Genomic DNA, 72089 nt, shown 5'->3' on the forward strand with positions numbered 1-72089 from the left:
GGATCCAGTCGGCTCCCACGGCGTCCAGGCCTCCTATCTCCAACCCAACCCGACGTCGGAATCCCACTCCCGAGCGAACTCTTCCGCGTGAGAGCGTCTGATCAGCCCCTTCCCAGTTCCCCATCCATCCACCCCACACATGGCCGGGACCTGGCGCGTCAGCCAAGCGGGCCGCCGTCACAAATGTGTGTTAATCGCTTCAAGACGCTCGCGCCGGCGTCGTCACCCGCGTCGGCACGGGTTGACAAATGGCGTTGGTTGGCGTCTGGCTCCGTGTCCGTGTGTGTCGGGTCATCAGCACGAGCTGGCCCGGGGCGCGTCACTCATTAGCAGGGTATTGTGGAGACGAACCGGAGCCGATTCGGAGACTGATGCGACCGGAAGGGGACCTCTTCCGGCCCTGATCACCTCGGCGACAGAAGGACAGAGCGGAGAAGAAACAGAACAGAGGTAGAGTGAGAGAGAGAGAGAGAGAGAGAGAGAGAGAGAGAGAGAGAGAGAGAGAGAGAGAGAGAGAGAGAGAGAGAGAGAGACAGACAGACAGACAGAGACAGAGACAGAGAGAGAGAGAGACAGAGAGAGAGGGAGGGATGGGGAAGAGATCAGAAGCTGGAGAGACGGGAAGAGGAGAGAATGAGGAACAGAGAAAGAGATAAAAACTCTAAAAGAGATAGAAAAAGAAGATGCATAGATAGAAAAGAATAGAGAAAGAAGAGCAAACGAGTGCAAGGAAGGAAGCGAGAATTGAAAAAGAGGGCAGACAAAAATGAAATAGCTGTGTAAAGTAGAGACACATCAACTGTTGTGCATTCCCATTGCTACATTACTGTGCGCTTTCGTTTGTTCCTAGTTCGCGGTCACTTCCTCTCTTCTCATAGTTATACAGGTATCCCCGTCCATCTTAACGCTCCCTCTTCCGATATTCACAATTTGGTGGTAGATATGTGCGGAAATGTTAATTGCGTCTACCTTCACTGAGGCATGCGTGGATGGGTTCCTGCTCGATCGATTTTTTTCATAGAAATCGTTCGTTGGACACCTGTCTAAAGAGTATCTCATATCATCCGTGTTTTATAGTTTCTTAGCCCACTTGACATGATAATCCCGTGGTAGGATGCCAGCAATGCCATTGACAGACCACCCAAATGGCAATCCGCTTGTTATGTGCTGTGGGTGGGGCATATCCAACCCCCACAACCCCCACAATCCCCACCTGATTGATACGTTTTACGTCAAGAAGGCTGATGCGATCCTTTAAACTGTTATTTCCTTGCACGGCGGATGCTTTAGATAAAAATGACAACTCTAAACCGATATACGTAGATCAAATCTGCATTGGACAATGAACATGCTAAGAGATATACCTACCAATATTTAATAGCTGATGAGAGTGATAACCAGTCATCCTACATTGCGATAGCTTCATTACGAATATTTATTTGCCACTGGAACTCCAGTCACCGCGCTGATTGATATCTAACGAGTGATATATAATGACCTAACACCTGCCTAATAAGTGTGATCTAACTGTGGTACTTATTTAATCTTTAGACCGCACGTGCCAGCTGCCCTGCTGACTCCCCCCCCCCAAACTGCTCTCCCACCTGGCCCCCTCCCCCGTATCTTGCTATCGCTAATGAAAATAATGACCGACGTCTATCATCAGCCACAGCTGCTTATGTAAAACAAGTTTGTTTGTTAGCTGTTGGAGGTCCCCTCTCGAACCGCTTCGACTCGCTGGGGCTTCGAGATCACGATGACATATGTACATTTATACGAGAGTGACCTTTGGAGCAGCTTGGGTGAAAAATCCCCGATGTCTTGATTCCAGAAGCTCATCGTCCTGCAGATGTCAACTTGCATGCGTCTCTGTTGGAGACAATGTCTAAGACAAATTTACGAAATCATGTGTTTTACTCTAAATTACATACCGTTTTTCCATGGGCATTCGTGACCGGGATCACGAAATTCAAATCGCATAATTTTTCTCAAACTCTGGACTATTCGGTACAAGCTTAAATTAAATGTGGATTACGTTTAAATAATCAGTTAATCCTTTATTTTCAGTTTCATATAGTGTCTAACAATAGTGGATTAGCTACTCTATTTTTATTTATTTGGATCACAGGTGTCCATGGAAAACGGGCAAATGTGTAATTAAAATTTTGTATTGAATCAGAGCCAGCAATACAATTCCATTGTTAAATAGAAATACGCCAGTATCAGATCTTCGTCCGTTGCCTGCCTGTGACGCTCACGATGTCTTCTTGGGCCGTCAGGAACCCATCCGGCATATTCAATTTTCTGCTCGTATTCGTCGTTTGGAAACCAGCCGGCTGGACTGCGTTTGGCCGACGAAAACATGCCGGTCGCGTCGCACCGCTGTCAAAACCGTCTGCGAGCCATCGAGCGACATTGTTTCAACGGAAGTTGGCAGCTAGAAACTTTTAGAGTGGCGTCCGCCGCGGCACTAGGCGGCTTTTTAAGCCCACAACAAGCTCTCCGACCAGCTATTCGTGTAACTATATAGGCGGCTGCCTTCACAGAGATGAAAACAAAAACAAGCCGGAGTGACAGCGCGGACAGCCGGAAAACTTTTAGCCTAAGGTCAGCGACAAGGCGGATCAAACAGCTGAATTGGAGTGTATTCTAAGGCGTTTGTTGGACATCAGCAAGGTTGTTTACAACTTAACCCAGGAACGCCCATGGCTTCTTAGCTATAGCAGCGGGGTTTGGCAAGAGAAGCGACTCATATCACCTATTTCTATTTAATGTTTAATCAGGTTTTGTACGGAGATGAATTTGTTAACATTTCTATGTAATGTTTGGTCAATTTCGATTTCGTCTTTTTTTTTGTAAGTAAACCACATCAGCCCCGTTTCAGTCATTGCGGGCGGAGAGCTAATAACCATTAACTTTATTGACATACTCGTATAATCTAATTTAACCTACACCGTATCTGTAAATTTCATCACACCGAATCACACTATTCATTTTCACCATCCGTTCAAAAGCAATGCAGTTTTGGCCTTATATCCAAGCAACATTTCGCACTGTTTTCTTTTGGTTTGCTCTGCAAATCCGATTCCTGGAATCGAGCAGTGGTATCTTCTCTCCATAATAAACGACTCGATTGCTTCGAATTTTCCGACCTTCCCCACCATACCATCCGATAAAAATAAATCGTTTATTTTGCTCTCTGTCGCCGTCAAGGCAGCCACGCAGCTGCCTGAGTTAGCAAAACGGCGGCGTGTTTTCGCCTGGCTTATTGAAACTCTGGCAACTTTGCCGAGCCCATTGATGGACCGACCACATACATCAAGCAGCCCCACTTTAATATTTCATAACCGAGACACGGAGTAAGGTGACTTCCCCGGCGCAGGGTTGCAGCTTTTAGGAAGCGGTGTTTAAAACTTGTCTGCTGGCTAAACTGGCAAAGTCGCATAAAACGTGAAAGAGTGCGTAATATCATAACGACCCAACGCATGTTGCCTGGTTACGAAGAACAATTTTTTCATTCTTTCAAGATAGGACGATTTGAAGCTTGATGTGATGTAGCCTTACAGGAATACTGAGAAGCCTTCGCTTGTTTTTTTTTTGTGCTAGTATTTTTTACCCTTTAATTATGCATAGTTTCGAGCGAAGTAAATGCTTACGTCCGGATATGATTCAATACCAAAGTCATGATAGGTCACGATAAAATACTGGAAGAGAATCGAACATCTCCCAAAGCCGGAGAAGCGATGCCTCGAATGTGAACGCGACTGTCGGGGACGCGGGCAGGAACACTACTGAATCTCAAACGCCTTTGTCGTGAAACGGACAGCCGCACAGGCTGCTATTGTCAGTCAGCGGACGGCAGCTGTCTTTTTTCCTGGATATTTGCTGTCTAACCCTCTCTCTCCATGTGTCCGCTCGTGGGCTCAGCCATGGGAACCGGAGTCTCGGCCAGACACGGCTTCCACGAATACCTGTGACGACATCGGCCTTTGTCGGGTCGCCAGTCGGTCTGGAGGGTTGGGGGAGGGGCGCTCTGCGCCTCTGGCAGCCGGCACAAAGCTCAGGCCGACAAAGGTGAGCTGCGTCGTTCCCGACGTGTCATCGACGCCCACGACGACGGTGACGGGTGACGATAACGGCGGCGGCGGCGGCGACGCAAAGTCGACGGCGGTGGAGGTGGCGGCGGCCGTAGGTATAATGACGGTGGGAGATGCGAAACCTGCGGAACCTGCCTGTGCCCCCGGCAGCTGGCTTCTGTAATCGCCATCCGACGGAGATTGATCAGAAAAATACAGTGCTCTACCGGCAAAAATACAGTGCGCTACTGACGGTCATCTGCGGCACAAAGCAGGGCGACCCGCCCGGTCGGCCCTCCCCTGACCCGGCCCTCCCCCAGCGACCGGGCCACCTCTAATCACTGCCCTCGGTTCCGGCCGCTGTTGCCGCAGCCTGGACCGCATGACGGCGCGCTACCGGCCGCCGCGACGACCGCGACGCGGCTGTGACGAGGCCGTCGCACGTGCCGTATCATTACCGGACCGAGCTGTCGGTCGCCGAGTGGCGTCTCTCGCAGTCGCGTCAGCGGCGCCACCCGCCGTCCCATTTGCTCGACGAGTCGCCTGTTATTATCGTCCGCGCGGCGTGTTTTATTTTCGGAACGGCGCCGTTTCGGACCCGGTATTTATTTTGAGTCGCGTGGGTCTCGGCGCGGGCGTCAATATGACGGCTGACGTCGTGCCTATGACGGCTGTGACGGTGGACGGATGAGGGTGGGTGGACACTCTCCTGCTATAGTTACCATGGTGTCTCAGAGCTCCACCGGACTCTTGCCCAAGTTGACATGCCCAATGGCCATAGACTTTTGTACATATACCGATGTCTATGCTATGACAATTTGACGCCCGTTTACGATCAGATAAAGTATGCTCCAGAAGACATATTTGCAAAATATGACGTCAAGCTGCAAGTTCACAAATACAACACATATACCACAATTTCACAACTATATGACTACGCGTCATGCAGACCTTGAACACATCCGTGATGTAAGATTATGTATCCACCATGCCTTTCCGGCTAGCGCGGCCGTGACCCCCCATGCTCCCCCCATGCCCCCCATACTCCCCTCCCCCATGCCCCCCCCCCCCTTGGAGCTGACCAGACACAGTTTTGTCGCGCCTATCCCCCGTAAACTGTTTGACAGCTCAGATAGGACGCAGTGCCGCCATGGACTCGGTCGAAGGACACCTGCTCAAGGCGCGCCCGCTCTGGCCGTCGACTTTGACCGGGCCACGGCGGCTACTGGCATCCCGGAAGGTGCGGTCTGAGAGGGGCTGACCTCGGTACACAGAGGCCACGACAAATGGAGTACGCACTTGGAGTAGAAATGTTTACGGGCGGCTTCTAATATTCCTGGCAAAGAATACAGATTCAAAGAAAAATCGTCAAGCGTTCGATCATCTGCAAGTATTTGATTGTGCTGTGGTACACGAAATGTGAACGGATTCTATGCCACATGAAATTATTTTGGCATGTCTCCATTGTTTGCTGTTGTCATTGAGAAAGAACAACTTGAAGGGCGCCAAAAAAAAAAAGATTTATTTGTGGATGGTGGATATCACTGGCCGGTCACGGCGCACGTCCCTGACGGAGCACTCCAGACAGACAGGCGATCCTCAAGTCCTCCTCATGCCATTCACGGACCAAGGAGCGCCTGCCTATGGACCGCGTACCGAGCGGCCCAACATCGTTTGATTCCCGGCACTAAATTACACGGTCGGCTCGAGCTGCCGCGCTCAAGAGGACGATATCGCTGGCCGATTTGACGCCATAAACGCCGACCGGTCAACGATTAGGTGGCCGGAGATAAAACCACCAATTACTGACTGCGGAATGCGCGTGGAGTATTTCCCCCACGCCCGGCGAAAATCCAGGCGAGTTTGGAAGACTGACAGGAGAGTGTGTGATGTAATCAGACGCTAGAAAGCAGTCACTTAGAACATTTCAAACATATTTAGGTACTGCTGCTTAAATGCTGGGCATTACCTTATTGGGAAAAGCTGCAGACAAATATCTGTGTTAATGACTGATAGGCGAGATTGGGAATAGCCTTTAACAACAGTGAAAAGTCAGTTATATATAATCATGAAAATAACTGACTCAATGTTTAGGTTCTAACGATTGGCATTGAATCATTCAGTAACTTTGACCGCCAAATTGGAGCATTTATGAAAAATAAACAAATATGCTCACGTGTAATATGCGTAATATGCGTACCACGTAATACCGTTTAGAACAAAGAAATGGACTATTTTTGAGTGTTCATGTAACGAAGACATTGAAATTTTAAACTTTTTTTGTTGTTTCCTGCATTCAAGTGCGACGGATTGGTAAGTTCTCGCTTTCATACTTTTTCTTGCACACATTCCTTTTTCCTTCTACCACAAGAATGCTAAATTGTTCTTGTCAATGTTTCAGAAAATTATCATAGTTTAAAGCACCATATAAATATTGGAATGCCATCCAGCCAGACACTTCATGTCTGTTTCATTTTCTGAAGCAGACCTCCCTCACCCTGTAATACTTGGTTTACATAACTGCACTCAGCCTCGAGATCTATTAATATTACTCCAGACGCCACCTTCTTCCCGTACCCAGTGGGTGGTTTGGCCTACTCTAACAGATGAACCCATTGCCCAAACTGCAAAATTCAGAAAACAGCCTTGTTTATCCTCGAAATCCACCGTATCTCTGTGTATGGTCCTGGTTGCAGCATTCTTCTTGTGGTCAATTACATGACATCAAACTACGAGCAAAAGATCACCAGGACTCCCACAAAGCCCATCGATCTATGGAAAACACAAATCGCATCTGCCGCTTCTCCACCCATGTCATCGAAATATTCAATTGACGCTTCTGGTCGGAAACTGTCCAATCTCAGGCACCGGTCCCCTGCGAATACATCAGAGCTGGTCTGCTGAGAATGGCCAAATATTTGCATCTGACACCGGATGTACAGGGGCAGATCACTGGCTGCCCATGAGCCAGTGTGCGCACCCAAGGACCGGCCAGATCAGGCCTCCTCAAGGCCGCGGCGTGCCGGCCGCGTTACGCCACATACATGCATACGTATGTACGCAGCGGACCGTCGCCTGTCTGGGGGCTGCTCGTCTGAGAATGTACCAAACATGTCTGGAGCTCGTCTGGGGCGTGCCATCGATGTGGCCCGATGGTTCGGTCGCGGGTCAGGGGGCGCACTGGTCCCGTCCCCGCCCCCTCTGGCTTAGTGAGAGGCCGACACGGGCGCACCCAAAATTACTGGGACTGACGTTACGTCAGTGTTGAAAATTACGACTTAGAAAGCTGAACGTATGGCTACTGATTGAGTGGTGTTAACTGTTATGTTTCTTATTTTGGCGGAACATGGCCTGATCAACTTCAAAACAGGATGAGTGATTCTTTTATTTTTCATACCTGATTTACGTGCATAAATTGAATGGACTTGAATACTTATTTCGGCATTTAACTTAGTGCTTAACAGTTTCATTCAATTTCCTATTGAATATGCAAAATAGTGTTATCTAAATCGAATAATATTCATCCGAAAATGCACAGATCAGTTTCACCCGGGGAAAATAACGGGAACGGTCGAGTGGACGATACCTAACGGTAAACCAGGGCGCGGCAGGGTTTGGGATCCGCATGGGAGTCGCATCTGCCAAATATGCAGTGACCAATGATGGTAATGCAAGTCTTGAAAAAAAAAAAAATCCGAAATCTCGGCAGTTTTTCCTCGTGTTTATTGAACGTCAAACTCCTCCAGGAATTTCATAGATCGGCTGCTTAAACCACCATGTTCTCCAACAGATTCAGCATGACGACGCGCGATAGGTCCTAGCGTTACCATGGCATCCTCTGACATCTGTGTCAGCACTTCCGCTCATGTGACGCCCCCCCCCCCCTCCCCCCCCCACCAGTCGGCTGGTTCTCACCATCGCTGTTTACTTAGTCCACCCCCGTCCAGTTCTGTTAGTGAATGGCCAGCTGAATGTCCGCATATTGTATATGTGAGTGTATACTGGTTCTCATCGGGCGGTTCCCAAATCCGGCGGTCACTTTCAAACGACCCACCCGATGGCGCCGACAAAGCCACCCCCTAAACGCCCCCCCCCCTCACCGCCCCCCCCCCCCCCGGTGGTCTGGGGTGTTTCTCGGATACCTGCCACCCTCTGACCGGACAGTGATGTTTATTTGGACTGTAGGTATAGACCTATCTCAAGAGTCGCACTGAAATGCCCGATGCGCTCTCTCTCCCAGGGTTCGGGGCTAGAGATGCCCTTTTTGAACCCGCGAACCCGCTTTCTGCGGGTTTTCAAAACCCGCAGGGTTTTTGGCGGGTTTGAGAAGCAAAACTTGTCGTGTGGCGGGTATTTGGCGGTCAGACTTAAGAACCTATAATTTTTTTTATTTTTTTTTTAGATGCAAAACACAATGCCAAGTGCATTTGCTCAGGTTAACAATACAACATTCATCAAAACAACTTTTAAAACAGAACCAAATATAAAAATATATCAAGGAAGCACATTTCAAATGCAAAACTGAAAACAACCAGCAATAGCATCCACAGTCTGGCAATGACCAAACCAGGGTACAAGCAATAAACTACTAAGCATAAATAAATGCTGATGAAAGCATTCCATAAAACATAAAAGACCCTGAAAGCAAACTTATAGGAAGCTGAACTGAAGTCTATGTGCACTGTGCAGTGTGCACTAGATATACATTATGGAAGAACCCAGACTTAAATGAGATGTTGAAAATCAGAGCAAATGCCACATGTTACTTTATTTGCGTCTGGTCGGCATAAAAAAGAGCTATCAGCTAAACAAAATTTGATGCAAATTCATTGATTACCTATCCTACTCTATGTTCTGTTCCACCCTATATTACGAAAATAACACACCAATCACCCTTACAAAAAATCAAAATATAGGGCCTGTTCCAGCGCCTCCAGAAGAAATTCTTGACTGGAGGCTCTACCAGAGGTTTTACTGGAGGCGCTGGAACGCAATCTGGAGATTTCTGGAGATTGGCGTCATAGATACCAAAAGAATGACGATTGTTCTCTCTTGAAACGCAAAATTTGTTTTCAATTTTAGTTAAAAAGATAAATAAAATTATAGCAATGTAATTTTCTTTACATTCAAGTTGTAAAATAATCAGTCAAATGTCCTTTGTTTACATTCGTGATTGTCACATGTGCACCATAATTGTAGACCAGAGCCTCCAGAGAAATTTGGACCTCTCAACTCTCTGGAGGCTACTGGAGGTTTCTGGAGCTTTGGCGAGAGCTTTCTGGAGCTTTCTGGAGGCGCTGGAACGCTCTCTGGAGGATTCTAGAGCTTTCTGGAGCTTTCTGGAGGTTTCTGGAGGCGCTGGAACAGGCCCATAGACTGGCCGGCCCAAACATAACGCAATACAATACTGGCGCACTTCCGACATTCTGACAAGGATGGGCATTTGACTGCGTCAATTTTGGTCTCTGAGGTGAAGGAAAGCTGTCATTGATGACGCAATAATTTTCAATCAGTTTTTCTGTCTTGGTTTTTGAATGCCTCAAAATAGCAGTTATACATGTTACAAAACCACGTAGCTGGTCGCATTTATTTCTTTTGTCTTTTTACGTCCTTATCATTTGTATGCCGACAGATGACCAGCCGGAGAGCATTACCAAGACCATCTATAAAATCATTACATTTAATTTAGTATTTACTGTCTCTTTATTTCTAAACCGGTGATTAACCTCTAAATTGTAAAACTTTAGCTGTTGTGTAAAATAATTTAATCAGAATGGCACATGAATATGCATTATACAACAGTGTTTTCGCAACAAGTTCGACTAACTACGGCCGCAATAATTTAGTCGCTGTAACATTCCTTCATCAGCTGTTGGTGACGCTTCTGACGCATGTTTCCAGAAATGCGTGGTTCATTGGTGGTTAGTTGCAAGGCCATATATGTTATTATAGTTGGTTTTTGCTGGGATTTTGCATGATTTGTTTTATGTGTAGATCGACTGGATACTCATTATTCACTGTGTCACTATTTATTTTTAACTGGAAATCGCATATCTTTTTATATCAACATTCATTTTGATAACAATATCATTCCAGAGGCCTAACATTGAGAGGGAGCCAGAGTGAAATTTTGATCCTCAGCCAATGCTGAAGGGTAAGGTGAGAGAAAGATTTTACTGAACTCTTCAGAAAGGAATTTCAAATGTATTGATGCATTATTCATTTTCCACTATCCAGTGTGCACTTCCTGAGGACTTAGCATAGCAATTTCAAGTCCTTACTATTTGTTTGGCTGTCTTTTTCTGCACAGCAATGAAGCAAGTAAGGTTTATATAGCTCTAGCATTGACTCAGCTGTATTTTTTTCTTGCAAAAGTATGTTTTTAAGATTGCGGGTTTTTTGCGGGTTCGGCTCAGACAAAATCAGCTTGCGGGTAGTTGTGGTTGGGCAAGGGGTAGCTGCGGGGCGGGGCGGGTAATGAAATTGCAAATTTGGGGCATCTCTATTCGGGGCTGACCGAAGACAAAGCGATGACCGATAGATGTGAGCGAACATCTCGTTTGACTTCGTAAGAGTGACGAACAACAAAAAGCCTACTGACTTTCAGGTTCATAGCAATTTATCATCATTAGCAATTTATGAGCAGAAATAAGCAAAAAAAAGTTAGCCTGCATATGAGGTGCCTAACTACATCCGAGGAAATTCAGTTTCGGGATTTTGTCTGACATGGCTTGACTGATTGGTGCAATCAGATGCACTAATCCTGAATTCAAAAGTGTAATCTAATCCAGATGCACCAAAATGATGAAAATTAAATTGAAAGTTTTTTTAGAGGTCGTCATACGTCCGTAATTGTGAGGAAGTCGGCCAAATTAAATGCCAACCAATAAATAATCTGACTTCTTCGGTACTGATTTGCTTTCTTTTGTTATAAATCATATCTAGACAAGTAAGGTTTGGTTTAAGTTAAAGCTGTTTCTCCTTACTGATATAAGATTTAGGTACAACATGAAGCATTCATTACAATATGCATCGTGCAATTCCTAAATAGCCATTGAATTTGACCAGTTAACTTTCACCACCGTCCTTTTTATTTTATTTCTAATTTCAGTTTTGATTTCTACGGTGAACTGAGCCCAAACGAAATGCATGTTAGCATATGCCTCTCTTGTCTCTTCGAGTCCAGCGCAGGTAAAATTATTCTATTCTTGGAACCGCCAACGGTCCTAGACTGACTCCATTGTAAACGACCGACGTGGAAAAGCTTTCGTGGCACAGAAACTAATCAACTTATCGCTTCGGACGTGACCACGGTGTCCGTTCCTGTCCCGAGTGGTGTGTCCTGGCGTCCCTGGCGCGTAGTCGTCCACACTCAGGAATTTGGGAGCTCCGATACCATCAGACTAGATCTATGTGTGACGTCACTAAGGCAAGCTGTCAGCGCAATCGCGGACGGGAAAAACAACTTCACGCCGGACTGTGAACGTTTGAGGTCTCCGAGCGCAAACGTCAAGCGGGGCGCGCGTACTTTTTACGGGTCAAGTAAGCGCGACCGTACTTGACCCCAACGCACAACAGTCTTATCGTGTTCGAGAAAAACCGTACCCTATTTGCAGCGCGCGGCCCGGGCGGCTGGCTCAGGTCTGTTGCTAGGCGGCGGCGGTCAGCTGACCGGTCGTGTCGCCGGGGGCGCCACATCAGCCAATCAGCGGGCTGCGCTCGCGTAGCCTCTGTTCCAGGCGCCCGGTGCCGAGTGTGTTGTTTTTGCTGTGCTCTCACGTTGTTGATTGTCGGACATCAATCAGTGTGCGCGTGTTGGCGGAAGGCGTTCGGCAGAGGATTCTCCGTTGATCATTTCACGCCTGCTTGAGATTTGATTCATGAACGCCGCGCTCTCCATAGCGCCCTGATTTACTCGGCGATAATACGGCCATTTACGAGGTGAGTACAATTTAGAGGACAGTTACTGCGCTCCGGCGGGTAGCTGGTGTCCTGTTTGCGTTCGGTGGCACCGCTTCGCACCCGCCGCCCCTGCTGATCGCTGCCGCGGTGTTTTATTTTTGGAGCCGGCCGTGTGTCGACGGTATATTAGCATACCGCGACGCATCGAGCGGTTCGTCGGTGGATGATGGATCCCCGACCGATGAATAGGTGCGCTCAAGGCTAGCCGCGACGGGCGTCACGGTGACAAGTGTTGTGGGGGCCGCGGGGAGACCTAAACAGCACCGCGAGCGCTGGAGCTTGGGCGGCGCGGCGGGCAGGCAGCGGTGGGGGACCGGGGACTGGCGGCGGGGCGGGGCGGGGTCGCCCGGCTGCTCGTTGACTCGGATTCTGGCACGGTATCAGGAGTGTTTCGTAATCGCGTCTGGGCCGACGGGGCCATTCATCACCGTTATGCAATGTCTGTCGCCGACTGGAGGGTCTCCGCCGCGCTGGGCGACATGTCAATGACCTTTATCACTCAGGAATGTCGCGACCGCAGTCAGTAGGCCTGACAATTAAATGCTTATGTAAAACACATTCTGCTTGCAGTTTCCAACAGCTCAAAATCATGAATGGAAACTTTTTTTTCGCCCAGCTTTACAGCAGTTTCTTATTAGCATGAAATTTGCGTGCACTCCAGCAACTAATTAACAATTCTATTTTCCTGCAAAAGTCGGTCCTCTCTCCCCTCTCTCCCCTCCCTGCGGACTGGGTGCTCTGAGGAAGCTGCCCCGCCCCGCCGACACCGTAAACCCATTACAATCACATGAAATATCCGGTGCCCCGCGCCGCCGGAAGTGTTGGCTCGTGGTCGCGTGCTCGCGCGTCCCGCCGGTTCCGGTGGAAGGGGGAGGGGCGATACCGCCCCGCATCACCCTGGCACGGGTGCCCATCATGATCCGTCTCGCTGTGGGGGGGGGGGGGGGGGATCATGGATAGGAAAGACTGCAGCGCTTGTGGTTTCTGATCCGAGTTTGACAGCCGGCTGGATTTGTTTAGTTTAGGTTTGGAAGTAATAACGGCGCATCTGATTGCTTGGAATGAAAGTCGTTATGTTTTATATTAAATAGCGCTGTCAGTTTAAACAAAATATTCTAGTATCCTTGTCAGATTCATCATTAAGAAGCGTCTGCTCAAAAACCGTCAGAAGGCTCCATTTTCCTAAATATTTGTCAATTTTGCTGGTTAGCAACTATGCAAATTTGTTTTGTTGGGTTAGGCCCTTTCGGTCTGACAAGACCTTGCAGAGCCGGAAGGATGATAGGAATTAGGGGGAGACATTGGTCTGGGCAGGCACCCTAGTGAGTCGCCGGGGCTGAGCCCGTCCAGAGGACAGGCCACCCAGCCCCAAGGCACTCACTGCACCCGGCTACGGGGTGCGCTCCCTCGGGAGCAGCGGTGCCGTTCCAAGGGAGCAGCCCGCATGAGATAAAGTTGCCTGCCCAGCCCGGAAGGGGGTGTGGCGTGGAGGAGAAGGATTTCAGTATCCTGAGGATAGAAGCACGGACAGGTGCTCTATGCAGAAATATTCCACAGCTTTTGAAGCTTGCAGCAAGATACTTCAATGCACGTTGGCCTCTTCATCAACGCTACTTTCTCCACCACTCTGCCTTTATCTTAAGCTCTAAAGCCCGACTCTAAGCTCCGCCAGCACAGACTCCACCGCGCCACAAACGTCTCTGTCGCGGCGAGTCACCGTCCTTTGAGTGCGGCATCGCCGCTGAATTGATGATGCATCGTTAACGCCTGCGTTCTCTCCTGCTTGCCAACTTCAGTTTTTCAGTTTGAATGGCTGACCGTGAGAAACCTATTGCATCGGATTTTTTCGTCTGCCTTCCATTCTGTCTGGAAATGGCCACGCATACGACTTGGTCCTTCATGTTACCGCTAACTGTCTCGGATCCTCGCCTCTCTTTGCCAGTGCAAACAGAAAAGGGTGGTTGCCAAAGAGGTCTGCCCCGACGGAAAAGATATCTTCGAGCCTGCATTGCCCAAATACTGCAGGGATAAATAGCTTTAACCCTCGCACGACCAGGCCATTTCTCATAACACGAACGACCAGGGGGGGGGGTTGTTACGACCCCCCCCCCCCTGGCGTTTCGAAACGGAAGGTCGTAGAGCTTAGCGGAAAAAACCAACGGATTGCTCTCAACGAGATCTCGCGATTGGTGGTATATTTTTTGGTCCTAGGTCAACATTTGACCTACTTTTGACCGGTCAAAGGTCAAATTTTCGGGAAAATAGACTTTTTTCAACTTTCGGCGGCGATTGCGGCAAAACGGTGGGAGATATCGACTTGAAACCTTCACTATCGTGTTCCTTGATCAATTCTCTATCGTTTGGTATGTATTTCGTTTCCCTAGCTCTAAAAATGGCGCGTTGGGAGCGCCGGAAGTCGGCAAGGTCACAGTCGGCGGCAGAAATTCGAAAAATCAAAATTTAAATTTTTGAAATCTGATTGTATTATTGGATTTGGGAGGTCCATTTGCTCCCTATAGAAGCTAATATTGCTGCATATTCCCATTGAGGTGACAAGAATTAGCAAAATAGTGGTTCGGGCGCTTTTCAAAAATAGTACCGGACGCTGTTCCTCTTGTGACGTCATAGCTCCGTGACCTGACCTGACCCGGTCAAATTTCTTATACCATATGATAGCCAATACTTGCCCCAACATGCATGGGAAGTTTCATCACGATCCATCAACCGATGTCCGTACCACCGGCAGGAAACCTCGGGCGTTGGCACTCAGTTTGTGAAAATCCGGCCGGAGGCTGTACCTCTTATGACGTCATAACTCCGTGACCTGACATGACCCGATCAATTTTTTTTCGGCAAAAGATGCGCAAAGGTTGCCCCAGAGGGCATTGAAAATTTCAGCCCGCTACGACAAGCCGTTTAGCGTGTACTTCGAAAAAACCTCAGGGGAGGGGTTGATACAACCCCCCCCCCCCCCCAGGCGTTCTAGGGTTAAAATATCACTTTTGAAAACAAAACAAGCACAATGAACTTCACTAAAAACACGGCGGTGAATTCAATGCACACGCAGCGTCTAACGCGTCTAACAAAGTTCATTATTACCTGGATGTCAAAAGCAGCCCAATTCTTGCAGAGCAGGTCATGCGGTAACATCATACAACGCGCAGACATGTTGCAACGCTCGCGCTCGTCTGAGACTGTGCTGTGGTTCCCTTTGTTGGCTACATTTGACGCATTTCTCATGTAGAGTATTTACTATACTGTGAATCGGTATTTTATTGTGCGGAATATCCTGCTTTATTATTGATAAATTCACAAATGTTTTCAACAACTTTTTGTTCAACTATCATGTTCTCACATTTACGTTTCGTTCGATTTACCGAGATCATCTTTTTCACTCCCGCTAGAGCTGGATCACTTTGCAAAACATACAAACGCTGGGGCTGCTCCGACCAACATAAATCCACTTGAAATATTATTCCTGTCCGGCACATAGGGTAATCCATTTGCAACCAGCAGAATATTCCCTGCCCTTGAGTGCAATGTTTTCGTGCCTCGTAGTAAATGTGTGTTTCCGAGGCCAAATATTTACTCCGGAATGTGTGCGTTTGCGTTCACTGCCACTGCATATGTCGACTGTTAATTTCGTAAGCTGTTGCTGAATGAGGCTGGAAAGTTAGCAGCTTGCAGCGCCCATTAACTGCATTGGCGCTTAGATTGATGTTTGGGGTATGTTGAATCTAATTGCTCCCATGCGCTGAGTAAGCATAATCTATTTTCAGCTGCACTCCACTTCCACTATCAACCAGTATAACGCCTTATGGGGCGACTAACGGAGCGAGCGAGAGGGTGGGCTTTGCACGTGCGAAATTTCGAGGGGGTACCTCCAACTGACTTGTGCACGGCACCCTACTAACCGGTCTCTAGCGATGTGCCAAATTTGAGCACAATCGGCCCAGCCGTTCTCGAGATCTGGAAGCGGCACCCTGCACGTGCGCACGTGCAAAATGGGTCCCAACTGACTTGTGCACGGCACCCTACTAACTGGTCCCTAACCGTGTACCGAATTTGAGCGCCATCGGTCCAGCCGTTCTCGAGATCTGGAAACGACCCCTGCACGTGCGCACGTGCAGCAGCACCCCAACCTTAACACATGCAGATGAATTATCTGATGGAGACCTAACTGTGTACCGAGTTTCAATTCAATCGGCCCAACCGTTGTGCCGTTATTGAGGTTGCAATTTTGGGGGTTCTTAAAAAATGTCCAACTTTACCACGCGCCACGTGCGGTGGTTGGCAAGAACGCATGGTGGCCATCATACCACAGAACTTTTACGTCCAAGTGACATTCAGTAAAGAAGACCGCTTGTCAATCGGATGTCCCGTTCCTAAGATATTAGCTTTTGAAGAGCGTCCCCACGGCCGGCCGGCCGGCCGGCCGGCCGCTCATACTCAGAAATTTCCGTTAATCTAAGGAAAGACTCCGCTCGCTTCGCTCGCTCCGTAATAAGCACGACTGGATCCGTGTGTTCTGCTCCCAAAATGCCCCGTGTCGCTGTTGAAAGGGTCGGCAGGCATTATTGGTGTCAGGTTTCCTCAGTACATATTTCTTTTGTGAGTTTTCTTTTCGCTTTTTTGCATAATTTTTAGTTTTCTAATGTGGAGCATTTGTTGCATTATTTTACTTTTTTCTTTTATGCATAATATTTTGAATATTCAGCGAATAACGATTATGTTTGTAGTCGACTTTATGTATATGAGTATTGTTTATGAAGCCTGAGCTGTGAGCATACTAATAATTTCATAATTTTAAGATTAGCAGTGTGGTGTCGCAAGGTAAGAACTAAGAATAGCTTTGGTGTCTTTAAATCAATTAACCATTGAAGCCTTATCCAATGATTTTCAGAAAGTGACGCTTGTGTTCTTATACACTGAAAACAATTTAACCCAAGGCCCGAGAGTAAACCGGTGTTTTGCGGGTACCCCTATCCGCAACCATTTTTAACCACCCTCCCAAGAGTACAGTAAGGTCCCATTGCAGTGTAGTCGTCCCTGCTCTCAGCGGACTTGTTCGCTGACAGCGGTTATATTCGCTCAGAGCAAGTACGACTACACCGCAATGGGACCTAGCACTACTCCTGGGAGGGTGGTTAAAAATGGTTGCGGGTAGGGGTACCCGTAAAACACCGGTTTACTCGCCAGCCTTGGGTTAAATTGTTTTCAGTGCACGGAAGTAATTTTAATGAGAAACTTAGCCTAAGCTGAAGAGATTTTTAAATTTTCTACGTCTTACATAGTCGTTTCAACGTTCACTGCTTTGAGCTGTGGCATGCTCATTGCTTAATTAATAAGACGAAATTTGTGTCTCCGCTCGTTCTCATAAACAAGCACCATGCTAGTCCGTTAGTATTCAAAGTGCCCTCACCATTTTCTCTCTAATCGCTAGCAGAAGATTACGGGGATGATTTTGAATCTGAGAAGGCCAAGAAAGCGAATTCCTTATCGGCGCTAATTACGCCAGTGGGCCCACTAATTCCGGCCCTGCCCGGTCGCTGGTCGAGGCCAGCGGTCGTCTCATCAGGGGTGTCGGGGGGGGGGGCTTAGCCGAGGGGTGACCCGAGCGGGGCACCATCTGGGGGTGGGGTCGGCGTCCCGGCGGTCGTAGAGGGACGCTCCACCGCTGGGTCACAGCCGGCCTAATGAGCGGGGCGCGGAGCTGGCCCGCAGATGGGGACGAACGAATAGCAGTTTGGTGCCTGAGAATGTAGTTAAATCCAAACTTTTCTAGGCGCAAAACACACTGCAAACGCACTGCAGTGCATGTATGCACGTGAGTTATTAGGCACAGTGTGTTCGGCCAGCGCCAAGGATGATGACCAGTTGCTGGCGACTTGCTGCAGGTGCTAGGTGCCGAGAGCTTCAGACCGAGGATGGGTCAGTGACAAACGTTTGGAAGCCCTTTTTTGCCTTATTGCTTTCGAACGATTTGTGATAGATGCATCTCTGCAACTCCGTACGCACCTACATGTTCTAGCTGCTGTGCAAGGTGCATGCCCCGATTTACGAGTAGCACATAAGAAGTTGCACACATCTTGCATTAGCACTTTCTACCGAAAATCCGATACCAGCATCTTTGATATAGCGTTCTCGTCGTCCTGACTGGAACACAAGTCGAAACCTGCCCTCTGAGACGCCCTTTTGGCGTCTCCCTCGGCTTTCACTTCTTTACTCCGGGCGTCCCGCTGAGCCCAGCGTCCCCGGCGTCCCCGGCTGGGCTGTCTGTCACCCATGTGTCGGAGCCGTCCCCTGTGAGCACTTCCGCCGGCCCGCCCGCCGGCTGAATGGCTGACCCGGCGGGGGTCGCCGCTGGCCGGCCGGGGGTCGCCGATGACGGCCTGGGTCACCGCTGATCGGACCGGTGATAGTGCAGCCTGTCGCCGCCGCCGCGGGAGACGCTCCGTTCAACAGGCGAAGGGAGGGGAGGCTTTAGGAAGGATTTATTGGGGGATGGGGCCGTGCGGTCTTAGGAGAAATCCTTGGAAACCCTTGTATCAGAACCCAATGTCCGAAAGACTCTTTGGCCCCCTGAGAAGTAACTGAAGTTGTAGCCAACGTATTGGCATTGCAGACCGTTTATTACTATTTACCAACATTCACTGAAGTTCGTTATTCTTATATTTTAGGACATCTTTTGGATTATATTTCATTGCTTCATGCGAGTGTTTTTATCCGAAATGTGGACTCAGATAATGCATTTTTGGTGGGTAATAAAATTAGTTTTATTAACGATCACCTATTTATTTGGATATCAAGTGTCCATTTAGAAACTTTTCTTTGTTTACAATTTATTGAGGACCCACTTAGAGACCGGTTTCTGAGGCTGTCGTAGTTTGTGTAGTTGCCTCACCGCTCGATTAATTGCCGGTCGACTGCTATTTATTTAGTGTAGCTGGTTTTATGATGCTATTTCCCTGTTTCTCGGGCAATTTTCGACGCTCTGCGCCGCCGCACGAGTGATTCATACCCGCCAGAATTTGGGATGGCAATATCCATCCACTCGAGCTTTCATGGAACCGCGCAGGCCCTGCGACGAGTCGTCTTTATTGCCGCCCACTTTCCAGTTTGGCCGCGTCGAGGCCACCGACTGACCCAATGAACCGACAATGAATATTCAGCACATCTTCCGAAACGTTTCCGGGCCAATAACTATCAAACTCGCCGCACATTATGCTGCCATCAAACCAGTCTCGCCGGCCGGCATTGCTGTTCGGCGCCGCTATTTGACAAAGTGAGACGGCGGCGGCGGTGGCTGTGACTGCGCTGATGACTGGAGACTCGGAGGCGCGGGTGACGATGGGGACTGTGACGATGGAGATGGCAGCGATTTGACGATGGAGGATGCTGCGATTTGACAATGGAGACGGTGGAGTCTGTGGTAACACTGGCTCAACGATGGAGGCTGTGGTGACACCGGGTGCGACTGTGATTGTGGCGATGGAAACTACCAACTGTGGAGGATGTACGGAAGCAGCGATGGACGCTGTGACGATACCCGCCGTGACTGTATCCCTGGCGCTGGCTGTTTACAGGTAAGCGCGTCCTCTCGAGCCGTGCCTCTGCGGGCGCCGCGGCGTTCCAGACGCGCTGCCGCCGCCGGCGTCGCCGCTCTAATTGCCTCCGTTCACCAGTGACGCCACGTTCCCCTCCGCTGACGCTGCGCCGGCCAGCCGGCGGCGCAGCTCCGACCCACACGCCCGAGAGACACGAGGAATGTGGCCACTGAGGACTTTTCTTATTCCTCTTCCTAGTCCTTCTTTTCCTCTTCTTCCTCTCCCTCTTCTTCTCTGTGGTGGAGGAAGGTTAACTTTTGTTTGGACTGACTGGACTTTCAGCTCGTCTGAAAAGCTTGTTTCTACTCTGGAAGCCGCAAACATACACGGTGGTGTATGTGCCGAAGGTCCAATCATTGAAAGTATACTTCACTATACTTTTGCAAGATAATAGGCCCGATCGAATCCTGTGATTGCGGGAATGAGGTACAATTGGCCCGTCAGTGCACTTTTTGTTTTTGTCTCGTTTGCACATTGTCAGGTTCTGGTGCAGCTGTTGTTTTTCTAGCAACTGCTTATATAACTGATATATGCAGTTTCTTCAAGTTTGTGAAATGTCAACTATGTGTCAGTCATGTTCGTTTGCAGAAATTTCCATGGGAGAGCTGGATCCTTGGCCAGGTGGCCCACTGACTTCTAACTGAAGCCTTTGTTTTAACAAAGCTGCACTTCAGATGAAATAGAGTCAGCTTTCGTGATATGTCGTGTGATGTGGGTGTACGATTTCATTTATCACGGTTCCTTGTCGACATTATTGCAGATACATTTCAGAACCTATGAAGACAATTGTCATCTAGCCTGCACCAATAGTTTTCGGCTGAGCAAGTTGGCTAGTTAATTAGGAAAATTAAGAACACCAAGCGATTAGCGAACGAAATGAGATTGAGTGCTTTACACGATATGCTTTGGTGAACGGCTAAGGCTGATCCTATATGAAAATGGGCCTTTCCTTATTATCATTATCATTTTATTTTTATATTTTTTTTTTTTTTAATCTAAATGAGGCATAGTGTGACGAAATTTGGAAAATTTCACAGTTTTTTTCATTGATATCGTTAACGGACTACAGCCATAAAAAATCAATTGAAAGAAAACTTCGAAAGAACGCTTAAGTTTTTAATGTCAAGAATTTTATGAAGGGGCACATCATATGTAGCAATTGGCTATATATGTTATCAGGCTGATTACTGTTTGAACATCCAGTTGAAGCACGAATGACTGCTCAGGATTTGATAAATCGTACCGGCGCGAATCCTCGTGGGCTGACAGTATACACAATCCGGTGATGTCAACAAAACTATTACACCATTCCAGTCCAGCGTATGTACATACTCGAACGTGCTAATGCCTTGGTTAAACTACTCTTCCGTCACGGGTGGCTGAAGAATGAAGATAGCAGGATCAGACATTCACAAACAAAGAATATGCCCTTGGAAAGTGCCCGTCATTCATTACGGGTAATGACTGGATGATAAGCAAATTTAGTTGCGTTGATTCGCAGTCTAGGACTTGTTTATCTTCAGTGTGTCGATTGAAGTCGGCAGTTTTCTTGCGTCGCTAGATAGCAGGCATCTCGCAGCTTAACGATTGAGGAGTGCATCAATGCACTTCGATCTCACTGTTGTTTACACGTCATATTGGTATAGGTACAGCGTTGAAGAAAATTGTATAATTTTATAGAGAGAAGTTGAAAGTTATGTACTTTGCGAAGTTCGAGTGCCTTTGTTGTGTTTTTTTCTTAAAGGAAATAGTTCACTTTCACGAAATTATTTTTTTTGCAATGGATTTATGATTTTTTATGTTCAAAATGATCAGCAAAGAAAATAAAACCTATTTATAACAAAAGATTATTTTCTATATTTTGATATAAGAAGAACTTTTCAGTTTCTGTAAGGCACAGGCGATCCAGTATGAAAAGAGCATGGGTTCCGAAAATTCTTCAGAAACTAGAGAAATTATCGCGGCCACCGGCATTTGGGCGATCTGCTGCTGCTGAATGTCCTTATTGATCAGTACGAGAATTTCTCTTGAGTTCTCGTAGATAATTTCACTAGTTTCTGAAGAATTTTCGGGACCCATGCTCTTTTCATACTGGATGCGAATATATGCAAGGCACACATCCTCAACGCAATACACCTTTTTCGGGACGAGAAATAGAATATCTTTGCCTAGGGTGATCGTTGGGCTGTAAAAGCTCCTGATTTATGCTCGTCTCAGCCCAAGCTACGGAACTGCTATTCCAGTTCAAAACCCATGTTAAAAAGTGAACTATTTCCTTTAACTTGTGTGTTGTTGGATCTTGAACGGATGCGCGCACTGCGGGCTGATCCAGTGAAGTCATGCTTGTTCAATATCTATTACCAGAAGCAAAACAATGGCAGGGGAAAAAGCTAATAACTAGCATTAGTTAAAACTCAATACCCTAGAAATTTGCATTTAGTTCACTACTTTATACCATATTGCATTACTATTTTGCTTAAAAGAAAATAATTTAAGTCTAGCGAGACCCAAAACATTTTAACATGTCAGGATTACTACATATAGCCACATCCGCGACTGTTTCGTTTTTATTTCATTGACAAGCCCTAAACGCTTTGATTGCATTGCAAGCCAATTTCTGGCCATCATCTATGTACAATTTCATTGTTTTTCGGCCTTCATCGAGGCATTTAACCTTCGCCCTGGTGGGGGGGGCCATTTTGGCCCCCCCTGTGGTTTTTCAGCGATAACTCAGAAACCACTTGAGTTAGCGCCCTGAAACTTTGTATAGCTGTTTATTCAACATTTTTACATCATGTCCTTTTTTTGGGGGTTCGGGTCAGGTCAGGTCAGGTCACAAGGTCACCAAAACTGACACCACCTCTAAAAAAGTTCAAAGCTCTCTCAAAGGCACAGCTTTTATCCGATCGATGTAAAATTTACAGTACTTGAAGATGTCACCCAGCTCTACAAAATGGCTATCTCGGATTTTTTATAAATGTGACCTAAGGTCAGGTCAGGTCATCGCTGCTCCCCATTATAAGTCAATGGGAGAATCGAAAAGTAGTTGTTTTTCAGCTAAATCGGGCGTGATTGTTCCTATATTTCGTTATTGAAGTGTCTTGGGTCAGCAAATCACAGCCCATGTGAAACCATTTGCTTGTGACCTCGCTGAGGTCACGCTAGGTCATCTCCCTGGTCACCAGAGGTCACCAGCGGTTTTTCTGCACTTACTTGTTATTGAATAGAGATAGAGACTCCGTTCGACGTTTATCGTGTTTGTCTCGTCAATGCGGATCGAATGATATGCAGCATGACCTATTTCGGTAAGGTCATGACCTTGACCTGAGGTCAAATTTTCAAAATGACCTTTCGAGGTCAAACTATATATCATTCGACGCGTCTCGACGAGCCAAGCACGATGGTGCATGAATCGTTTCTCTATTTTCTCGTGAATGCATGCTATAGTTAAAAACATTTTCAACGAAATTTGCCAAGTTGACCTTGCATGACCTCTGTAGGCCAAACCGTTGAGCTGAGGTCAAATCTGACGAACCTTGGCGAAAGAGCTTGAAAAGAGCTATCGATTGCTTTTTTCCGCGGCTCTCTAGCTCTTCTAGTTTCCGAGCTACAGCGGAATATGTCCGGCAACACCGAAAACACTGAAATTTGACCTATGATGACCTCTAGCGACCTCAATATTGACCTTAGCGAAAAAATGACCGAAATACTTTCGAACGTACTTGTTATGGGCTTTCGTTTGCTTTTTTCCGCGTCTTCCTAGCCCTCTTCGTTTTCGAGTTAGACGGGGGGGGTCATTTTGGCCCCCCCCCACCAGGGCGAAGGTGGCTCAGACCCACACCAGGGCGCGGGTTAATTTGGCGAGAGGAAATTTACTCGAACCAAATGAGAGGCAATTTTATTTAAACGCATTCTGATCATTCCTCCCCCGTGCTCGCGTCTTACTCTCTCGACAGCCTCCCCTACCGACAATAAATACAGGAGCGGCGTTAACTGAGCGTTTAATTAGACCGTGAGACAGTTAGTTCGACGAGCGGCGGTAAACGTCAGCTAAGCGCCCCTCGGTCGACGCCGGGGCACGTAATGGTGACTCCTTTCGATCCAGTAGTGCGTCACTGGATGGTGTGGCTGCCCAGCACCAAAACAGTGCGGGATGTGATGTGTTTGACTCCGAGGAAGGCTGCACGGGGGGGGGGGGGGGCTGCGCGGACGGGGGCCGGGCGGAGAGGTCCGAGTCAGTGTGCGGCGGGGCGGATGTCCGGGCTCCCGCCGGGTGCTGTGATTGCCCCACTGGCCGGTCACGTCGTTTGTCATTCGACCGCTCGGCAGGAGAGCTGTAGACCGGACGAGCCGCCCAGTTATCAGTGCACGCCGGGCACGGCGCGGCCGGCTGAGCGTCCGCAGCCGCCCGGAGGAGCTGGCTCAGCTCCTGCATACACCCGCCGAGCCGAGCGCCGGGCGCAGATCCGATTAGGGAGCTCGGCCCGCGGGGACCGATGACGTCACAATTATGCAATGATTAGGCGATCGTTTGGCGGCTCAGACACGGCGGCTAGTGTAGACTGGGAACGATTAGATGGTATCAGACGTTTTAGTGGGATAACCGGCACGATAGTCTCGTATCGTCAGCCACGCCAATCAGAGGAAGCAAGAGAAATGTGGTTTCAGTGTCTACCGCATTTCATAGAACAATTCAATTCCACACAGAAGACAAATTGCTGGCGCTACGCTCTACTGCCAGATTACAGACATTATTTTTTGTTGCAGTTTACTTCTCGAAATATTTTCATTTGGGATGAACAAAAATGTTGTTGTGGTTTTATTGTCTGCGAGGCAGTTTGAAGACCAAGCAAAAACTAATGCTTATTTTAGGATTTTCCCACCAAATATATCACTATGTTATGTTAATGTTTCAATTGCATAGCTATAAAAAGGTTTTAAAAGTAAATGGAAATGAGTGAAATCGACAAAATACCAAAATACCAATGAACATGTCTATTTTTTTTTTGTATTTTAATGATCCAACAGACATTCATGACAGTGGTAAACAAGTGGCAATGTGCATACTCGAGGGCAGCGCTTTTCGAGGAGCGCTGTGGCCCGAAGGTTTGGACTTTGAATTGTGAAAAACGCCCGCCCGCCGCAAAACGCAAACACTGCAAAACGCGCAAATGCACGCCCGAAACGCCAACGCAAACGTCGCAAAAATAAACAAACGCCCGCCCGCCGCAAACCGCAAATAAAAAAAAAACGCAAAAGCGTCGCAAAAAAAGAAAACCGCCCGTATCGACCGCCCGCCCGCCCGTAGCAATGTGCATATCAGCTGAAACTAACTACCTTTTTTACTTTTTCCAGGTCGTTTCCGAACTCAAAGATCACCAAGATCACTTTTATTTACTGATGCTGACAACTTCTTCTGGCTGCCAAAGTGAGTAAGTGTGCATGTAACGCTTCTTAAATGATAACCATATAATTTTGATTTATTTATTGTTCTGCTTTTCCGCGTATTAATTTTGACTTGACACTTCTAGCTCCAGGTACACATAATCTATACGTTTTTTTTGCTATTATAACGTTATGTGTACGTGTACGTCACGATCGCAATTGGCCGTATCGTTGAAACTTGTAGCAGCTAAGTCCTAGCAACCAAGTCTGTGTATCAATTGGTTGGTGTCTTATGCAGTATTCATTCATAGCTGTCTCGCTGATGAACAGAATGCGCCTATTACCACTCAAAGTATCACATGGGAAGCCATAAAGTCTGAGGTTCCAACGTGTACTCGATAATTATCTGCAGGCATGTCATTGCAGCCGCCTTTATTTTTCCAACATGCAAATAGCATTTAAACTAAAAATGGTGATTGGAGATTAAATGTTTGTAGCTGGTCGATTTCCAGTCGTCACTCGTCAAGTCATAAACCGAGCGAGTCGCTCTCCAGGAACAATGAAGTACATAATTGTTATCCATGCAATTATTTCATATGCTGCCATTAGATATCAATGAATCGAACAAACCGTCAAGTGCCGCCTTTCATGGGTATCATATTACGGAATTCCTATCATCATTGATTTATTTAATTCGAAGTGGGCGCGGACGCAGTATTCGCGCACATTATAAGGATCCTGACTTCATGGATGCCATCGTGCTTATGTTGACAGGCGTGCCACTGCGGCAATTGCGATCCCTCCCGGATAGGTACGATACCACCAGCGGGCGTTTTTAGACCACCGGCTGCGTGCACCTGTCTTTATCAAGGCAGGTGACGCACCGGTGGTGCTGGAACTCCTGCGTGGGTGGTACCGTATAGGTAGGTAGGTGTTGTTGGTGCTTTTCGACTTTTTCTATCTCCCTTACCTCTCTCCGAGGGTACTCTACCCTTCCCCCCTACAATCCCTCCCTCTTTCTTCCCTTCGCACTTCATTGTTGTTGGGAGCTTCCTCGGCACCCGGTATACCGGCCCGACCGCTCACTATATAGCTGTCCATTTGTCTAGTTAGTTTTCTTTCTTATTTTAGCTCCCCCACATTCATTCTAATCTTGACTAACATCTGAAAAGAAAAACAACATGCCTTTCATCTTGGATGAGGGGGCGGCCTCACTGCCCCCCAGCGAAACACTCCCCGAAGGTCCTGCGTTCGTACTTGTGAAAAAGAAAGGTTCTTTCCGGAGTAGCAACCCTTTCCATATCAAGCGGTCCCTGGACCAGTTCATCGGCCCCGTCAAGTCGGTCAAAGCCCTCCAATCTGGCTCCCTACTCATCGAGACTGAGAACTCCAAACAAACAGTGACACTCATGAACATGACAAACTTCGCAGACAACCCAGTGCAAACCCAGCTCGCCCACCGGCTCAACACAGTGGAGGGAGCCGTCCGCAGCGAGGCGCTGACGGAGCTCAGCAACGCTGAGCTCCTCGACGAGCTCAAAGGCCAGGGGGTTGTTAAAGTGCAACGCCTCAAGTCCCGGAACCTCGAAAAAATGGGTCCCAACCCCACCGTCCGCCTCTGGTTCGCAGGCCGAACCCTCCCACAAATTCTCTACTGTGGTTACATGCGGGTGCAGGTCACCCCTTGGATTTACGCCCCACGTCCGTGCCCTAACTGCCTCATGTACGGCCACAGCAGGCGCGCGTGCCGGCGCCGCAACCCGCGGTGCGGCCGCTGCTCGGGCGGACACCCGACCGAGGGATGTCAAGCCCCCCCTCTCTGCTTCGGCTGTGGAGGGCCCCACCCGTCCTGGGACAGGGGGTGCCCCGTGGTGCAGGACGCCAACCGATGGCACCGCGAGGCCACCAAGCAAGCTGCGCGTGAACACCAGTCAAAACGAGCACCAACACAGGTCATGCTGGACCCAGCCAGACGAGCACCAGCACAGGCCATGCTGGACCCAGCCGAGTGGCCCCCGCTCCCGGCAGTGCGGGAGAAGATCCCGCCACCGCGCCCTCGCCCTCCGCGCCCAGCCCAGGCAGACACGTCCCCGCCGCCCCCTCCACCGGAACGGACGCCCCAGTCGTCACCGAACACGACCCTCACGCCGGACTCCCCTCTGTCTGAGCCCCTCACGCCGGACTCCCCGGAAAGTGAACCCGCGCAGTCCGAGTGCGCTCCCAAGGAGACCCCCACCGGGTCCCCGACAGCTGGATCCCGAGCCAGCCGCCGATCCTCCTCTTCACCCCCCTCGTCAATCCGCCGGTACTCTTCCGAAAGTCGCGGAAGCACCCCAAGTACGGTAGATGCGGGACGATCTCCGCGGTCGCGGTCCTCCTCTTACGATCGTCGCCTCACACGGTCACGAGCGGCGCGCACACATCACTTTAAATGAACCAATCACGGCCTGAATTCTTCCTCCAATGGAATACCAGCTCGCTGATATCTCATTGGGGGGAATTCAAGAACTATATCATGCATATTAAACCGTTACTTGCCGCCATCCAAGAAACCAGATTCCTAGACTCTGATTCGATCAATTATAACTTTAACATTCGTGACTACTCTCTATATACAGATAACGTAAACGAAACACCTCGCCGGGGCGGCTCGGCGCTTTATATCTCAAATAATATCTTGCACCACCAAATTCAACTCAATACAACGCTTAACGTTGTAGGAGCCAAAGTTAAAATAGCACAGCGTGATCTAACTGTCCTCTCTATCTACCTCTCTCCTACCTACCCATTGAATCCTAACCACCTCTCCGAATTGATTTCCCAGCTCTCCCCTCCTTTTATCATAATGGGAGACTTTAACGCCCAAAATCTAACATGGGGGTGCGCACGCAACGACACAAGAGGCAGACAAATACTTAACGTAATAGAAGCACTTGATTTGATACCACTCACAAACAGAGTACCAACACACACATGCATCACTAATGGCGAAGCCTCACATAGCGTCATCGACTTCGCTATCACGGACACAAACACCGCGACACTTTTCACCCAATACACTGCAGACGATACCCTATTTAGTGATCACTTCCCTTTGCACTACTCCATTGATGTTCCTTCAGAACAAACAAATTTTAACTTCCTACCAAGATGGAATTTTCGGAGAGCCGACTGGGCTAACTTTCAAAAACACATTAACGTAGAATGTAGAGATCCCCCTAAAGATATTAACACTTTCCTTGACATGATACTTAACGTAGCAAAACAGACGATTCCTCTTACTCGACCCCCCATCCCCGACAAAAATGCTCCCTGGTGGAACTCTGATTGTCAAAGAGCAGTAGCACTTCGAAGGCGAGCAATGCGTGTCTTTAGACGATGCATCTGCGATGCACACGCGGAGGCAGCTCGTAAGGCTCGACGAGAATCACGTGAAATTATTTTGAAAGCCAAAAGCTCAAGCTGGCAACAATTTGCTAACACTTTTAATAGATTTACCCCTCTTTCGAAAATATGGTCCCTGATCAAATGTTTCGCTAAAAATCGGACCTATTACAAAGTACCCCACCTTTACATTAACAACATACATTACATCATCCCCTCAGAAGTAACTATTCAATTTGCTATCCACTACGCCAATATCTCTTCTGAACGGCAATACCCAGCACAATTCACCACAACACTTGATACACACCTCAGTACACTCTCATTTGACTCACTCAACAACGAACACTACAATGCACCATTCAGAGAACATGAGCTTCACTCATCACTTGCCAAATGTGGAAACACATCGGTTGGTCCAGATCAGGTCGCATACCAATTCTTCAAAAATCTCCCTGAATCTGGACTTACAACTCTCCTGGCTAATATAAATCAACTCTGGGAAAGCAATTCATATCCTCCATCCTGGCGCAGAAGCATTATTATCCCAATCCTTAAAAATGGCAAACAACATTCTGATCCTGCAAACTATCGCCCAATATCCCTCACAAGCTGTGCATCAAAACTAATGGAAAGAATGGTTAATGGACGAATTAGGGCTTATCTGGAGTCCAATAATCTACTTTCTCCATACCAAACAGGTTTCAGACCTAGGAAGTCAGTATCCAGTAACATAACACATCTTATTAACTCGATACAGATAGGGTACCAGCGTAAAGAGTACACAATAGCAGTATTCATTGATTTCAAGAATGCATTCGACAAAGTAAATAGGAAAGCTCTACTCATTAAACTACACAAAACAGGCATACGGGGTCATATGGCCCATTTCATCAGCAACTTTCTCTCTAATCGCACCTTCCAGGTTAGGTGTGGGAACACATACTCGCCAGATTACATTCTTGAACATGGCCTACCACAGGGCAGCGTCATATCGCCTACACTCTTTACAATAATGATAAATGATATATTCGATAATGAACCATCTTATATCAAGCATTCTCTCTTCGCTGATGATATAGCACTTTGGTATACTCATCATAACCCTAACATTGGAATCGAACAAATACAACACACACTTAATAACATAGGAAAATGGTGCAAGAAGTGGGGTCTTACGATCTCACCTAGCAAAACTGTCGCAGTGATATTCTCCCATCGTTTGCTACGTGACAAATGGAGAAACCTCACACTAGACAACAAACCAATCAAATACGTACAAAAACACAAATTTCTAGGAATAACTCTTGATTACACACTTAACTTCAACGCTCACATTGAGGATCTGGTACAAAGGTGTACCAGAAGAATCAACATTATGAAATGCATCGCAGGCAGAGAGTGGGGTGCGGACCGACGCACTCTCACTCGACTCTACGTAACCCTAATTCGTCCAATCTTGGATTATAACAGTTTCTTATACGATGATATAGCTTCGAGCCGTATTGATAAATTGCAAACAATACAGAATCATGCACTCAGAATCATCACTGGTGCCCTACGCACTACGAGAATAACAGCCCTACACATAGACACAAACATACCCACACTTGACAGGCGCCGCAAATTTCTACTGCTGCGCTATTATATACGATGTGCCTCCCGCCCGGATGATATCGCCTACCAAATTCTCACAAACACCCAATCGTATGCGCCACTCACAAATCAGCGTCGCTATCCACTGATCTCTCGTCGCCTCCAGAAAGTAATTGATCACTTTCAAATAACCATTCCAACCATATTGCCAATTCCCCCTATAACATCAGCTTACCTTGATCGCATAGATAATATTGAATACCTCTTCAATGAGAAAAAAGATAGAGTAACAGTAACAGAAGTAAATCAACTCTTTCTCGAATATTGCCACACACATCAACAAACAACATTCTACTTCACTGACGGATCTGTCATGAACGGCAAATCGGGAGCAGGAGTCTTCTCTACCCATTATAGAAGATCAAGTCGTCTTCCGGATATTTTCTCTATCTTTTCAGCCGAGCTTGCGGCTATACTTCATGCTATCAATCACATCAAAAAGAAAAAAGTTAAGAACAGCGTGATCTGCACTGATTCTGCCTCATCACTTTCGGCAATCAAATCACAGAATCAAACCGACCACCACATTGTATACCTGATTAAGAAGAACATAATTAACCTAAACAAGATAGGATACAACATCAGACTTCTATGGATCCCGGGACATAGTGGCATCCCGGGAAACATAAAAGCCGACGAGCTTGCCAAACAAAGCCTTAATCTCTCTAATCGTAAAGAAGATCGCTGTACACACCAAGACATCCTTTCGCACCTCAATCACACATTCCGAGACCTGCGCCAGTATGACTGGCAGGCCCTTCCCTACGATCATCTCTTTGAAATCCACCCGCAAATTGGTAACTTCACATCCTCTAATCAAGATAATCGACTCAAGGAAATAGTTCTAGCCAGATTGAGGCTAGGACACACAAAGATAACACATGATTTTATCATAAAAAATGAGCCACCCCCGAGCTGTCCACACTGCGCCGCACACACCCGACTCAACATTGCCCACCTCCTTCTCAACTGCCCACACTACGACCAACACCGTCAACACATCATTCACTACACAAACACACACAACCTCAGCCTGGACCTTCCAACTCTCCTGGGTGATGATCATCCAGATCTAATTGAACTTCTCTTTACCTTCCTCAGTGATTCGAATCTCATCAATAGCATATGATCGCAACCTTGCACACAGTATATAGATGTCCTTTGATCTTCCATCGTCGTTTCCATCCGCTTCGTTTTTGCCTCCATTCGCTTTCGTTCTCCTTTGCCTACACACGGGTCGCCTTTTCCAAGTGTATATATATATATGTGTGTAAGCTCGACAGGGATCCCTCTTAAAGGTTGAGGCCCACTCGAGACACTAAAGCTATCTGGCCGGACACCCCGGGCGCGGCCTAGGTGGCTTGCATCCATGGCCCCCGGGAGTGGATGAAGGTGATAGCTCCACAAACACACATACACATTAGCGATATAACGTAACGTAACATAACGTAATTAAAGAAAGGGCTTTTTTACTGTGTACTTTGGCTGAAAGCACAGGTTTTTGCCCTCTTGGTTAGGCACCAGGTTTTTTCTAGTTAGGACTTTTCCTGGTAAAAGTTCACCCCACAACAACAACACACACACCAAACAACAGCACACAAAACAGCAGCAAGTCTCAACAGCAATCTCTATGTAAGTAACCAAATTTATCGGTCTCGCCTGTCTGGCACCTTTTCGGCCTTCCCTTTGTTTTGCAACCCACCGGACGCCACATGAGCCGGTCTAACGTAAAGTTTGTCTTTGCTTTGCCTCTTGGGCCGGCAGGGCCTATTTTAACATGTTAACTGGGGGGGGGGGCAAATGCCCCCGCACTCAACAGAATTGCCCCCCCAGTCGTCGAGATGTGCCCACTATAAAAATGGGCATAAAGGAACACGGTGACAAACATACAACTGTGACTTGTTTTGCAATGGATGTCAAATGAGTCAGTCTGCAAGTAATGACCAGTGGTGGATCCAATGGTGGGTCATATGGGTTATGACCCCCGCCCCCTTTGGCCCGGGGACACCACAGGCCTGCCTGGGGCACCACCGGCCTGTCAGGGGCACCACAGACCTGTTGGGAGCACCATCGACCTAGGAAGAGCACCATAGGTCTGCCAGGGGCACCACAGACCTGCCAGAGGCCCCACCGGCCTCGCAGGGGCGCCACCTTGGGCCTGTCAGGGATACCACCACAGGCCCGCCAGGGGCACCACAGGCCTGCCAGAGGCACCACAGGCCTAGCAAGGGCACCACGGACCTGTCAGCGACACCACGGGCCTGTCGGGGGCACCTCAAGCTTGTCAGGGCCAAGGGACACCACAGGCCTGTCAGGGGAACCAGAGGCCTAGCAGGGACACCACATGCCTGGCAGGGGCACCACCGGCCTCGCAGGGACATCTTGGGCCTGTAAGTGGCACCACGTGCCTGTCGGGGACACTCCAGGCTTGTCAGGAGCACCACAGTCCTCTCAGGGCCCAGGGGCACCAGCGGCCTAGCAGAGGCACCACCGGCCTAGCAGGGACACCAACGGCCTCGCAAGGGCATCATGGGCCTGTCAGGGGCACCACGGGCCTGTCGTTGGAACTTCAGGCTTGTCAGGGGCACCCACAGTTCTTTCAGATGCACCGGCGGCCTAGCACCATGGCACCATGTTTGGCCGGGATTGCGATTCGGCGCATGTCGCCTCGCATTAGCCGCTCGTTTGCAGTCTTTTCGTGGTTTCAAACGTTCAAACATGGGATATGATGTTGCTCCCATGCATTAGGGTGGGTGTCAAGGTCACCGGAAGGTCAGGTCAGGTCATTTACCTTTGATGACCTCGGTTCACATTTTCGAGTTCTATAAGATTCTAGGCTAGTTTTTGGAGCTAAATTCGAATTTAGCAACCATTTGACCGTTTGCGAAGTAGTTTTGGTGCCTTCGTAACATGTTACGAGGCTGTCAGAGGCGGTTGGCGGTTGCCACCTACTACGAACACCCGGCAAAACCCTTACTGGTTGACCTGACCTGACCTGACCCGACCTGGCCTAAATGCATGAAGACATCATCTATAATCATAACTAACATGATATTCGTGATCATCACCCCGAAAAAAACATAGCAGCCACCCTTTACGATGCTCTAACAGGTCTCGATTTTCCCGACTTTTGGGTCATTGACCTGACCTGGAAGGTCAAGTGATGACGACCTAGGACCTTAACCCGGCAGTTGCTGGGGTATTTCGCCACCCACCGTTTGCTGGGGGGGGGGGGGGGCGTTAAACGCCCCCAGCCGATAACTCGAGAACCAATAGGCGCAGCGAAACGCACGAGGCGGCAAACGAAAGAGCGCGACGAGACGCTTCAGATGAGTACTTTAAAGTTGAATTTTGAGGTCACGGGTCGGGTCAAGGTCAGGTCAAACACCTAAAATCGGGCTTTCAGTAGCATGGACTTCAGGACTTCGCAATGGGCGCTTCTCGCCATAAACTCTGTCAAAACGGTGCACAATCCATCTTATAAGGCCTACAAGAGTGTCAGCTCCATGTAGGGGTCAGTCAAGCATAGGTCAGGGTCAAGGTCAGGTCAACCGGGTAGGCACATATCCCCGAAAATCAAAACTGATATTCGCAGCCTGTGACACATGTTTTATAGGTAATTTGGGGCGTAGAACACGATGGTGACATTCATTTTATCATATGTGTACGTGTTTGGCTCAAAAAGTTCAATTTAAGAAATTCATGTATCATGGTCGTGAAGTAGTCACGAAAAATTGCCAAGATTCAGTTCAAGATTATGGAAAATGCGGAACGATAATCAATAATCGAAGATAGCCATTTGATTGATCATGGTATTGGCAGTCTAATGGCGTTTACGGCATGTCTGTATGTCTATTCTGTGATTTTATATGATTTTTTGAACATATGCCGTTTTTGGTCGAAAACTCAGAAATCATGACGTCACTAAAACCTCGATATCTCAAAAATTTTCCGACCGATTTTTTTGAAACTTTGTCACAATAAACTTCAATCAATTCCCTACAGGTACCCAAAATTTGGCGCGCCTGCGGCGCGCCGTTTTTATGCTATGGCCCGGCGAAAAAAGTGGGGGCGTTTAACGCCCCCCCCCCAGCAACTCGCGGGTTAACACTCGCCGGCACAGGCCATTTTGCGTCCTTCGACGGCACAAGGGGGGGTTGGTACGACCCCCCTCGCGTTTGGCCCCTGATCGAGCTAGAGCTTCGCGGAAAAAACGAGCGTGCTGCCCCTCACGAGAGGAAGCCGATGATATCCAATTTTAATGTCCTAGGTCATCGGGTGACCTTCCAGGTCAGGTCAATGACCCGAAAATCGGGAAAATCGGGACCTGTTAGAACGTCGTAAAGTGTGGCTGCTATGGGTTTTTTCGGGGTGCTGATCCGAATGATATCATGTGAGTTTTGATCACAGATGATGTCTTCATGCATTTAGTCCAGGTCGGGTCAGGTCAGGTCAGGTCAACCAGTAGGGGTCCTGCCGGGTATTCCTAGTAGGTGTCAACCGCCTCTGACAGCTTCGTAACATGTTACAAAGGCACTAAAACTAGGCTTCGTAAATGTTCATCGGGTTGCTAAATTCGAATTCAGCTCCAAAAACTGGCCTTGAAACATGTAAAACTCGAAAAAGTGAACCGAGGTCATCAAAGGTCACTGACCTGACCTGACCTTCAGGTGACCTTGACATCCACCCTAATGCATGGGAGCAACATCAAATCACATGTTTGAACGTTTGAAAGCACGAAAAGCTTGCAAAAGCGCGGCTAATGCGAGTCGACATACGCCGAATCGTGATTCCGGCCAAACATTGTCTCGGAAAGTAGGTCACAGGTCAAAGGTCATTTGGGTCAGGGTCATGAAACTTTCAGGGTAGGTGCAAAATTGATAAATGCGAGGGTACTGAAAGTTTCGTTGCAATCGGCAGCTTTTTACGCGAGTTATTCGCGAAAAAACCTTAAGGGGGTTGCATCAACCCCTCCCCCCTGTGTCGGCCAGGGTCGGCGAGGGTTAAAATTGGGTATCATCGGCTTCCTTTCATCACGGGCAACACGGTCGTTTTTTCCACGAAGCTCTAGCTCGAGCAGGGTCGAAACGGCAAGGGGGAAGGTCCAACGGACCCCCCCCCCCCCCCCATATACGTTCGCAGCTGGAAAATACCAATACGGGCGAGGGCCTTGATGGATTATTAGAGACAATTTTCCAGGTTGCCCCCCCAGTCAAATTCCCTTAAAATAGGCTCTGTGGGCCGGAATAAAATAGCCGGCAATTAACTTAACGTAAAACAAAAGATCTGGCTAATTGCCAGCAAGTAACTTCCCTTCCCCTGCTATAGCCTTGTGCTAGCGGGGATGCAAAATTCAAAAAAAAAAAAAAAGCTTATGTTGAAATTGACCTGAATTTTTGAGGTCATTCAACTTGGCCTCGACCGGCTCATAATCGCGGCCTACCTGCAGCGTGATAAACATTGTTTACGTCCAGCAAGATTGGCACGTGCCACGTGGTATTATCGGGTAGGGCCTTCCGGCGACAAGTTGCATGATCAGCCGTAACGTTTTGCCAGCTTGGTCTTTATCGATCCACTACCGCTGCAGGCATTCGCAGAAACATAACACATGATACGTTGCAGCAGTTCGCTTGTCGTCGGAGGTACTACAGCTGAACACATTTCCCTCATTACGAAATCTAATTACTCGGCTGTTTGGCCTCGGTTCGAAAGGCCAGGTGAGTCTCCCGCCCCCCGCCTCCCGCCGTCGTTCGCCGCTCGCCGGTCCATAGTACTCCATAGTAAGGGCCGCCCGTAGCAACAGCGGCCGGCCGCGAGTAGTCGCCGTACGGTGCTGCCACCTGACGGTCCCGCCAAAAAGCCAGCAGAAGCGCCCGCGCTCGGGTGTGCTGCGTCGGTTTCCGAGCGGACGCGTCACTCGAGTTCGCGAGCTCCTGCGTGGTGGACGTGCGCGCGCTCGCTCTCCAGCAGACCGGCGGCTCGCGGATACGATTGTGATTTTACTCCATACTGTTTGTTGGGTGGTGTTTGGTGTTATTCGGTGGTTTCTTCTGGTTATGCTGTTTTGAAGGTAAGCACAGCGTCGTTTGATTCTCCAAAAAATAGTTTTTTGCTGTTTTTAAATTTTTGTTGACACTTGTGTTTTTTGTGTGAAAAATTATAAGTACCCATATTCTAAATGTATCAATAACTTATCTTTTCTCGCATTTTTTTCTATTATTTAGAATAGCTACATGGCTGTTCTGCCACGTGACAGAAGACTTGAAGCGAAATACCTCAAAAATTTTAAACACTGTTGTCTTCCATTCTTCTTCAAATTTTTATAAGCATCAATAATACTTATATATTTTTCTTAACCTATTTTGCTTATAAACGAAAATTACTCCTTCATTTCATCAGTTGTATTTCAGTTCAGTCCATGACGTCTTGTTCTCCTTTTCAGTAATGAACTTAACATCGGACATCATGGGTGACTGGAGCATTCGTGAAGATTTCTGCATGGACGACCTGAACACAGTGGTGAAGGTGGAGGATCTGTCGGCCATCGACCCGTACCCGTTCTACCCGATTCTGGACGGCGCCGGCGACATGTGTACCGGAAAGCCGGGCGACGGCTGCGACGTGTGCGGCCCGACCGAGACCCACCTGAGCAGCCTCGGCATGATCCCGTGTCACACGCAGCTGCCTCTGCTCGAGTGGTCCGACGTCGAGGACCAGCTCGGTGAGCCAGAGCAGGACGAGATGCGCTGCGTCAACATCAACCAGATCTTCAACATGGCCGAGAAGGCCGCGCCCCAGGATAAAGTGATTGTCGAGCACACGGACAAAGTGATCAGTGACTGCATGTGGAGCAGCAGCAGTGCCCACCGCCTGGACATGTCCGATCTGGGCACCTCGCCGCTGCCGGCGCTCAGTGTGGAGAGCGATGTGGGCTTCGGCCGGCCCGACACTCCGCAGACCGATTCGGAGTCGCATTTCACGGACAGTGATGACCTCATCCAGCGCGTGCCCAAGGAGGAGAGTATCGAGCGGAGACTCTCTCCCGTGCCCGAAAAGCCGGCCGCGGCGGTGAGCAGTGGTCGCAGTCTGCTGAAGCGCAATCAGTTCAGTGTGAAGGTGGCGCGCGCGCCCCTGCGCCCCGAGTCCAAACCGGCGCTCCCTTCACCGAGTGGCGACAGCAGTTACTCGGGCGATCACAGCTACTCGGCGACCAACTGCATCGGCATCCTCACACCGTCTCCGTCACCGTCAGAGTCCAGTTCAGGTGAGTTTCGCATCATTTATCTCATTTATCTGGTATAATTTATCCCGTCGCGCTCCTGTGCGGGTGATATCAATGGGTGGGGAGCGGTGGGCGCGTGCCGATCGGGCCGGTCGCCGGTCGGCCGCCCGCCCAGTTCTCTGTAAATCCCGGCCGGCCGGCTCGGCGGCAGCCGTGGCCGGGGGCTGTACTCGCCGGCCGGCCGGCCGGCCGAGCTTGACCTTGGCCGCCGTCTCGACCAATGGCGGTCGTCCGGTCGCCGGGGCTGCGCTGAGTTTTGGCGGGAACCGAGCGGCGCGAGGAATGCTGACCGCCGGCCGGCACGGAGACCGGTCCGGCAGCGAGGGCGTACCGTGCACGGCGCCGCGCCGGCCGGGCAGAGACGGCGGCCGTTTAAACACCGTTGCCAGTTCCGGGCGGGTCGAACCGCGCGGAGACGCGTCAGAGCGGCTCCCCTCTGCGCGGCGCGCGCGCGAAAATCGCCCGCTTATGGACCTGTTGACGCGCGAGAGCTCATTAGCGGCTACAGACGGTGGCGGCTGCGCCCTCGGCGCCGCATACTGGCCGCCTGTGCGCCGGCACGTCCGCCGCCGGCGCGCTGTTTGTCCTTGCCGGCGTTCCGCGTGACTGGGCGAGTCACTGCGCTCCTCAGCGGCCGTCAGCGGAGTCCTGGGAACGCTCCGGGTCCATCAGTGGTCTGGGAGCCGGCTGTCGCGGCGTGTCCTCCCCTGACAGAGCCTGCCCCTTACCCCCGGCGCCCAGTCATCCATCTATGAAAAAGGTGTGGGCTGCCGATCGCCGGTTATTTACACACCAGCCCCCGGGGTGGGCCAATTTTTTTCTGTCGGCGCCGTAGTATCGCCGACTTTTTGCCGTGGCCGTGGCGTAGCCGACGGTACGACAAAAACAAACGATGTAGTACTACGGCCGGCGCGAGATCGTGGGTAATTGCCGTCGCGCTTCCGTGCCGCCCATTCGGCGCTCGCGCGCGCGGCCAAGTTCAAGGCCGGCTGTTTGGCGCCCGCCGGCCGCACTCACTCGAGTGGGCGCCGGAAGGCGATGTGGATTTTTTGCCCGACTCGCATTAGCTTCCGCCGTCTGGCCGCCGTCACCGTTCAAAACACGGCGAGCCCTCGTGTGCGGGAGATCGATGCCACGCGGGATCTCTCGTGGCGGCGCGTAGTAGCCGCTCGCACGCGGTCGTCGACAATCGATGCACGCTGCCGTGCCGGCCGTGCGCGTGCGCCGCTTCCGCCCGGTGACGGCGGCGCGCCCGTCTGGCCGACCGGCCGACCGTCGGGTCGTCGACACGGAGCGTCTGCTCGAGACCGCTGCCAGCCGTGAGAGAGCAGAGAGAACCGCCGGCCAGCCGCGTCAGAGAGCCGTCGCGCCGCTCGCGACCAAAATAGCGCTCTGCGGCGACGGCGGGGCGTCTGTCTGGCCGGCAGTCGTGTGTGGGTGGCACGCGCGTGGTAACAGCGGCCACCACCGCTGAATGGAGGTGCGCCGCTCGCCCGGGCACCGGCCGGCCGTGAGAGCGGTAGCGTTTTTGCTCGGCGGCCGACGCGCGCTCGGCGCTCTCCGTCACATCGCCGCGGCCACCAGCAAAAAGATGTGCGCGTGGGAGGGCGGGGCCCGGCTTTTTACGCCGCCGTCTGGCTCGTACGCTCACATTCTGTGCGGCGGCACGGCTGGCCGTCTGACCGGGTGTCTGGGGGACGTGTATTTGTGTATTTTATGCCGCCTCCTCCGCCCTCCACTAACAGTCGTTTCTGCCTCCCGCAGAGGACGACAACAACAGCGACGCGCGCACGGGCCGGCACCACGCGCGGCGGCGCGCGCCCGTCGACTCGCAGGCGCTGCAGGAGAGGCTGCTGCACCGGCCGCTCAAGGCGCGAAAGCGCACCACTGGCGCCATGAAGTACCGCTCCGACCGGTGTCGCATGCCCTCCGATGACGACCAGGCGCCGCCGGAGCGGCGCAACAACCACAACAATATGGAGCGGATGCGGCGCGACCTGCTGCGCGGAGCGCTCAACAGCCTGCGCCGTCTGGTACCCGACACAGCCGGCAACGACAAGGCGCCCAAAATCACCGTGCTCCGCGAAGCGGCCAAGTACTGCCTGATGCTGCGCAGCAAAGAGGAGATGCTCAACAAGCAGAAGCGACGACTGGAGGAGCAGCGGGCGACGCTGCAGCGGCGACTCGAGCTGCTGCAGCGCAACGTCTGCCACTGAGCCGGCAGTGCGCCCGCGGCCGTGGCCTGGACTCGAATCAATTTCACATTGCGGTGGTCCCGGCAGAGGAGCGAGGGCGAGGACAGTGTTTGTGCGTCGGAGTCAGCTCATCTCCTGTCATTGTTCGCCTGTTCGCGCATCACCCATGAGACACTTGAACGGTTGGATGGTTAGTTTGCTTTTAACGAGAAGCTTGTTTAGTTTAAGAGAGCTTGGAAGTGTGTTTTCTGTTGTTTGCTGGTGAAGGTAGTTACGTTGGTGACAAAGCCTTGCTTTTCGAGTCTTTTCGGCCCCCTTTTGTTGCTCAAGGCGCAGACTGTTCTTCGAATTGTAGTCTCGCCAGATTGCAGCGTTGGAAGAGCGGAGGCGGAGAGAAATGAAGTGAACGACGTGTGTGCTAGGATTGCACGCTTCTGTAGGCTGTAACCGGCGCGGCAGACTTGGACCGCACAGTGAGTAATGTGGACACAGCCGGCCTCTCAGGTACACATAGTCATTAGCAACAAATTTCCTGGCCCCCGTCGAAATTCGCCCGGCGGCGCACTGACCGCCCCGGCTGCCACCCTGTATATACAGCTTGGTCATGATTTCGGTGCTGGTGAGCGTAAAATTTGTGGTCGCTCCGGCGACGCTTTGAATCGTTTGTTCGTGGAAGGTGGGCATTGGCCGGCCGCGCGCGCGTGCGCCCCTGAGGTAGCTGCGACGGCCGGCCGCCCGTGTTGTGGTCGCGCGCACAATGTGTATGCCGTGAGTGTATTTACAGTTAAGAGCCCGGTAGTTTTTTATCGATATATTTTGTGTGTGGTTTGTTAGTGTGCGGGGCGGCCGGCCGTGTTGGCCGGCCGGGTCCGCGCCTGTACAGACATTGTGTGTGTGCGTGTGCGGGTGAGATGTGTGTTCGGCAGGCCAGCCCGACCTGTCCCGTTTCGGCGCCGCCCCGCGCGTGTTCTGGCCGCCGCCCGAGGCCGGCGCGCGGGCCGCCCGGCCGCCGCGCCGGAGCGGCCCGCGCGCCCCGCCCGGCGACATGGGACCATTTGCCTCGCATTTTGACGCCGCCCGGTGCTTCTTCTCGGCGCCGTCCCCAGGAACGGGCGCTAGTACAAAGCATAGAGTAATTATATTAAACACAGAGCCTGGTTCCTGGGGAGGGCGCTCAAGATGCACCCGGAATTGTAAACAAGCTCCGAATCGCCGCCGCGCTAAATTGTTTTGTGTGCCAAATTGAACATGTTCCTTTCGCTCCCTGGATCGACCGTGTGCTACATGTAAAAGACAGGAGAGTAGTACTTAGTTTTATATTGTGTGCGGATAGTTGCTTTCTCGGTTGTAGAGTAGTAGCAGCAGCCCGAACGGCATAGTTATGTGGAGTAAAATATATCACTGGAGCTTAATCAAGTGTTTCACGCGCCTGGGGCGCCGGATAAGGGCTTCGACGAATGGGAGATAATGACTGAGAGGCGGGGCAGAGCGCCCGGCAACGACCGACTGTCGGGGGCCTTGGCGACTGGCCTCAGAGAGCGTGCGTACGGGCTCGTGAGTACGGCCCGGGCGCCCGGCGACAAAAAACGGCATCTTACGTAACTGCCGGCGGCAGTAGTAGCCTATTTCGCCATTGACCGGTGGGGGCTGGGCTGGCTCCTGTCACCGCCTCCCCCCCCCCCCCCTCCTGACCCCCTCGCGGTGACCGGGCCGGTCTAGAGTCGCGCCGGGATGGGTGGTGCGGCCATGACACGGGGCGCCAGCCCGCCGATCGATACTGGCCGCCGTCCAGACGGGTGGTGACGTCATAGACAGACGGCCGCGCCCCACTCGTACGGCGAGAGCGACCGCCGCCGCCCCCGCCCCTCTCTCACACACACACACGCAGTTGTACAACCGAGCGCGTACTACGGACAGGTAGTACTACCACGTGACCCTGCCGACGGCGGTTAAGTCCAACCGTGACGCACCCGCCTCATTAAACCCCATTGAAGGTATCCGACCAACCCGCCGCGGCGTCCGCGGCCCAGACTGCCGCCCACCGCCCACCCGCGAGAGCCCCGCCGCGCCCCGCCGCGACCGGCGCGTATTCCGGCTGGTCGCGTAGAGACCGGATGTGTCTGTTTACGCCGACATAACAGACGACAGACGGTGTACTACCGACGTACCGTACAACCGGCGGAACCTGCGAGACAGGCAAGGCAGGCTCAGGTAGGCTCGGGCCCTCTCCGGTGTCAGATATATCGGGTGTGGCCGCGCGGTTGATGAAGCTCAGCTCGTGAAGCTCTGATGGCCGCGGCAGCTCATATCGCAAAGCTACGGTGGCTGAGCTGCAGCTCCAGTGACGGAAATGGTCTCAGGGTTGAGAGCTGAGTTAAAGAACCGACCGGCTGTTGTGTGGATAGATGTCCGGTGTAGCCATTGGACACTGTCGGTGTCTTGTGATCCGCCCCCCCCCCCCCCCACCCGTCTCCACCGCGGCACCTGTCCCCTACGCGCGGCTCTTGTTGCCAGGCGGTGGTTAGCATCCGTCCGAGAGCAGGTCCCACGCACCGGGAGGGGGAGGGGGGAGGGGGGGTCAGCGGTGCGTGGAGACCGTCGAAGCGTGGGACGCACACGCAGTCGGCAGGGAGCATCACCGATGTCAACAGACCACTGGACAGCGGGGCAGATAGCGAGACGGACCGGCAGATAAGGAGGAAAGGGAGAGCCGTTCCCAGGGCGAGAGAAAGAGATACGGAGACCCTACCGATAGCAGGGCGTTTGGAAAGGCCTGATGGGTAAATGCCAATGAGGACAGGATGTTTGAAGAAAGGGGAGACTGAGAAAGGCCGTGCACTGCGAGGGTCAGAATTGGAGTGGCAATTCCAACAGAAAGGAAGAGGGTCCTATTTCAAGGGACTCAGAAATGGATATATCTTATCATATTATCGCAGTGTGTCAACATCGCAATAATTTAGCGAGCAAAACAGCATACCGCCTTTGTGTCGTTTCCTCGCCGATAACGGGACCGGGAAACAGACCCCGCGCAAGAAATCCTTTGCGTGTCAGCACGCACCTCGTAACCATTTCGGCGGCCGTGCCAGCGCATGCCCGCCCTCATGACAAAAAGGCACCTGCTTCCGCCGGGCGCGTCTCTTGGCATCATATTGCAGCCCCTCCCCAGCCCGGTCACCCTCCCCACCCAGCCGTCGGTCGCAGCTCCCCGCCCGCGACCCTGGGAGGGCTGCGCGCGCCGAACAAAGCCACAGGGGCACCGCCCTAGGGCATGGTTCCCTTCCCTCTCAGTGGGTCAATCAATGCAGCTTGCAAGCCTGCAACGCGCCGGCGCAGGGGAGGGTGGCTGCGGCGGCCGGCAGGGCGCTGCTGGGGCTGCCGCCACCCCTCCGCTCCGGACGCCGCTGCTCGCCTAAAACACCGGTGGGGGTCGTAATGGGGGCGGCGGGGAGCGGGGCGCGGGGAGGGGTGGGGGCGGCCGCGGGCCCCCTGTATTATCGCGCGCTGCTCCAACTATGCGCTCTGTCTCTCTCCGGTGCCTTATTAGCGCATACTTGGAGGGGTAGCGATCTGCTCGCAGGAGAACCGTGGCACCGGCGCTCGCCCCTCCCCAAGTCGTCGGTTTCGGAGATGTCTCGGCAATGTGTTGTCCCCGCCGCCGCCGACGAGGGCGGGGGCGGGGGCGGGGGCGGCCGGCGGAGGAGGCGCCGAGAACGCATGGCGCCGTCGGCCCGGCGCCGCGGCCAGCTCGGATTTTGTATTAGCGAGCACAGTAGGTATGCCGGTGATCGGTCGTGATCCATCTTGACGCGAACGGCCGCGCGACGGCGAAGGGGTCCGGTCTATCTACCGCACACCAGGAGCCGTGATGGCGGCGGCGGCGGCATCAGCGGTCAGGGGCCGAGGGCCAAAGACCCAACGGCCCCAGGGGTCCACCAGGGGTCCACCCTCGGCCGCCCGTGGTCGGTCGGGGGTTGGTTCGGTCCGGATCGATTCTCCCCTTCCCCTCCCGCTTCCTCAGCTCCATGAGATGGCTAAATGTATATGTAAATTGGACAGAACCGAAGCAGAGTAAAGCAAGTCTACTTACAACAGTGTTAGATTATTATGTTAAGAACAACTGCTTTGATTATACTTGCCACGAAACTCGCAAAGCTCATAACGTCGTTCAGAAAGCGCACTAAATACATGTATGCCACTGCCAGATGCCTAAATTCATAACCATGCCAAACATGAAACATTGCAAGGTCAGGCATGCATAAATGACCTTGATCTTGAGCCCAACTCGTTTCATACGCCGCTCCATAGTTCGTCGCAGAAGCTCCTACGCCGCCGCCGGAGGGCAGACGTTTCTGCGTCACTCTTGCAGTGGCGCGGGAACTTCTTCCAGACTGGGGGGGCTGAACCATAATAGAAATCAACCTAGGGTACCCCCAAATCTAGTTTTCTCACCGGTTTTAGGCTTCTTATTTTTCAGACCTTGGCTTTTTCAACAACAACAAAAAAACGAAAATATTTTCAAAAAGTGAGGTATTCCGTCTCAGCTGAGTGAAGAAACTACCGTTTTGGCAACCTGGAGTAAAGGTTTTAATCTGCCAAATGAGTTGCCGAGCCAGTGAAATAGGTAGGTGGATTTTTCACTTGCATGCTTTCTTCTTTTGTGACCCACAACCCCTAATTTGGGGAGGACAAGCTGCCCAACGGTTCCTGGCCTCATGAAACGTTGTGGGGCACCGCCCCCACGGCCGCAGAGTTGTGGGGGCAAGCTTCCCCCACTGCCCCCTCCCCGGTCCCCCGGTTCCCACGCCAATGTATGAATCTATGAAATTATGTTGGTAGATTTTCGATTTCGATTCCTCCAGCTGGGGGGGGGGGGGGGCTCAAATACATTATGAGCCCCCCAGCCGAAAAGCTGGGGGGGCTCAGCCCCCCCTAGCCCCCCCGGTTCCCGCGCCACTGCACTCTTGTCACGCCCGGCGGGTCAATGTTGGCTGGGTTCGAGCGGCCCGCGATATCGGGCTGGCCCAGCCATGTAATATAGCTGTAATCGGCCGAAAACACAGCCGACCGACGTGGGTCCCAGGTAGAGTTCTGCACGGCTGCAATTTTCCACAGCCTAGCCGTCCCGCAGCCGTGGCTCCACAGCCACAGCCGCCCACAGCCGTGGCAAACTGTGGGCAGCCAGCCGTCAGCCGGCCGTTGATACTTTCAATAAAATGCAACCAAATAGTATATAATATTAAGTTGTTTTTAGTTGAAACATATAGCAAAAAGCACATTGCAATGGGCTATAGATTCTCAAGCTCATGAAGCATCATAGGTTAAGTGGTTGTGTATCTGGCTTTAGGCCGAAGGCCTGAAGCCTGATGCGCAACGCATGCCTACACAAGCCCTTGCAAGGGGTTAAGAAAGATGGGTAGGTAGATACCTACATCAACAGAAAACATAAACAACGAACCAGAATAGAAGCACTAGCAGTGTAGAAATCAAATGCCAAATCCTGAAGCATGGTTGTGGGACAGAACAGACCCTGGTGCTTTTCATTATCAATGTTAGGTATGGAAAATGAAACTGAAGTTGATGGACTGTCAAACAGTGATTGTCTAGTCAAAACTCTTGCTTCTTTCTTACCTTGCATATTTTCTGGGGTGTGATATGCCAGGCTTAGCGCAGCCTTCTGAGCAAGTCTAAAACTAATTTGATATGCAAGGCATCAAAACACTAGTGAGCATCCAAGAAAGAAAAACATTCATCTATTTTGATTTTTCCAAATAATGATCTTCGCTCAAATCCCCAAGGACGTGCGAGCCACAATTGCCTTTCAATCAAAAATTTTACTTGAGTTTTTAATGACGTCAATAGCAAAGAAGTGGCAATAAATTGTTTTTTGTCACTATAAACAGCCATAAAAATTACAATTATTAAATACTAATGCTATATAGTTAAAAATTGCTCTCAAACAACGGTTAGGTATCAAATTTTAACATTTTCAGAAGAAGACGTCATTTTATTAGTAAAGTCAACAGCTCGCGTAAGAAATATTGTGTTCAGGGTTTTCACCGTCATGTGAATTACGTGTTCAAGGTTTTCACCATCATGTGAATTAGCCGTAAGTAAGGTTCATGCTCACTTATAATCTAATTCCATTGGCTCCGTTGATCAGCATTTTCTGTTAGCGGTCACTAACACACCAGTTAGAACATAAAGCGCCAGTTTTATATTATGTAATTGGACTTGCCGAAAATCCAGAAATGCTTATAAGAGTTATTTTAGATAATATTTTATGAAGCCTTTACCTGCCTTTACCGAGGCGTGATTTCTTTTTCTATTACCTGAAAGAATTATTGAACGCTCGTCTTCAATAGCTGTAAGGTGCTTTCCTAATGACCAGGTGAGATTGATTTGAGAGGGATGTGACAATGCAGCATGTTGCATTTTCTGAAACTGTCAAGCTCTTGATGATGAAGGAACAATTGGTACCTATAATTAGTATTCTGTACCAGAGTGCAAACTCCCCCACAGCAAATGGTAAAACCATTACAGGTTTTCAAAGGCTTCACCACTTTCAATGTTGCTGGGCATCCTTTGCATGATTTTTACAGGCTAGACTGCTTATTAGAATGTAAGATTAAGGATTTAAAATTTTATATTTTAGCACTTAAGATTGAGCTGGAAATATCACAGCCGTGGCCACAGCCGTAGCCGTGTTCTTGGAGATATTTGCAGCCGCCCCGGCCCACAGCCGTGGGGCTGCAGCCAGCCGCGGCTGCAGCCGGCCGGTGCAGACCTCTAGTCCCAGGCGTCATCGTCGACCCGTCGAGCCCGCATCGAGACCGATGGGCGGCGGTGGGGGCGGCGGTGGGGGACGGGGGAGGGGAGTGGGCGAGATGAGCTCCGCCGGATATTGTGGGTGTTTATGGCGGGATTATGGAAGGGATAAGAAAAGGAGCAGTCGCCGGGCAGGGCATAGAATGATCGTGCAATGGCACTGCTATAACGATAGAGAAATGGTGGTTGAGAGAATACGAAGACGAACGAAGTACTTTATGGCTGGGAATTGCTTATCGCAGGCTTCATCAAAACTCAACAAAAGCATGCTACCAAAAGTTAATAGCTGTTAAACCCAAAGAAGGTATATTTATTGGGTTTGATTTGAGCTGCAATATTGATAAGCTAAGAAATAGGTAAAAAATCGTTAATGGTGGAATGTGTAAACCAATAGCTTCGAAATACACGAATCGGTAAATTAAATACTAACTGATGCAAAGTGACATCGTCCCTCTTCTGTTTTCAATTTCACGGCGTCACAGATCCACTTATGTAAGGCACGCCCCTCTCTCGGTCCCCCTCCCCTCCCCAGCTCCTCCGTCCATGTCCGGTCGCCGTGTCCCGGGACTGAAGTGCCGCAGACGGTCACGACGTAGGGTCTGGGACACGAACTGCGCCACTCGGCCTACGACGTTGGCGCCGCGTGACCACGCCCGTGGCGCAGCCCGGGACCGTGGGGGCGTGAGATTGCTGCAGCACGGACAGAAGCACGGACCGTAGAATGGATGGTACGGTAGGCGGTACAACGGACTATACGAAGGATGGTTCAGCGGTCCCACTCATGCAAGAGTTACATTGAGACGACGAGGAGCTGGTAGGATTGTTGCTTGTAATTAATTGCGGTGGCGTTATTTAGCTAAACAAAAAAGACGTCTTTTTATTTGAAAAAGGACGAACTTTCAGCCTCCGAAGTCACATATATGAGCACTCATGGGGTTGCCTCTGAAGTCATTTCTAAACTGCACTGCACTCAAAACTTTTTTACCACCTCCTGGAGGATTCATTTTCACCAAACCCGCAAGATAAGAGTATATTGAAAGGGTACCTCGCTGCTACCATTATGTGCATGGTAACGGTACGTGGTTCAATTGAAGTTATTCGCCAGCAAAGAGTGTTATTACCATGTAAGTATCAACATCACTCTCGCAATCCTAGACATGACGAAAACTCTTTCCTCCTGGGTATCGTGCCTCGTGTGCAGGTGGTCGTTTCATGCGTGGATCTTGTTTACCCTCGTGAAGATAATATTTGAAAGAATATCAATCAGCCAATCAAAAACGAGATCGGCCGTTTGAAGGTTGAAGGCCGCGCGCGCATCTGTCAGTTTTCCGTCGTTGGTCTCCGAGGGAGGGTGTGAGCAGTGTCGGTGCGGCGCCACGTGGCCGTTGGTGATTGTGCTTGTGTGCTGTTCATCGCCTATAGAGCCTCTGCGGACATTTTATTGTAAGTACCGATGTGATAGAGCATTGCGTGCTGTTGAGTGGTGCTTGTTTGATCTGGCTAATAGAACCCCGTGCACGGCCACGTGGCAGAGTGTTGTAAGTAGGTACATACATTTTGTTGTGATGCATTTCGTTGGCGACTTAGAAAAAACCATGCACTGTAGTGATGCAGTTTAATTATCCCACGTAGACGGGCGACAATCCAGGAACGCTGCCGTTCACTTCAAATGTTGTGCGCTGTGCCTTATCCAATTCGAGGGAGCTTTATTATTATTTATATTCAAGTATTCATTTTAAGTGTTCATATTTAAGTTGCATTCAAGTTGTATTGTAATGTTTATTTACCGCGTGTGCATCGCTGAACGCTTTGTTCACTGAAAACTTTTTTCCATTTCATGAAGGGTAAACCCGCCATAGCATGGTATGCTTGACACACAGACGTTTTTTACCACCCTCCAGATGGTCAATTTTACTCTTTCATGAAGAGTAAACTCGTCAGTGAGGGCTAACGTGACACACAGACGTTTTTTACCATCTTCTGTATGGTAAACTCTTTTGATTTACTTTCGTCTAGAGGGTGACATTTTCGAAGTTACACGCCGCGGAAGGGTAACTCTTTAACTGACCCTCCTCTAAAGAGTAGCATGCCATCTACTCTGTGATTTACCCTCTTGCAGACAGTATACCCTTTTGGCTTACCCTCAGTCAAATGGTAATGCTTACTCTTCCCCAGAGTTTACCCCCCAGAGGATGGTAGCTTGACACACAGACGTTTTTAGCACCTTCCAGATGGTAAATTTTACTCTCTCATGGAGAGTTAACTCGTCAGGGAGGGGTAACGTGACACACATACGTTTTTTACCATCTTCTGTATGGTAAACTCTTTGATTTACTGTCGTCTAGAAGGTAACATTTTCGAAGTAACACGCTGTGGAAGGGAAACTTTTTAACGTGACCGTCCTCTAAAGAGTAGCATGCCATCTACTCTGTGATTTACCCTCTTACATAGAGTATATCCTTCTGGCTTACCCTTAGTCACATGGTGATGTTTACTCTTTCCTTTAGTGTAAACCCCCCCAGAGGATGGTAACGGACCCACAGACGCTTTCTTCAGAAGCTTCGCGAAGCTTCTGATAACCGGAGTTAATCAACATGCTTCAAGAGCAACACTATATATTTGGCATTCCGTAGAAACAATACGAGGGGTTCACCAGCCATGAATATTGTGAGACTCTCCACTTATTCATACGGAGTTATAACTCCGTATGAACATCGAATGAGACTCTCTACTTATTCATACGGAGTTATAACTCCGTATGATTAAGTGGAGAGTCTCATGCAATGTTCATGGCTGGTGAACCCCTCGTATTGTTTGTACGGCATGCCAAATATATTGTTGCTCTTGAATCATGTTTTTAGTTGATGAACTCCGGTAAACAGAAGCTTCGCGAAGCTTCTGAAGAAAGCGTCTATGGGTCCGTTACCATCCTCTGGGGGATTTACACTAAAGGAAAGAGTAAACATTACCATGTGACTAAGGGTAAGCCAGAAGAATATACTCTATGTAAGAGGGTAAAGCACAGAGTAGGTGGCATGCTACTCTTTAGAGGAGGGTCACGTTAAAGAGTTACCCTTCCACAGCGTGTAACTTCGAAAAATGTTTCCCTTTAGACGAGAGTAAATCAAAAGAGTTTACCATACAGAAGATGGTAAAAAAACGTCTGTGTGTCACGTTACCCCTCCCTGACGAGTTTACTCTCCATGAGAGAGTAAAATTTACCATCTGGAAGGTGGTAAAAAACGTCTGTGTGTCAAGCTACCATCCTCTGGAGGGTAAACTCTTTGGGGAAGAGTAAGCATAACCATTTGACTGAGGGTAAGCCAGAAGGGTATACTCTCTGTAAGAGGGTAAATCACATAGTAGATGGCATGCTACTCTTTAGAGGAGGGTCACGTTAAAGAGATACCCTTCCACAGAGCGTAACTTCCGAAAATGTTACCCTTTAGACGAGGGTAAATCAAAAGAATTTACCATACAGAAGATGGTAAAAAACGTCTGGGTGTCACGTTACCCCTCCCTGACGAGTTTACTCTCCATGAAAGAGTAAAATTTACCATATGGAAGGTGGTAAAAAACGTCTGTGTGTCAAGCTACCATGCTATGGCGGGTTTACCCCCCAGGAAATGGTAAAAAAGTTTTCAGTGTGCGGTAGCTAGGGTGAAGGCAGAACTTTTTGTTCTTTTGTTGAAAGCCGCGGGTCCATATCTCGGCCTTTCTCCGTCTGGCGCAGCATACCAAGTTGCGGTCGCCGGTGGTGGTCGTTTGTCTCGCCAATGACACTGTCGTCCCCAGTCGGCAGCACACCGACCCCCGGCACAGAGAGGGAGAGAGAGAGAGAGCTCGCGCCGCGAGACGCATGCTGCCAGCAGGCATTTGCAAGCCATTGTCATGCCGGCGGGGGCGGCTCGAACACAGAGCTGCTTCGATTCCCGTTCCGATATGCACCCGAAGTGGGCACTATCACTGGACCCCGGACATGACCGGTTTGAGAAGCAAGGCGACAATGGTTCGCACAGCCAGCAAAAACGCTGTTTGTTCGACTTTCTTTACCGGTGGCATTATCGCACTCACGCATCGCGCGAGGAATGTATGATCAATGGCCGCTGTCGGGTGTTGTTTTGGCGTTATGGTTAATTGCGGACATGCGGGATTCCCTTGTCTGGAATGCAGCTCCAAGAGCTGTCGTATCGATGACGATTGCCGAGAACATTCACGGTACGAAGACCGGTTCACCAGCATTGCTGGATGAACATGGGATAGTGCACTGTGACGCTGCTTACCAGGAAAGGATGGCACGTGAGACGGACTGGGATTTTCGCCTTCGATTACAGGATAAGTGTAACGCTTCGCATGTGATGTGATTGTTGTGATGCTATTTGCATGCAACAGCTGTTGCAGCAATGCGTTACATGAATACCTGCCAGAAAGTGATGGATACGATGTCTATTTATTGTGGAATCCTTCACATGTCAGCAATGTATTTAGGTATCCAGCGAGTTAAAACTCCTCACGGCTGATTCATCCTTGGCATCTGAATTCAGCAGTCTCCCCGGCTTATGGCTTTTAAAAGCACGACTGATGCCGGTGTCACATCGGGAGGGTTCGGTACCGTTAGAGTTGCGCTTCATCATAAGTAAACGCGATTCGCTGGCACGGTTGGCACATACCACCTCAGTGCGTTTGTCAACTACGTGCACGCTGTGCCGAGAAGCGCCTCACTCGCGAGAAATGCAGCGAATACGACAGTCGCGTCGTTGCCTTCTGACAAGGTCAGGCTCTGAAGTCGGAGGAATGGTTTAAAGAGCTGCTCGCCTTCAGTAGAGGGTTGGGTCACTCAAGAAGCGCGCGAGTCAAGGACTGTTGTGCTTGATATTTTGGATGAGAGCGCACTCAAAACTTTTTTACTACCTCCTGGAGAGTTCATTTTCATCAAACCCGCAAGATAATAGTATATTGAAAGGGTAACTCGCTGCTACCATTATGTGCATAGTAACGGTACGTGGTTAATATGAACTTATTCGCCAGCGAAGAGTATTATTACCATGTAAATATCAATATTACTCTCGCGATCCAGAACATCACGAAAACTCTTTCCTCCTGGGTATCGTTACTCGGGTACAGATAGTCGTTTCATGCGTGGATCTTGTTTACCCTCGTGAAGATGATATTTGAAATGGAAACAATCAGCCAATCAGAAACGAGATCGGCCGTTTGCGGTTTGAAGGCCGCGCGCATCTGTCAGTTTTCGGCCGTTGGTCTCCGAGAGCGGACGTGACCAGTGTCGGTCCCGCGCGGCGTGGCCTTTGGTGATTGTGCTTGTGTGTTGTTCATCGCCTATAGAGCCTCTGTGGACATTTTATTGTAAGTACCGATGTGCTAGAGCATTGCGTGCCGTTGAGTGGTGCTAATTTGACCTGGTTAACAGGACCCCGTGCACGGCCACGTGGCCTAGTGTTGTGAGTACGTACTTAATTTTGTTGTGATGCTACAAGTTTATGCATTTTGTTGGTGACTTTGAAAAAGCCTCGCACTGTAGTGATCCAGTCTCATTATCTCACGCAGACGGGCGACCACCCAGGAACGCCGTCGCTCACTTCAAATATTGTGCGCTCTGCCTAATCCAATATGAGGGCGCTGAATGTCTTGTATTCATATTCAAATTGCATTCAAGTTGTATCGTGGTGTTTATTTACCGCTTGTGCATTGCTGAACGCTTTGTATAAATTTGTATGAATAAGTGAAGAGTCTCACAATGTTCATGGTTGGTGTGCCCCTCGTATTGTTTGTACGGAAGCCAAATATACCTACATTGTTGCTCTTGAAACATTTTTTTTTTTAGTTGGTGAGCTCCGGTTAACAGAAGCTTCGTGAAGCTTCTAAAGGAAGCGTCTGTGGGTCTGTTACCATCCTCTGGGGGGTTTACACTAAAGGAAAGAGTAAACATTACCATGTGACAAAGGGTAGGCCATAAGAATATACTCTCTGTAGGAGGGTAAAGCACAGAGTAGATGATGCGTTACTCCCTAAAAAAGGGTTCCGTTAAAGATTTACCCTTTCAAAGAGTGTAACCCAAAAAATGTTACACTCTAGACAAGAGTAAATCAAAAGAGTTTACCATTCAGAAGATGGTAAAAAACGTCTGTGTGTCATGTTACCCCTCCCTGGCGAGTTTACTCTTTATGAAAGAGTAAAATTTACCATCTGGAAGGTGGTAAAAAACGTCTGTGTGTCAAGCTACCATGCTATGGCGGGTTTACCCTTCAGGAAATGGTAAAAAAGTTTTCAGTGCGTGACTGGCATTTAGGACGAAGGCCTGTCTCGTCGCTATTGTTCGTTGGTGGCATGGGAAAATTCGTCGTTTATGGAAACTAAGCAAGTTTTCTTCCAGTGAAGAATCGGAACAGCAGTTCATTAGTGACAACGTTACTGACTTCTTGGCAACCCGTGCCATGTCATAGCATCGTTGTCTCCGTTAGGTCTCGCTGGCTTTCAGTTCTCAGATGCCCGGCCATGAACATTGAACATTACATCGACAAATATTTTTGAATGCCACCATTTCGTCGTCTTTTCTGTTAAGTCGTTCGTAACTAAGGAATAGGGCTCGCGCCCAGTGAATGTCCAACAATGCCCAAGCTATCGGGCTTAGTCCGTAATACCGTTTGTGGCCGACATCTAGGCATGCCATTTCTGCCACCTCCAGCCGTCTACCTATACGTCCTGCCTCATGCAGAGAAGCCAGACACACAACTCATGGCCTGTGAGTGACAGCTCAGCTCAGCTCAGCGTGCCACCCCGCTCAGCAGTGCCGGAACAGCACAGCAACTCTGTGGCCTCGCGCAGCCATCTAACCGGATATCGGAAATCGATCGACATGTCTCACTATCGAGAGGAACGGAAAGGTGGTGGGTGTACTACAGGTGTACCGCCGTGTTCTGTCTGTGGCGACGACATGGACAGCGGCAGTCAGAGACAGCTGCAGTCTCAGACAGTAGACAGCCGCAAGTCGGCCACAGACAGACTCAGGCAGTTCTAGCGGCGTTACTATGGCTTATAATCTTATAAACCTGCAACGTCGGTACATGTTCCCCGACGCTGCATGCAGTCTCCGCCGGAGACTCTCGATTTGCAGCAGGGCCTCGGCTAACATGTTAACTACTGGGGCAAATGCCCCAGTAGAGTCGAGGAATGCCCCAGTAGTGGTCAGGCTTTGCCCAACCTCCACAAAATGAGAATATATCAATATTAACGTACATTCTTTCATTCGGGAGCGGTTGAAGACGTTTGTGGCAAGAAATCAGGGGCGGCGGAAGAGGGAGTGCACGGTGTGCAGCTGCACCCTCAATTTCCATCCAAAAACATAGGCGTACAGCCCACCGCTAAAGTAATGTAGGGTTTTACCAATCTCAACGATTGGCTTTGACTGGCGATTGTTTAATGCGGAGTGATCGAAAAGAAGATGTCAATAGCTAAAATTGCAGCTGCAAGGGTGACGACTGACGATACATATAAGCTACATTCAAAGTTTCATTGTAGTCTGACTAATCGTTCCTAAGCTTCAGGAGCAGAACATACCCATGACTGAAACCGCACATTACTTCTGCTGTGGACTGTACATTAGCAAGCATATCTTTTTACACCCCATAATCCATCTTCGTTCGAAAGAGCGTCAAAAATAATGACGAAATTACTTCAGCCACTTTTTTGGTGAGGTCAAAGGTCAGGTCATGGTGAAGGCCAACTTTCGCCGATTTTGAGGTCGAATATCGACAGTTTACAAGATGCCGACGCTTAACTCGGGAACCAATTAGAGCTACAGCACCGCGGAAAAGCGCATTTGATAGCCATATTAGCATGCTTTCTGGTTATTTCTCTTAGATTTGACCTAACGCCAACGGTTTTGCCTGCAAGGGGCAAAAACTACTAAAGACGATTTTGGGGGAACAGTTTTTCTGCAATAACTTTTGACTCATGCTTTGCACGAGCCAAGGCCCAATGCAAGCGCTTTCTTTTATCCGACATCGTGTTCCTCTCGTCAAGACGCATCAAATTAACTACAATTTGACCTTGAAGGTCAACTTGAAAATTCGACCTCAGGTTCAAGTCATGATCTGACCGGAAATTGTCATGTTGCATATCAGTCGATCTGCATCGTCTAACCAAACACATCTAAGGCATTTTCATCGCTCTAGCATGCCTCTTTCAAAAGTTATTCGCGAAAAACTGTTAGATACCATTCGTGAACTGAGATGACCTCAGGGGCATAAAAAAGGGTCACGGGTGCTATTTTCATGTTCAGTGTGTCAAAGTCACGTACAGTGTTTTATAGTGTTTAGAATAACTTTCGTCCAAAAGAGGTGGTTTTGAATTTCTCCCATTGACTTATAATAGATCGGTCGCAGAAGTGAGCTGACCTTAGGTCACCGATATGAAAATCCCGAGATATAAATTTTGTACATGCTGTTGCCCTTATCAATCGCTGAAAGTTTCAAAGCGATCGGTCACTCGGTGTAGCTACGGCATACATGGAAACATTTCATGAGGTGAGGTCACTTGAAGTGACCTGGTAACCTGATCTTGAATGACCTTGGTCTGAGATTTTTACAACACGTGTAAAATTGATGGGTGATGGAGCGCCGCCGTTTTTTAGATATCCGCGAAAAACCGCAGGAAAAACCGCAGGTGTTCAAACACCTGCGGCCCCCCCTGCTGGGGGCCCCCCCAGCAGGGCGCCAACACACTTTGACGATTTGCCCCAGTAGTCAAAATTCCTTAGCCGAGGCCCTGATTTGCAGCCATGGTTTTAGGGCCTTGGCAATGGTCGGACTCGGACGTCTCTCCCGGAGAATCAGCGAGTTGCCCAATGCTTGCCCAATGCCCAGTCGTCGATTTTGGCCTCCGTCGGCTTGGTCTCGTGCACTGAATCTTGTCGTGGTCTCCACTCCGGCGAAACCAGCAAACTTCCCTCGACTCCTCTTATTCGCGTGCCGCTCGACCGATAGATAGCCAAACGGTATGGTGGAAAACCCGCTGGCCACCGGGCATCTTCGCGTGCGCCAGAGGCACTCCTGTGGTCTCTTGCGGCGCCTTGTTCAGGGGTTGTCTGCTCGATGGTTGAGAGTTGCAAAGAGCCGCTGACTGAGGCATGTGACACTTCGATCACCCGATCGGTCGCTGGAGGCCGGTGAGCGTAGTGTGGAGTGGGGAGACCTGAGAAATCAAAGCCGTCCCACCTTGCCTCTCTGTCTTCCCACCCCATCCCTGTCACATGCGAAGGACCGAAGCTAAGCTGCGTGTCTAAATGAGGGGAGGGGTTCGGAGGGACGCCATGTCTGTCTCTGGCCCACTCTACCCTTCCGGTGTTTTGGGACGGAGATGGGCGGAGTTGGCGTCCCCCTCCCCAGACCGACGCGGCGTCCCCTGCGGAGACGCAGGGGTCGGGTCGGGTCGGGTCAGCAGGGGACGCCGTCTTTGCCGCCTACACTAATCCCCTGATGGAAAACGGCGCGACCTCAGGTCGCCAGTGCCATTGTGAATCTTAATGAAAGCCGTGTACCCCGATCAAATCACCCAAAGTTGTTTTTAATGGGGCTGGGTTTGAAAGGGTAAGTCGCGACTTTTCTATTCAGAGTCAGTCGGGCGTAACGTTACGCCCACCACTTACGCGACGTGATTGAACACCGTCTGTGACAGTCCTGTCCGTGCCTGCTCGCCCCCACCGCTGCCGGTTCTTACCTGGCGCCCTCAACTACCGTCTGCTGCGAACCGTTATCAAAGTTTGTGAGTTGGTGACTGTCGTGACCTGCCCCGTCTGTCGTATTCTTGTTTGCTGGTTTTCACCCCCTGTCTCGTCCCATGGCCGTAAACATTTCCTCACTTTATATTTCTCGGGAGCTCACTTGACACTTTGATCATGCTACAACATCAAGAAATGAGACAAACAGCTTGTGATCCTGTAGACAGTAGCCACTCTCCAGGCCCGTTCGGCGGCGGCGGGCCCCACACGGAGCCATCAGCTGGGTGCCCGGCCAGTGCGACGGTCCGTCCCAGACAATTTATCGTGCTGCCCGGCCGCGCCAGGTAAATTACACGTGAATCGACACGGCACTCATTAGTACGGGGTTGTGCGCGGCAGGGCGCACCATTAGTCAGTGGCCGGTCGCAGGGGCGTCACCGAGTCATTGGCGCCTCCGGCGACCCCGGACCCACCCCCGGGGACCTACGGGACCCCGAGCTTGCCGGGCAAGTAAGTATGTAAGGCCCCAAGCTAGCTGACTTGGCCTAGTGAGCCTGTGAGACCCCAGGGCAGCCGGCTCTGCGGGCCTCTAAGGCTCTGATGGAACCTGTGGACCTACAAGACCCGACCCAGCCCCGGGACCCGTGAGGACCTGAGCTTGCCGGGCGAGTAAGCCTGGTCCTCGCCGGTTCGCTCTCCGGATGGCGGTGTGATCAAAGGATCAACAGGGGCTTGTTGAAACCGAGGGGCGCTGTGGGACTTGTTTGGGTAGGATTTTGCTATCATGAAAGCTCAACGTGTTCTCGTGTTCCTCTGTTTGGGTAGGGATTGAAACTGGGTTCTACGAACGAGTGCTTCGTTATTTTTATGTGTCCGGTGTAGTTTTTGAGTGTGGTGGTTTTGGAGCCCTTCGTACCAACGGGCAACGCTAACTTCACCGACGATGCTGAGTGTAGACACGCCCATAAATACCTCAACTGCCGCTTATTCATCATACCTTGCGCCGATATAGCGGATGCAGACGCACCCAGAAATTTTTTGCATAACCTCTTTGTTGCGGAATTTCGTTTCCGCTTATAGTTGGTCAATAAAACCAAAGTGTTTTTTCACACAAAAATAAAGCCCGCTAGCAGCCTATTAGACTTGTTAGCCTGCTAATGAATTATTTTTCCCATCCTCTGCGCTATCGCCACCTCTTTGTGTCTCCGCCCTCCAGCGCACACTGGTCGGAAACGCCCTCACGAGAGGCCACGGGCGATTCCGGAGTTTCGGATTATTTTTTATATAGATCGATTTGAAATTGATCAAATTATTATACTTAGGCCAAAAAAACTAATCCGGGTGACCAGAAATAGCTGCAATCAGCCCCCGAAGATGGGGTATCCCAGAACTCGGAAACTGACGCGGAGCAAGAGGTTTCTTGAGCCGGATATTCAGAGTCTTATTGCTGATAGACACCAAATTGAAATCCCACATATTATGCATCAAAATGTTCGTTATGAAGTTGCCGACTGGTCAGTGCAAATTTTTTGGCATACTTTTTCCCTAACTAAGATGTACTATAGCTTTTTATGAAGGCTCTCCTACAGTGATTCTGGAATATAACTGCAAAGTTTAGGTAAGGAAACAACAGGTAGTCCCATCTAGTTCCACTCTGATTTTTTGTGAGATGAAGTAGGATTTAAATTTACACCAGGGCAACATAAAAGCTAATTGCGCATATTTGCGCAAAATTTGCAGGAGCCACTTTTCCTACCCAACTACCGCCCGCCCCGCCCCAGTTTCGGCTCGGCCGCCGCGCCCGGCTTACGCTGTCGCTGACCTGTGTGGCCTGCACGCATCCATGCGTAGTTGACTGGTCATTAAAAACAGATGCGCTTGAGCTTATGAATTTTGTGAAAAGCGCGTTTTATGTATGCACTTATGTTTGTATTGACATCAAAAGCCTTCCACATATTGCGTGGCGATTACGGCTTGCATTTAGAGAGCCTTGCTATTGACAACCATCACTCGGCTGAAGAAAGTGGAAATTGTCACTGACGTGGAAATTGTCAGACACCTGTCACTGACGTCGGGTTACCTTGGGCCGTCTTTTTACATTAGATCACAATTCCGGTATTTAACCCTGGCCGGACCGATTGGTTTTCTACATTGACCGGGGAGGGTTGGTACAACTCCCTCGCCGTTTCGCCTCTAATTGAGCTAGAGCCTCGCGGAAAAAAACAAGCTTGTGTGCCGTTATAAGACGCAAAAATTAGGTACTACCCGATTTTAAGGTCTTAGGTCAGCCAGTGACCTCTTAGGTCAGGTAAGTGCCACAAGGCACGGGCTCGGTTTTAGGTTAATTACTTTGCCAAAAATGGTCGCACTGCCGCGATTTTGGCATAATCGTGTTTGTCTAGCTCAGGCGCGTTGAATGCTATACTTGGTGTTCGGGTGAAGTCAACTTAACCCTCGTCGGCACAGGCCATTTTGCGTCCTTCGACGGCACAAGGGGGGTACGACCCCCCCCCCCTTCGCGTTTGGCCCCTGATCGAGCTAGAGCTTCGCGGAAAAAAACGAGCGTGTTGCCCGTCACGAGACGAAGCCGATGATACCCAATTTTAAGGTCCTAGGTCATCGGTTGACCTTCCAGGTCAGGTCAATGACCCGAACACCGGGAAAATCGGGACCTGTAAGAAAGTCGTAAAGTGTGGCTGCTATGTGGTTTTCCGGGGTGCTGATCACGAATATCGTGTTAGTTTTGATCAGAGATGATGTTTTTAAGCATTTAGACCAGGTCGGGTCAGGTCAGGTCAGGTGAACCGGTAGGGGTTGTGACGGGTATTCGTAATACGTGTCAACCGCCTCTGACAGCTTCGTAACATGTTACGAAGGCACCAAAACTACTTCGTAAATGTTCAAATGGTTGCTAAATTCGAATTCCGCTCCAAAAACTAGCCTAGAAACATGTAAAACTCGAAAAAGTGAACCGAGGTCACCCGAGGTCACCAAAGGTCAATGACCTGACCTGACCTTCAGGTGACCTTGACACCCACCCTAATGTATGGGAGCAACATCAAATCACATGTTCGAACGTTTGAAACCACGAAAAGCTTGCAAACGCGCGGCTAATGCGAGCCGACATACGCCGAATCGCGATTTCGGCCAAACATGGTCACGGAAAAGAGGTCACAGGTCAAAGGCCATTGGGGTCAGGGTCATGAAATTTTCAGGGAACGTGTAAAATTGATCAATGCGAGGGTACTGAAAGTTTCGTCGCGATCGGCCGCTTTTTACGCGAGTTATTCGCGAAAAACCTTAGGGGAGTTGCATCACCCCCCCCCCCCTGTGCCGGCGAGGGTTAAGGTGTTAACCTCGGGTCAAGGTCAGGTCGGAGCTCCTCAGGTCACGAAAATGGTCGAAGGAGGTTATATCGCATATCATTCGATTCGGCAGGTCTTCCTGAGTCCAATGGTGGCTTTCCCGACTCTCTAGCTCCATCTGATCAGGAGTTATTGACGAAAAACTTACATGGCCTTAGTGACGTCATAAATGACGTCACGCAAAGTCAACAATGCTAAAGTCAAGCACTGGACCTTGCAAGGAGTGCATGAAACCATTCCCGGTGCCCGAATAGCAGCTCCCAATTTCCCTTGTTGACTTAAAGTGGTGCTAGATCCTGTATTATACTCAATTATGACGTCATAACTTAACAGATTCATGTCATATATTTAGTGCTTGACATCCAAATGATAGCTTACATATGACAGAGAAGGTATGCAAAGTTTTATGAAGTTTGCTTCACTAGTTGTGGAATAACAAGCAAAAAACTTTTGCGGAAAGGCCGCTGGCCTCTCGCTGGAGCGTTTCCGACCAGTGTGCAGCGGGGCGGTTCCTGCAGTGCCCCCCGCTGGGGATCGTGGTGCACCGAAAATCGCCAGGCAGATGACCTGAGGTCAGACCATCAGCCGTTCGCCGGCATGTCCGGCGCGTCGCGTTTGCCGCCGCTGTGTTCCCAGGCCCGTCACGAACGTGCCGGAAATGGCCTCCGGAAATGACCACTGCTGACCGCCACCGACCGGCCGCTTCCGAGCCAGACCGATCGGCTTCTCACCCCTTCTCACGAGAGAGCGCCCTTCTTAGGGACCCCTTCTCACGGAAGAGCGCCCTTCTCACGAGCGAGCACCCTTCTTAGCGAGCCGAGAGAGCGCCATTCATAGGGGCTGTTCTTATCAAGAACGCCCTTTCATCTAGACCATATCAGGGACCTTTTCTGTTTTCACGAGAGAGCGCCTTTCCTCAGGGACTTTCTTAGACGGTCCTTCTTGGACAACCCTCGAATGAAAGTCTCTAAAGGAGCTCTTCTCAGTCCCTGCCTAGCGAGCACTTCCCAGAGAGCCCTCCAATAATAATTTGCCTTACCTACTCGGGCACCCATTCTGAGAGCTTTCTTCGGAAAGCCATCCTCAAGTGGTCCTCCACGGAAAGCCCCCGAAAGACACGCGTGATGCAGGACTAGACGACTTAATTGAACTCAGGACGATGGAACTTCAGAGGCGAGTGGAGTGCGCTCGGGAAGGTGTGACATCATCAGCAGGTGTGAGGGGCGGCGAGGGCCGAAGATGGCGCTCGTTAGTCGCCCCTGGCACTGCCCTTCGCGCAGCGCCACAGCTGTGCTAAATGAAAATTACCCGTCTCGGTTAATTTGGCCAGAGCGATCGGCTTCTGCTGATCGCATTACCTTCAGAGCCTGGTTAGATGCGGATCAATCACGATTTGTCGACTGGGGATGAGATTATGAATCGCCGTGAGATTCACCGAGGGGATGTGTGTGCTTCTGATTGCCAGTGGTTCGGGAACTTCGAAGCTCGAGTGTGTATTTACTACATTTACCTACTATTTTTTTACTACATTTTTTTACAACTATTTTTTTTTTTTACTACTATTTACCTTTGCATAATACATGCGAAGCTTGGGGATATCCTTTTTTAGTAATGAGAAAATACCAAAATATAATCCGCAGGCCACATTTCATCAGTGTTAAACATTTTAATCAACATCCGCCTGAAGGTGAAAGGTGAGCATTACATATATTATTAATTAGCTGTCATAAAAACAGATTGCAAATTAGATATTTTTGAAAGGTGATCGCACATTCAGAGCGATATCCTTTGGTGAGCTAACAAATTTTCGTACCGCAGTAGTTGGAAATGATTCCGGAGGCTGAAAACCATGCCTAGGTTACTACGTGGCTCTATTTTTGACTATTTTCTACTTGGCTCGTCGGCTGAATTTGAAACTCGTCTTATTGATCGCAGAAGCAGACTGCTTCCCAGACGGACCTGCGAGTTAATGCTCCGCCCGCAGTGCGTTCATTGAATCATCTTCTGGCCGAACTTTGGGTGTACTAGCCGCGCCAAAGTTCGGTACTACGACTTGCCATGCGAGCGCCGTTAGGCAGAAGACTGAGTTCACCTGAGACACGGGCGCCAACTCCATGAGAATAAATCAAAGTCATTGGCGGGATTCGGGCCATCAGAGCATCGATTTACTACCACTCGTGTCTGGTCCGATTCAGCCATTACTTCTGGAAGCACAAGATGGTTGGTTCTTCCGACTGAAGCACGTTGTGAAGGCTACTTTCTATCTCCTAATGGTTTCGCCTCTATGTGATTTCCAGTTTGTTCACTTTACTCATAAACCTTGTCTCCGCTGCTACGGGACGAAGTCCGGCCGTTCCGCCGCTCCGTGGACCTGCGCGCCAATGTTCCGACCCCACGACCCGGGCCGTCCCGGGTCTGAACGGCCGCGGCTGGCCCTCAATCACCGACGGACCGATCGGCGACCGGCCGACCTGGGCCGACCTGGCGCGGAATGCGGCGGCGGCGGCGGCGGCGGCGGTACGGTTGTCACCGGCGACTGAACTGCCGTCACGCACCCAGCGGCGCGGCGGCGGTGGCGGCGGTGGCGGCGCTTTCACCGCGGCGGCGGCAAGGGTGGCGCGCCACCGCGCCGCTAATGACGCCCAGACGGCAGCCGCCACCGTCTGCTGAAGCCGAGCGATCGGCCGTGACGTCAGCACGGTCCAGTGGAACGCGCCGACCGCGGTGGACTCGGGACAATAACAGGACTGCGGCGATACGGGTGGGAGATACGGGGAGATTCACTTCAGCCTGGGGAACACTTCTTCTGAGCTCGCAAGCGTTTTTTTTTTTTTTGCTCTAGAACGAATGCTATTTCTTAGGTTTGCATAAATAAAAGTTGGTGGCATAAATTCGCAAGGGGAATATGCGAGGCCACACAATGATTGCTGGAAGCTCGATGACGACGTGAAACCTGAAGCTGCGAGCTCTACACGACTTATGCAATTCTAGAAGATAAGGATTTGGAGGAGCCAGCTTCCCCCCCCCAAAAAAAAATACATATAAGCCTCAGCCATACCTAACCAATTTTTGACACATCAGATATCCATCGCTGTCATTTTCTTGCGGCGTCTGTGGCGGGTGGCGCCGCTCGAGGTTTGAGGTGGGGTGGGGTGGAAATGGGAGAAGGGGGAGCGTTATCGGCGCCGGCACCCCGCGGCCCTGCGACCCCTGCCGAGGCGCCTTTGGTTTCGGTCATTCAGACCGGGGCCTAATCCGGTGGTGCGGCCTCCGCCTTTATCCGGCTGAAAGGGCCCGCTTACGGACGATGGCCGGCCGGCCGGCGCGACCGCTTTCCGCCAACATTAGCGCGGCGGCGGGCTTTAATGAAGTGAGGTGTAGGGTTGCCAGTAATCGTCGGTGAAGGATTGTGCCGTAACACGGCGTCGGTTAATGATGTTAAAAGCGGTGAAGTGACGGACACATCTGGTTAAGTGTGTCTGAATGCGTCTTTTTCAAACCCGCGGTGTGCACCTTTCACGCCATGTGCACAGCCCGCCGCGTGGAATTCTACTTTGTCGAATTAGCGGTATGGTTTATGATTATCGACATGGCTTCCAGTTTTGTCTTCATGAGTCAGTTCATGTCCCACTCTCATTAAGCTGTGAAAGCCCGCGGAGCTTGGTCTGCAGACAGCTAACTCCTTCTATGAAAACTGTCTAAGTGTTTCTGGCGGAAGCTTCATAAAGTCAAATTTATGAACACGGCCTACCTGAATTCGTCATATCGCAGCCCAATGTAGGTTCACGGGAAGCCATCGGAAGTCGTAACGCGGCAGTTGCACCCGCGACTTCAATGAAAACCGTGCATGGTGTTTACAGACCACACATTATGCAACCATATGGACCGACGAGTTATCGAACGGTTTATTCAGTGGAACGCGATCACCGGATTCTGTTCGACAAACAGATGGGGTTTCCGATAGCGGATGTTCGTTCATTGGTCGACCAAAGACGGAACACAACTCCAAGGAGGAACGATTTGCGGCTGGTGGCCGTGACTCAGTGTTTAGACTACATTCGTCGGGGTCAGCTTCTTCAGCAGCCGGCTAGCAATGCCCTATCCCGGACACGAACCCACCAACCCTCCACAGCTATAGGCGTGGATCGAAAACGGTCAGCAGCCAACGGGCGGGTAACGTCAACTGCAGATGGTTGTCACTGCCCCTATAGTCCCTCCACCCAACAATTGTTTCGCTGCAACAATAACTGCCAACGCCTGCCTTACGCCGCGTGATTACCATTACGAGTACGCACACGGGGTGCAGCATCAGATGGGTAAGATAGCGTCCCAGGGAAGCTTGTCCCCGTCAGCTCCGGTCGCCAAATGGTGCGGTAGTCCGCACTGCCGAGCGACGTGGCAGTGCATGACACTCATGCACCCGTTGCAGGTTCCTATATATAATACGTACGGCGCTGTGTCTGTATAGACGTGTGCTGACGGAGAGGCAGCGATAGGTTAGCGGGATGTAACCGGGGGAAGCGGAATAGCGGCAGGATGGCGACGGGATAGCGGCGAAAGCAGCGGGACTACATTTGGGATAGCGGGATAACGGAAGGATAGTCATGGAATGGCGGCATAGGCAACGGCGGGGGCGGCGGAATAGCAGCAGAAGCAGCTCACAGCGGCGCGGGTGGCGGCACCGGCTGAAGCCGTCCCCGGAGGCCGCTCAGACGATCACCTCTGCTGCAGCCGTGAAATAATGGCCACGGCTCGTGAGGGCAGCTCTGATGAGCCCGGTGTGCTGCCCGCCTCTGGAGAGCGCCATTCATTGCTCCACAACTGCCGTCGGCACCTGGCCGCATTCCGGCACAGCGTCGAGTCGCGATCGCATCCCCTCATCAGCCGCGCCGCCGCCGCAGTTGTGACCGCTGCAAAAAGCGCACATCGGCCTCGGCGATGGCGAGCAATGAAGGCGCGGCGGCGGGCGCAATGAGTGCTGGGAATGTCCTACGCGACTGTTCTATCTTGAATAAATGACGCTGACCGGCTGACACAGAAACTTTACAATTACTGTCAATTGTCATCCCACTTCGGATGCATCAGAGAGTAACAGTTGACAGAAGGGTCGCTCTGGTGACTCCAAATTACCAGTAATGCAGCTCCGGTCTGACGCCGAGAACATTGTAATAATAGGTGACAAGCAATATATGCTGTTATGACCCAGAAAGGGAAAGCTGCAATCATGCAATTTGTCAAATCTGGCTCATTACCCTAACAGCGTGTGGCATTTGTTCAGGAAGCTCGTTATTGTAACTTCCGGTACGCGTTGATAGGGAAAATTGTATTTGTTGCGGCTTATTAGTTATTTGATACGTAAATGAATAATAACAATTAACATTAGAATAATACGGGCAATGATAACTGCTTCATGCTTACTAGTCACCATAGAGTTAACAATCCTAGCTTATGGCGAATAAAAGACGCATATCAATGTAACACGATGTGCAAATATGCATGCCAAAGACTATAGCGGCGCCATACAAGTGCCATTACCACAATGATCTCAAGTGCTACGGGAAAGTTTTTGATAACACGTGTCAATATCTACTTAAACATGTCGTATCTATAAAACGTTTCGTTGTGTGCTTTCCGCTTTTCTTTGGTTGTGTTTTTCATTGGAACAAAAACGATTAGATAGAAACTTCAAACTGTTTTTTGCATCCGTACGTACAGAAAATACCCTATATATACGTGGGTGGCTCCCGTTCCACTCTGCGATAGCCAAAGGTTTTTGCTGAAGCTTATCGACTATTCAACGCTGGCCGTGACTCGAAAGATCAAAACGGGACTTTCCCTTTAGCTCGCCTGCTGTCAGGACCGATTTTGGCAATGAGTCCGGGACCGATTCGAGTCCTGCGTCCGGGATGGTGACAGGAACTTACTTACTTACTTACTTACTCCTCGGCGGCAGCTTCACTGGCGGAGCGGGACCCGAAGATACGAGTCCATGCCGCCTCTGCGCCTCCCACCGACTGCACGTCGGCCAGTGTCCTGCGAGAGATGGTGCCGCAGGCCAGCTGACAGGCGAGTCTACCCACGGCGCCACGACGATGCGACTTGGCGACCCATCCTCGACGAAGGCCGCGCTCGACCATCCTCTCGACCTCCCGGCTTCCTCGATGCAGTGCTTCTTGCGCTTCCGCTTCTCTTTGGTAGTCGTTCACGATGTGCCTGATGTCGGAGGCCGAGAGGACGATCCTGCTGGTTGCCGAGGAGCCCTCTCCCGCCAAGCGGTCGGCCTTTTCATTCATGGAGATCCCGGAGTGGCCAGGGCAGTAGAGCCATGTTATCCTTTGGGGAACCTGTTGCCACTCGGGAGGCGACCAGCCAGTTTCCAGTTTCCGGAGGAGAGATTGTGAGTCGGTGGCGATGATTATGTGCTCCGCGTCTGGGGCGAGCTCGCGAGCGGCGCACAGGCCGAGGGTGACCGCCTCCATTTCCGCGCGCATGCTCGACAGGGTCAGTCGACATGCCCCGGATGTGCAGCGCGTCGACTCGCCGTACCTGAGGAAACAGCCCCAGCCGCTGCGAGGTGGGTCACGAGTGACCGATCCGTCGGTGGCGAGAACCAGAGTGGCAGTGTCCCGGAACTGAGTTTGGGACCGTGACAGCTACGGTGTCCGCTCTGGGGTCCGGGGGGAAGGGGGGGGGGGGGACAGACAGAGGTCTGCGGGCACTGCAGCAGCGGAGAACGGACGGCTTCATTGGACTCGTGGGCCGGCCGGATACGCTGGCATCCGTGTCAGCGCGCGCGGATGCCACCCCCAGTTGCAGACCATGGCAGTCGGGGGGATTGGGGGGGGGGACGGGACGGATAACGGGTGGGTGGTAGGATCCGGGTGAACCTAGTTTTCGAGGTCAGAGTGAAATGTGATGAGTGATAGGTACGGAGTTGTTCTTTTCATATTTAGATTGAGAAGGTGAATATTTGTGATGCAGGGTCATGAAGTACGAGCAGCTGGATGAAATATTGTAGAGAGTTAACCATTACTTTCCTAAAAGACGGCCCCTGTCGCGATCGGATCTATGCTGAAATGTCGCGGACCATCGGGCGCTGCGGGCAGTTGAAAATGTCACCGGCGTCACTGCCGCGGATGCCAGTCGGTCGGCCGGCCGGCGCTCGGTCCGTATGAATGATAGTGCTGAGTCAGCGCGGCAGTCAGCGGCGGCGGCGGTTGACACAGAGCGACTCTCGGCTCCCGCACGGCGCGGAGGTGCAGCAGGCAGCAGCTCGCCGTGGTCACAGGGCCGTCTGCGAGAGGCCGCTATCGGGCGTCTGTCAACACTGGCCCGCCGGCGCGGCGCCGGGCGCCCTCCCCGACCTCCGCCACTATCGGACGCCGCAGGAAGTTACGCCACCGGCGGCGGCCTCTCGGTTACTTACTATCTGTCCCCCTGTTCCCTGTCCCCGCCCCCTTCAGTCCTGCGGGCACTGGCCTCAGACAGGGTATCAGTCGGGTCCTACGGAGGGCTTCGCCTTCAAGTGCGACTCCTGTAGGGCTTTAGAGCTCCTTAAACAGTTTGAGACAGAAGCGGCGACTCACAGGGAGTCGCAGCATTGCAAGGTGCACACACTTCACGGGCTTCTCTGCTCCCTGGAGAGCACTTAACGGTGCAGACATTATTTACATTGATAATATTGCAGCATTGTCGCAGTTACAGGGAAGAACAACAGAAACACCTGACTCCAGATAGGTGCAGGTAGCCCCACCCATGTGTTTTTTTTTTCTCAGATGCATTCAAATAAACTACAGCGCAGTTATCACAGCAAACTACTTGTGTTTCGTAAAACATCTTCGATAATTCAGCTTAGTTTTAGAAAGCTGTTTGCTATCGCCATCCCGTCTCGTTCGGTTTTCTCGTGTGGCCATCGGCGGGCAGCCGGGAGGTCACCAGTCTGGTGTATGTCGCTCCTTGCGACACGGTACTAGAGACGCTCGGAACGACTGTGGGGCGCGCGCTGCACCCGATACGATCGCGACACGCAGGTCACCGGGCCGCGGGCGCATTCCGGACGCCGGGAGACAGCGAGAGACCGGTAAGAGACGCCGAGCGGCTGGTAGGAGACGCTGAGAGACTGGTAGGAGACGCTTAGAGACTAGTAGGTGAGAAACGCTGAGAGACTAGTAAGTAGGAGACTATTTGGTTTTCGTACTGAAAACCTCTTGGTCATGCCCTAGCCATCCTCTCTGCGATAATGTGGCTGCCTACGCTCCAGACGTTCTCGTTACGCCATGTCCAGCAGGTGCTCTCTCCAGCACGCACGGGGTGCTCCGTATGACACACACACAAAAAATAATTGGTAATTGTTTCACAACAACTGAGTCTAGGTTCTGTAAAATCATGCCGCTTCTCTTAAAGGTCGACTTGAAATTGAGCATGAAAGCGTTATCCCCATTTCCCTTGATTCAACAATCATGAGATATGTATGCCATTTGATAAATGACCGCCATCTGTGACAATATCCGTCCATTGCACCGGCGGATATGCAACGTGCATGCAATTATGTGTATAGATTCGAGCAAACGGTAATGATATGGATATGCTCATTTGTTTGCATTGGACTTGGAACGCGGAATGAATGGGTCGAAAATTTATGTGACACACAGTTCCGCAGTGATACGGTGGTTGCATAAAACACAATCACACTGGTAGAAACGACTTCCCTCAAACTGTGTTACACTATTCTCAGTGGCTACAAAAAGTGACAGGCGACATTTATTTGACCACCTCGGTCGGGTAATAGCCAATTAACAGCCGATCTCCTCGCACATTCTCCCCTCTTTAACCCTCGCCCGCACATGCCATTTTCCCATCCTAGAACGCACATGGGGGGGGGGGGGGGTTGCCACCCCCCCGCGCCATTTCGTTCCTGTTGGAGATAGAGCTTAGCAGTAAAGACCAAAAAGATTCTTTGGGAAGAGACGAATCCAATGATACCCAGTTTTACCTTCTCAGGTCAGTCATTGACCTTCCAGGTCAGGTCAAACTAAAAAATGTTGCTGTTTTGGGTCACCGTTGGATATCAAGTGTGCTGCTTATCAAATACCGATGACGATGCTGTTTTCTGGTGCCAAGCCAGCTAGAACCTCTTTGTCACACTACCCGACCAGAATTTTGCTGCTGAGGTCATTTCAGGTCAAGTTAGGTCAAGGTCAATTATATGTGTTTGTATGTCTGTGTGTGTCTGTGTGTATACTGATGTGTGCACCGATTGTTTTTGGGTCCATATTACATGAAATCATGATCTGAGAAGCTTTTACCAAAAATGCAGTCAAAAAACTTTAAAAAAAGTAAATTCAGTTTGCCTAAAACGCAATTATCTTAGATGACCTAGGTTGACCTTGACCCTGACCTTGACCCCTGTACATCGTCGAACAACATGTTCCATGATAGGTGGGAGGTAAGACTGGCAAAAAAGGCCGAAATCAGGGTGTCAAAAGCTCACAAGGCCCATGGCAAACGCAAGATGTTGAGAATTGGCCATTTGGGTCATGACATGACCTGAAAAACAAGGTCATATCTCCGAAACCAAAAATCACAGAAACTTGAAATTTTCAGTGGACATCAAGAAAGGATAGAGGAGCAGCTATACGAAAAATCAGCCTTCTAGCTCGAAAAATGTTGAGTGCAGAGCAGAAAGACTACCTGGGGGGGTGGCAACCACCCCCCCCCCCATGTGCGGGCGAGGGTTAAGGCTGCTCGCACCCAGCCCTCGGAGTCGCTCTGTCTGACACCCGAAGCCGCTCGACTCGACTACCCATCCGCACACAGGGCGGAAGAAACGCGCGCGCAAAAACCAGTGGGACCGGTAACTTCCCAGCGACTGCATACTGGGCGTAGCACGGGCGGCGGCGGCGGCGGCGGCGGCGGCGGCGGGGGCGGGGGCGGCAGAGCGCGCCCGGGTGCCGCCCACTGACCGCGGGAGGGTCAGACGAGCCCCACCGAGACACCGCCGGAGCCGGCCGGGCGTCAGGTTCAGGATCACCTTTCAACCACCCGAGCGCGGCGGCACGCGCCCCGCTACCACCTCAGGGCGTTAGGTCTTCCGCCGGAAGGAGCGCGAGCGGCGCGACCCGAGCGGTCGTTGCAGCGCCGCGTCTATTTACAGAGCAGTGCGACCTGGTGGCGCCGGCAGCGACACGGCTCTGTTTGACCGTGATATCAGTGGACAGGGAGTCGCCACTGCCGCGGTCTGGGAGGCCCATGATCATCGCCCGTCCGACAGCGACGTTTGAGTAACGTATCCGGGGCTGAGAGCTCAAATACGGCCCGGGAGATATGATGTGGCTTCAAACATACGTCTTGGGCGAGCGCTGTTCGCAAAACGTTACTGTCTAATGTAATTGCTTTATGGGTTTTATGGTGGATGCTAGCGGAACGAAAATCGCATCATCTCGTGCGTGAAAAAGCTGCTCGATGGATGAATGCCTCACAGATTACGCAAGCATAAAAACGCGTGGCAGGCAGCTTGTCAGCGCCGCAATTTTTGGTTCGCGCTTAGAGACGCCGCGATTTTTTGCGGTCATCCGCTGTTGAAGTGAAACCGGCTTTGATTCCACTCAAGCCGTCACTAACTGTGTTCATTTTTGCACATTCCCATCACCATACGCTCCATTAGGCGGGCCGACAACTGCAGCATGTCAGACCGGCCCCTATCGTGCGGTGACATTTTTAGCGACGTTTTAATATTCAGGCGGATATGGTACCACAAGCGGCCCACTTTGTGACCTGACCGGACACTGTTGGTGTTTCGAAAAACCATCGGCTGAGGTTTTCTGTGTGAATACGACGGGGTCTGCGGATGCCGGCCCACACCCGTGAGAGCTATTAAAACGATAATAGCCGTGATCATGAACACGAAAAGCACGAGTGTTCTCACGCTGTGCCCAGCGGCCCTGTCTCTACGACAATGTCTTAATTGATATTGCAATGGGGCGTGTTCATGGAACGCCCAGTAGCGCTCATCCATCGGCATAAGTTAAGGACTTTTAATATATTTCACACATACATACATGTCATGTCTACAATGAAAATTGCAATTAAATTTGTTTTAAATTCGGTGCCAAAAATGACGTAGAACATTATATACTAATTCCAAAAATGGACGCTGTTACCAGAAGAACGAAATCCGACGCAAGTTTTACTGAACGATGGATGTCAACTGCATTTTATGTGTAGGTGCTCCATTCTGAGATTGTTTTAGAGGTAATGTGTTGCTCTGAGTGAATGAAGTCGTGAACTCTATCGCCCAGTGCCATGAGAAACACTGTTAACCCCCAGTGAGAGGAGAGGGGAGGCTGCAACAGTATCCTGCTGACCACCCATCCCCTCCCCTCCCCCCCCCGGTCGCTGTCGGCTCAGCCAGACGGTGACCTTTTAGCCCGCGGGGGTCGGCGCCGCCACAGGCGGGAGGGGTCAGTCGGGTCAGCCGGCGGGGGGAGGGGAAGGGGGGAATCGGCTGGGACAGTCTCATGTCAGACACGGGGGCGGGTGACCCCGGTGACCTGTCGGCCCTTGACCCGTCTGAACTGTCCGACACCGTGGCTGGAAATGTTGGCAGCGGCTCAACGAGACATTATAGTGTCAACTGTAAACGTCGGCGAGACAGGGACAGACACCAGGGGAAAGGATTATTGGCCTCTCAAATCAGAACAGAAAATGTAAAACAAAGTAAAAAGCGAGCGCGTTGACATTCATGGTGGTTAACAATGCATTTGTATGACAGCCTTGTATGATTTGAACGTGTTTTTTCATAACACGAATTAGCAGAAAAGGCCTGGAAGCTGGATTTGTGCGTCGTATTGTCCTCCTTCTTTGTCCCATCCTCTATCCTTCCGTATCGCCCAGGTACGGACAAACACTCCTCCCCCTCCCCTCCCCTGCCGTCCTTCGCACCCCTGACCGCGTTCCTCGCACCCTCACACCTTTTAAAGGAGCAAACACGGGGCCAATGTGTTGTGACGTTTTCGACAGCACGCCTCGGACTGTGCCTTTGTTCGCGTCACGACGGGGTCCGACTTGGTGGACTCTTGGGTGAGCCACGGGTTTGTTGGACGGTTCAGGGGTCGTGGACCAGCCAGCAGGGGGGGGGGGGTAGGGGGGCTGACTGACCGTGTCCAGTGACAGTGAGTCAGTGAGTCAGGGGCCATTTGACACCGTTTGCTGATACGGTGTGTTGATATTGGAACTCCGAACGGCGACTAGGCTTAGCACAGGGTTACGGCATCACAGTTTGGGCGCTTGCCACGGTCACGACATCACGAGAGGGACTCGCGAAAGGGGTCACGGATTACACCACCTTGAGGCCAGTTCACGGCCAGGGCTGGAACGTAACCTTGATGGGGTCGCCGGCGGGGGGTTGCGAGGACAACATTGCACAAGACTGACAACACCAGCGCGAGGCGCCACCCCCGTCGAAGGGCTGGGGATGGTGAGAGACGGGCTGTTCCGCGGATCACCTTGCACAACACTGCTGCGGTTGAGAATCGATCGCCCGGCCGGTGACTAAGCTACCCCTTCCGACCAGCTGATGTGGAGGGCGGGAATTGATTATTGATGACAGCGAAACACG

General features: G+C 50.6%; 1 protein-coding gene across 5 annotated transcripts; it reads left to right on the plus strand.

The window, feature by feature from the left end:
• The first annotated feature begins 11804 nt into the window (after positions 1 to 11804).
• Positions 11805 to 40956, plus strand: LOC122393824 (myc proto-oncogene protein-like). Of its 5 annotated transcripts, XR_006258760.1 has the most exons (5): positions 11861 to 12017; positions 25001 to 25073; positions 36513 to 37334; positions 39117 to 40520; positions 40572 to 40956. XR_006258760.1 is itself a non-coding variant. In XM_043390225.1 (4 exons), exons 2-4 carry the CDS (start codon positions 25046 to 25048, stop codon positions 39566 to 39568), a joined length of 1302 nt encoding a protein of 433 aa, XP_043246160.1. In that variant the 5' UTR covers positions 11805 to 12017; positions 25001 to 25045; the 3' UTR covers positions 39569 to 40956. The 5 variants fall into 5 exon arrangements, 2 of the variants coding, with proteins under 2 accessions (XP_043246160.1, XP_043246161.1); XM_043390225.1 differs by having other exon boundaries at positions 11805 to 12017; positions 39117 to 40956; XR_006258762.1 differs by lacking the exons at positions 11861 to 12017; positions 25001 to 25073 and adding an exon at positions 35879 to 36140.
• The last annotated feature ends 31133 nt before the right edge of the window (positions 40957 to 72089 follow it).

This window comes from Amphibalanus amphitrite, unplaced genomic scaffold (genome assembly GCF_019059575.1).
Source record: "Amphibalanus amphitrite isolate SeventyFive unplaced genomic scaffold, NRLGWU_Aamphi_draft 000555F_arrow, whole genome shotgun sequence".
NCBI lineage: Eukaryota > Metazoa > Arthropoda > Thecostraca > Balanomorpha > Balanidae > Amphibalanus > Amphibalanus amphitrite.

Bases quoted from the DNA above. Each gene is read 5' to 3' on its own strand.
- LOC122393824 (XM_043390225.1), top strand. From the start codon at position 25,046: ATGCTGACAACTTCTTCTGGCTGCCAAA. The intron at 25,074-36,512 runs GTGAGTAAGTGT...TCTCCTTTTCAG, and splicing joins AACTTCTTCTGGCTGCCAAA to TAATGAACTTAACATCGGAC. The intron at 37,335-39,116 runs GTGAGTTTCGCA...TGCCTCCCGCAG, and splicing joins ACCGTCAGAGTCCAGTTCAG to AGGACGACAACAACAGCGAC.